At 36.9% G+C, this 72,089-nt stretch overlaps 1 protein-coding gene and 2 gene segments (V, D, J or C); all 3 read right to left on the bottom strand.

The window, feature by feature from the left end:
* Window positions 1–24,338: 24,338 nt before the first annotated feature.
* LOC118229624 lies at window positions 24,339–35,514 on the bottom strand. Its single transcript, XM_035421751.1, has 4 exons — window positions 35,402–35,514; window positions 34,816–35,090; window positions 30,184–30,233; window positions 24,339–24,630 (listed from the first exon to the last, which is right to left on the bottom strand). Exons 1-4 carry the CDS (start codon window positions 35,442–35,444, stop codon window positions 24,339–24,341), a joined length of 660 nt encoding a protein of 219 aa, XP_035277642.1. The 5' UTR covers window positions 35,445–35,514.
* A 10,355-nt stretch (window positions 35,515–45,869) lies between these two features.
* On the bottom strand, window positions 45,870–48,089 carry LOC118230850. The segment is given in 3 exon segments: window positions 45,870–46,008; window positions 47,301–47,673; window positions 47,981–48,089. Coding segments are annotated over 3 exon segments (501 nt in total).
* Window positions 48,090–54,573: 6,484 nt separating this feature from the next.
* LOC118230851 lies at window positions 54,574–55,357 on the bottom strand. The segment is given in 2 exon segments: window positions 54,574–55,123; window positions 55,278–55,357. Coding segments are annotated over 2 exon segments (399 nt in total).
* Between the last annotated feature and the right edge of the window lie 16,732 nt (window positions 55,358–72,089).

The raw sequence follows: 72,089 nt of genomic DNA, 5'->3' as shown, positions 1-72,089 counted from the left end.
ATTTCATTACTGGGAGAAATTCATTTGAAATTTCAAAATGCAGGGTTATTTCTATGCATATTGTCACAGAAAGTAATAAACCATCATTTTTTCACCTGTGTTTCCTCTCTGTGTTTTATTAAACTAGCAAACAGTTAATTTATACTGCACTTTATTTTAATTAGTTATATCACTAAACTATGAACTAATGCCTGCCTATGTCCAGTAAATACATATGCTTATAATATATTCATTGATCATCATGTGTGTGGTGCTTGCTGTATTTCCTATAAAACATGACTGGCCTAGTTTGCCTTTGTGACATTACGAACAGTTCACTCAAGGGAAAACACTACATAGTGAAATGGCGACATCTTGTGGGAGACTTAAGACCCTGCAGTGCATTGAGGCACTGTTTTTCCAACAGCTGCAGGCCAGTGATTAGAGATTGTGGCCAATTAGCAGCACACATGAGTGCTGCGGGTGGACAATAAAAACTACATGTCATAAACAAATTATTTCAAACTCAACATGCTTAATATAATCATTTCTCAATTCCATCGCTGGAAATGCTACTGCTAATATTGAAAGGTCCGTATACTACTGCACAGCCATGTTTGTTGTTGCTGAAGAGTTAACTGTCACAGCACTCAGTTAGTGAATTGCTTGAAATGGTCTGGTGGACATTTAACAGATCTCAGGACTCCATTTAAAAATGAACAGTGAAAAAGCACACATCTGTGTGGTGTGATACACGTACTAGGTCACACAGAGACATCCTTTCATTGCTGCTCTCTTGTGATTGTGACTTATAATTTGTAACATGACTCCTAAAAACTATGCTGGTTCACTCTTGCACAGTAAATCTTTAGGATACTCTTACAGACTGTAGGTAATAGCTGGCGCTTATACCAATGTCAGATCCAGATATGATTGAGATAATTAATTAATTAAGAGCATACAAAAAAAATCCTGAATAACATTGGTCCTTGTTGTGCATCCCAGCTTTTGGGTTGCGTGTATTGGGGGAAAACTGAAATGGTTTTGAGAGATTTGTTAGTAAGACCTCCTGTGTCACATTTGTATACACTCATCTTGTCATTCTGAGCTCATTCAGTGATTGTATTTGCTATTAAATGTAGAACTGTGCTGTGGTCTGTATTGTTCTGTATTTTGACCCTTTTGGCTAATAAATGTATTAGACTAAAGTATGTCTAATGTATGTAAAGTATGTCATCTCCCAGGCAGACTGAAACTCATTAAGCCACACATATGGTCTAACAACAGTCATTAATACAGTGATTTGTAAAATTCAGCTACATTATTTAGAATAAATTAATTTTAGAAATGACTCTTGCATCATTTGGAAAGGTAACCCATCACAGACGGTTGAATGATTTTTCTTCACAGTTAGATGTCTTCATGGCAGAAAATAAATTCTGAAATGAAACACATTCATCTGAATGTTTTTGTTACAGAGACTAGATGGGGGAAATCTTCTTAGTGAAATGAATTCTGAAGCTGAAATGTGACACATTATTAACAGAAATGTTTCACTTCAAAGAACCATATAGAATGGTTGATAATAGTACTTTGTACTGCACTGAAATTTTGTTTCAGGTGCTGTCAGGTTTTTGTACAGAGATGATGGGTTTCCTGTCACTGTGGGCTGCAGGGCACAGTAGTACAGAGCAGAGTCTGTCACTTCAGCAGAGGAGAACTCCAGAAGCACATGCTTGCTCTCTTTATCATTTGTAACAATAAACCGTCCTTTTTTGTCTTTTTTACTGAGGGTTCCCGCGACCCGGATGAGGAATTCAGGTTTGGATTTGGCGTATTGGCGATACCAGTGCAGATAGGTTGCAGCAGCTGTGTAAGTACATGAGAGTGTAACATTGTTTCCCTCCAAAACATGCACTTCTTTAGCTGCTGGTGTTATTTCATCCTGAAAACTGTCATCTGTGGAAGAATAATGAATTATATACTTATGTTTATGACCATTTGTATTTACTGTGTACAGTATGTTAATTAAGAATCCACCAAAACTAATTAGCCCAGCTATGGTTTGTAAAGAAATAAAATTCATTGTTTATGTCTTTTTCATAAGAATAGAAAAAAGTATATATTTTACTCCATTATATTAAGAACAGTAGATCAGGCTTCAATCTGGGCTTTTAAACAACAAGCCTGACTGGACAAAACAGCACAACAGAGGAGAAAAATGCAATAAGTTACTTACCCACCATTGCTGAAAACAGAATAAATAAACACTGCAGAATCATAATGAAAGAAACATTGACTTTCAGCACAGCTAGAACAGAATAAGTCCTTCACTCTGACTCCCCCTTCATAGTTTTAACGTGAAACTCCTCCACACATTGCCTATTTAGCTCCTCCTCTGGATACAAAACACCACTGACAGTCACCTCCCTTGTGGTTTACAGAAAGGGAATTTTGTTTTACATTTTATGATAAAATAATCCTCTCAGCCCGTGATATGCATTGAAGAGGTTGAACTGAAATATAACAAACCTTTTAAGAATTCACTGACAAACCAAAAAAAAGATACTTATCTCACCTTAGATAGATACAGCAGATTAAAGGTTAAAAAGGAACTCATATAAAAATGTACATTTGAAAGTGTGCTGCTTAATGACCACATGATTAATAGGCATCTTCTCACTGTAACACAATACCACATTGAGTAGTACAAGTTTACTGGCTTGAATTTCATCAGCTACGAATATTAATATTTAGAATGATGTACATATTTGATTTTCATAGGACAGGTAAAAATCTATTTTGAAAGTGGTTATGAATATTTCAAAATATCATTTATAAATGAAAAATTGGTGCACCAGGTAAAAGGTTTGCCAGGATCGACAAGCATCTAAAATCACTTGGAAATGAAAGGAAATACCCTTATAGATTACTCATCTCTTTCCATCATGAGGTTATATCTGGTTCACTGAAAGGTAGTCTAAGAATTTTTAAAATAATATTTTATGTATAATTGAAATTATATGTTGGAATAACCAAACCTTGTTTTATTGTTTTCTTGGATATGCTGTAATACAATCACCTGCCTTTTTGCACTTAAATTGCTTGGGCTGGAACTTCATTGAATGATAAGTAGGGTCATGTAAAAATGCCACCAAATGGCATGGTTCAGAATGACCACAGTAAATGCTTTTGTACTGGGGGCACTATTTATTTTGGAGTAGTGCAAAAAACAATGAAAATGCATTACTTTTCCTAGTTCACACTTTATTAGAAACTTGCAAGTCTTTACAATTCATATGCATTCTTGGAATATTTTTATTTGATGAACATGACAGGGGCATACCAGAGGGAGGTTTTGGTACGAGGTGAGTAACAGACTCACACAATGTGGGCCTCAGAGCACAGTAGTATGTGGCAGAGTCAGACAGCACAGCTGCAGCTATCTTCAGATTAAAGGTCTTGTCTGACTTCTTATGATCTGCTGTGAGTCCTTCCTTATAACCATTTCCACGGATATTGTAATTATTGAGTATGAACTCTGGTGATTTATTCTCTCGCTGGATGTACCAAAACAGATCAGGAGCAGTGTCAGTTGTTTCATACTTGCAGTACAGTGATGCCTTCTCATTTTCTGTCAGGAATATTGAGTGATTTTGAAGGACAGAGTCACCTAATGTGTTTCCTGGAAAACATTACAAAAAAAACATGCAAAATGCAATAATTAAAACTGAACTGCTTATCATTTTTATGAACAATAAGACATGATAATATGATCCTTTAAAAAAATGGAAGTCATACATTTTAAACAAAAAATTAAAACAAGGACGATCCAGAACTAAATAATTGATATCATTTACTTTTAAATGGTCTTTCTAAATTATCATTGTATTTCCACAGCTAATAATTAAACCTGAATACTATTCTCTTACCTATGGAGCAAAGCAATATTCCACAGAATAAGCAAAGCATTTGTGCTTGTATTCTAAGCATGTTGAAGTCCCTGTATGTGTTTCCTCTCTCAGTGAGGTATAGCAGCACCCTGCTGAAGAGGTTTTGTTCTTGTAGCTCCTGTATTACCCGCCCCCTGGGGTTTCACACCTGCAGCTTCTGGTGTTGTGACTGCTAATATTCATCATGCACTATTATAATCTTAGTTCACCAATATTAGCAGGTAGTTTTCCCTATTCTTTCATTTCATTTCATATTATATTATTTATAAAAATGTTCCATTTCATTTATACTTCATACATAATGTGTTTTTTTTTAAGTTTAGTTCTGTGGCATAGCATAAATCAGTAGTGGTTCTAGGCAAAATACTATGCAATGAAATGGGAGACCAGAGACATTACAACACATTTCCGGCAAATGGCATAGTCAGATTTCCCGAATTGGTAGTTGAGAATATGCTTGAACACAGCTGCATTTGCAAATAGATAACTGGACATTCCAAATTTTTGTGGTAATAAAGTTCAGCCTGGGAATTATGTTCACATTGGGTGCTGGGTTTCTTAAAATTTTGGGCTGTTGGGTACAGTAGTATGTAAATGTGTGTGAATCATATCCACTTCTTCTCAGAATTGCACCAGTTGGTGATGTTTTTACAATTAATTTTCAAAATGAAATAAATGTGATATACTGCATGGCTGAAAGACAGATATCCATAAACATACAATGATAATGTCACAAAATTGAATTTGTGTTGTTACCGGTCTCAGGTAGTGTCAGGTTATTGTACAAAGTTTATGGACTTCCTGTTACTGTGGCCTGCAGGGCACAGCAGTACAGAGCAGAGTCTGCTACTTCAGTATTGGAGAGCTCCAGGTGCACATGGCTGTTTGCTTTTTCATGTTTAACAGCAAAGACACCTTTCTCTACTTGCTCTTGGTATGTGTTGATGAAAATGATAAATTTAGGTTTTGAATTGGGGTATTGGCGATACCAGTGTAGATAGGCTCCAGATACAGAAATAGTGTAGCTACATGACAGTGTGACACTGCTGCCCTCCAATGCATGCACTGCATTAGTTGAGGAAATAATTCCATCCTGAAAACTGTCACCTGCAGAAGACAAAAAACTTTGGTATTATAAACACTATGTACCATTTCCACAGGTTACATGATTCATTCAAATTGAGAATACAATCATTTTTTTCCTGTCAGATATTGTTATATCACTTGTGACACTTTTGATTTAGCAAAAGTTGTTAAGCAGCTTCATTATATGACACATTTTCCAGTATTGTGGCTAGACTGAAACAGCTTCACAGATAAAAGAACTACAGGATGCCACTTACCCACCATTGCTGATAACATAAGTAAACAGTGTAGCATCATCATACCCATTAGAAAGAAACACTGACTTTAAGCTCAGCTGGAGCTAAGTCCTCAACTCCCTCTGTAGTTTCAACACAAAACTCCTCCCACTCTCTAACTATTTAGCCCCTCTCATAAATTATGTAGATACATAACACAACTGAGGATCAGACACACAAAAAGGTTTTCCCTGGTTTACCAATATAAAAATAAACAATTGAGAATGAACTGCAATATTTAATATAAAACTGCAATGCCATAGTTATGTAGCTTCTTAAAAATGTAGCAGCAATGCATTTCTTACATTCATGAATATAACTTAATTCTGGTTTAGAAAAGGCAGGTAACTTCACATTTGTGTGTACCAGAATACAGACGTCTCTCAGCTGATAGCATTCTGGGCCACATGCAATATTTCAATGGCAACTTTGGACTGAATGCTCTGTCAAAATACATGCTTGTCCCCAGTCAATTTGTTAAGTGTTCTGTAATTGTATTTATGTGCTTTATTGTGCTTCCTATATAGCTTGGGTTGCCTGAGTTTGGTGATCCAAAGTCACAAGAAGCAGTCATGGAGAGAAAACAGTACTCCATAAAACAGTGACATCTAGTGGATAATGGAATCTACTGCAGCATGCTGAGAACAAGTGACATTTTTCCAGAAGGTAAGGTCCAATGACAGCAGTGGATGAAAAGAAAATCTGAGTGCTGTGGGTGGCTGATAAAAGCTGAATAAAATATAAAGCCATTATAATTTTTCAATATTACATCAATGCATAGTCCCAGTAAATGCAAGATTACCATAGCATACCGTGAATATGATATTATGTTTCCTCCCAATCTCTATTTGTTTATTCTTCTTCTGCTCAAAGTATATCTTTGGGAAACTGAGTGCAGCTGATTCTTGCAGGTCATGCATATTGGTGGCATCAAACAGAGAGACCACATTATTTAATGTATGATCCATTTTTCAAAATGCACATTTTGGTAAAGTAAGCCAGTATTGGAAGCACTTAGAATGAGGAAGACAAACTGCCTGCACAGTCTAACATAATATAGATAAATTGTTTGTGTACATGCATTCTCCTTAGATATTGCACGTATGCAACAACTCCTGCACACACACACACACACACACACACACACAAACACACATACAGACATGCACGCACACATGTACAGAGATGTCATTAGTTCCAGATACAGACACATGAAACCTAAAGACTACATGCAAGTAATGCACTATATTCGGCAGATGCAGTATCTTTCAGTTCACTTCAATTTTCCACATTTCTGGCAAAATTGATATGCACTTTTAAAAACTATTCAAAAAAAGTACAAGTACACAAAAAGACTACTCAATAACAGTAACGAGAGTAAATGTAATTCGTTACTTTCCACCTCTGACTGTTGGCCTAAGACATGAAATTAATTGACCTGCAATTGACATACAGTGATGATGTCTCAAAATAGTACTTGTGTTGCTCCCTTGTATCAGGCAGTATCAGGTTTTTGTACAGAGTTTATGGGTTTCCTGTCACTGTGGGCCTCAGGGCACAGTAGTACAGAGCAGAGTCTGCCACTTTGGCAGAGGAGATCTCCAGATGCACAAACTTGTTATTTTTATCATGTTTTATGGTGAACTGCTTGTCTGTCTTTGGTTCAGAATAGGTGAGGATGAGGAATTCTGGTCTGGATCCAGGGTACTGGCGATACCACTGTAGACTGTTTACACTACCAGCTGAGTAGTTGCATGACAGAGTAACACTGCTGCCATCCGAAACATGCTCTTCCTTAGAAGTGGAAGTAATTGTATCCTGTCCAAGGCTGTGATCTGGGGACAAAATGGTATCTTTTTCATGACTTTAAAATAATACATAGAATTTTGAATTCCAGCTGTCAGTCATAGTAATTAATGTGCATGCATGATGCAGTAAAACTTAATGTTCAGTTTTAATATTGAGACTTAAAACTTTACATCTGAAAAAAACAGACACCAAAAATGAAAAGAATGCAATCAGACACTTACCCACCATTGCTGAAAAAAGAAGAAATAAACAGTGCAGCATTATGAGAGTTGTTAAAATTAAATACTGACTTTAAGCTCAGCTAGAACAGAGTAAGTCTTCCACTCTGACACCTTCTGCATATTTTTACAAGAAAGTCATCCACACAGTGAGTATTTAGCTCCTCCTCTGGAGACAAAACATAATAGTCACCTCCATTGTGGTTTACAGAAAGGAAATGTTGTTTTATATTTTATATTTTATGGTAAATTAATCCTCTCAGCCAGTTATATGCATGAAGAGATTGAACTGAATATAACAAACCTGCTAAGAATTTATTGACGAATCACAATAAAAGATACTTACCCCTCCTTAGAAAAATACTACAGATTGAAGGTTAAAGAGGAACTCCTTTTAGAAAAATGTAAATTTGAAAGCATGCTGCTTAATGACCACGTGATTAATAGGCATCTTCTCACTGTAACACAAAACCACATTGTGTAGTTTTGCTGGCTTAAAAGTCATAAGTTACCAAGATATTGCTATTTAGAATGATGTACATATCTGCTTTTCATAAGACTGGCAAAAAAATCTATTTTTACAGTGGTTATGCAGATGATAAAATATAATTTAGAAATGAAAAATTGATGTATCAAGTATATTGAGTCGAGTATATTGCATCTAAAATCACTTGGAAATGAGAAATACCTGTATGCATTATTCTTTCTGTCCATCATGAGGCTATTCCGGTTTTCTGGTTGGTGGCTTAGGAATAAAAAAATAACCTTTTTTGGTTTATTGGATTTCCTGTACATATGCCTGCTTCTTTGCACTTACACTGCTTGGGTTGTAATGTCATTGAATTGTAGGGTCATGTAAAAATGACACCAGATGGCATGGTTCTGAAAATGCCTTTTTATTGTAGTGGGGGGGTCTAACTGATTTACAGCAATAGATAGGCTCACAAAACAATTAAAATCTTTTCCTTGTCGACACTATATTAGAAACTTGCAAGTCTATGCCAATCGTAAACATTATATTTGTTTTTGTATGTTGTTTGTTTCGTATTGGATGAACATGGCTTAGCAGAGGAAATTGGTTTTGGTATGAGGTGAGAAACAGACTCTCACAATTCATATGCATTCTTGGAATATTTTTATTTGATGAACATGACAGGGGCATACCAGAGGAAGATTTTGGTACGAGGTGAGTAACAGACTCACACAATGTGGGCCTCAGAGCACAGTAGTATGTGGCAGAGTCAGACACCACAGCTGCAGCTATCTTCAGATTAAAGGTCTTGTCTGACTTCTTATGATCTGCTGTGAGTCCTTCCTTATAACCATTTCCACGGACATTATAATTATTGAGTATGAACTCTGGTGATTTATTCTCTCGCTGGATGTACCAAAACATATCAGGAGCAGTGTCAGTTGTTTCATACTTGCAGTACAGTGATGCCTTCTCATTTTCTGTCAGGAATATTGAGTGATTTTGAAGGACAGAGTCCTATATGGGTTCTAACATAGCTACTAACACAGCACAAAAATAATTACTGCCTTTACATCAACTTCATTAACCGGTTGAAAATGGTTCACTTAAATGCTGCTGAGGATAAACCAACCTAGTATAGGGAAAAGCTGGCTTTATGTAACTGACATTACACACAGCCCACTGTCCTGTTTCCATCAGCCTACTGAAAATTAGCTTTGAGCTCGTCACATAAGGGCCCCCAAGGATGGAGTCTAAGACATATACTGTTGCCTCATCCTGCTAAATTGTTCAGTAACAATGTGTGTTTCATTGTTCCACTGAAGATTTACTGCTATGTCCCAAGTAATTGCACTTCCATGTAGAATGTAGCATTCAGTCTCCTCTTTGGTGACTTGATGGAACACAATTTATTTCATAGTGTCACCACATCTTGACAGTTATTGTCTAGGGATCACTGCCAGTCTTTGTGGCAAATAAACGGACCAGAAATTATACCCCACAGAAAAAAAATTGATTTTATCATTGTTATTTTTGCATCACAATATGTGTTACATTCAGTACAATCAGGTAGCAGGTGCGTTGGACTGGGACCAAATATGTAGATAACATGTTGAGGAACATTTCCTGTTGAGGCTTCAACATTTTGTTGGTTCTGATTAAAAACAACTTCAAAGCTGTGGAATCCTAGCAGGTTTTTGTATGAGAGTTGGCATTAATGTATCACTGTGAGCCACAGTGCACAGTAATACAATGCAGAGTCTTCTGGAATTAATTTTGAAATTGTCAAAATTGTTTTGCCACTGGATTTGTCAGCAGTTGCATCAAATCGTCCTTTGGCAAAGTTTGATGTGTGAGACCTGGACCCCCTAAACAGTATTAACTCAAGAGCTGACCCAGGGTACTGACGGTACCAGTAGAAGTAGTAGTAGGTTGAGCTGATTGTGCTGAAGGTACATTCCATGGAGACTTGTTGTTCTTCTGTCATGTTAAGTAATTTGACTTCTCCAGAGGAAATGCCTAAAAGTAATACAGACAAAAATAAAAATAACAATTAAATAATCACAAGAAAGATCATTAACCGCCAATGTCTTATGATGAGTTCACTAAAGGTAACTTACAAAAGGCAACAGTTAACACCAGTCCTGCAAAAAGCTGCATCTTGTTGTGATGTGAACATTCAGGTTAATAATCAAGAAAGAACCTGGGGCAGAATATGTGCCTTAGTTTTTCTGTGAGGATGTGTGGGAGGGGCAACAGTGACCTGATGAGAATATAAAAGGCCCCTCCCTGGGTGATGCTGTATTACCCTGTAGGGCTGCAGGCCACAGTCAGCATTGGCACAACTGTAATTGGCTTTCAGATTATGAAGCTCATCACGGCCCCAAAAGCTAATGCTTGAGCTAGATGGGCTGTTTTAAACTGGTCATGTGCCTTTGCCTAAATATTCTCCTACTGGCTCGTCAATCAACTGATCAAACAAGTTTGACCACAAGCAAAGTCAATGAACTGCATTTTAAATTTTACAACAGTAGATGAATTATCCATTTTAATGTAGGATAATGGGATTTTAGCTTTGCTATATTCAATAAAATATTCAAAAAAGGAAACTGCATCATATATATATATATATATATATATATATATATATATATATATATATGAGTAATGTGACATATATGGTTACAACAGCAAGGTTTGAAACAGAGGAAGGAGGTTTTGGTACGAGGTGAGAAACAGACTCACACAATGTGGGCCTCAGAGCACAGTAGTATGTGGCAGAGTCAGACAGCACAGCTGCAGCTATCTTCAGATTATAGGTCTTGTTAGATTTCTCATCATCTGCTGTGAGTCCGTCCTTATAACCATTTCCACGAGTTTTATAATTATTGAGGATGAACTCTGGTGATTTATTATCTCGCTGGATGTACCAAAAGAGAACAGGAGCACTAGCAGTAGTTTCATACTGACAGTACAATGATGCCTTCTCATTTTCTGTCAGAAACATTGAGTGATTTTGATGGACGGCGTCACCTTGTGTGTTGCCTGGAAAATAATACACAAAAATATGGACAATTTTTGAATTAGAACTGAAATGCTTACAGTACCTTGTTTATGAACAAAAAGACACTATAGAATTACTTATTTTTAAATTACAGGTTACACCAGAGTTTAAATGACACATCAAGGACTAACCAGACCTCAATAGATATGGTTTGGTTTCAAATGGTCTTTCAAATCACCTTTTCATTTCTACAGTGGATAATTAAGCCTGGGTACAAGCCCACAATTCTTATAGTCTTACCTATGTAAGAGAGTAGTATGCCACAGAATAAAGGAAGCATTTGTGATAGTAGTCTGAATGTCCCTGTATGTGTTTTCTCTCTCAGTGAGGTATAACAGCACAGTGCTGAAGAGGTTTTGTTCCTGTAGCTCCTGTATTACCCGCCCCCTGGGGTTTCACACCTGCAGCCTCTGATGCTAGAGGCTGCTTATACTCATCATATTCTCATTAGCATTCTTAGCTCATCTATTAGCATTTTGAACAATATCCTCTATTTACTGATTGAAAACTGTCCTCACACTAGTTTTGTAACACTGCCAGTCATTTTCATTGCTTTTCTATAAAGCTTGGGTTGTTAGAGTATGTGCCACAGAAACAGATTAAAATATTTAAAAAATAAAAAAACAGTTTCAGAGAAAATTCAATGTAGTAATGTACTACTTTTTCAGCAAGTGCACTTCAATGACTGGTTGATTTGGACCTGAGTGCTCTGCATGACTGATGACTGATGAATATAATAAAATCCAAAACCACATTAAAGTATTATGACAGTGTCAAACTTTAATCATTTAAATGCTACTTTTTAATGCAATTGCTAGTTTTGATTTTACAAGTAATAATTTGTTGTAGTTGTATTGTGGCAGACATGCTTTCATTTTCATTCATTTCCATTTTTTTTTACTTTTTCAGAATATCTGAAAATGTAGACAAATGGAAACACAGAGATGTGATTTTATTGTATTTAATGTTGGACTGAATGTGTTGCCAGAATTTGTGCATCTGCCTCATCAATTTAATGTGTTACCTGGCATTTTCTGTACTTCCTATATCACCCAATTCCCAATGGAGAACATTATACCATGAAACAGGCGCTGTCTCACCTTGAGGGAGAACACTATACCATGAAACAATGCCATCTTGTGGATAGCTGAAGTCAGTGCAGCATACAAGTGTTTTTCCAGCAGGCGCACTCGCATGATCACCAGAGGCCAATAATCAGTAAAATTGAATTGTAAGTTAGTTTTTGACCTGCAATTAAGATGAGCTTCCTTCCTGGTGTGCCATTTTTTCTTGGGAAATGGAAATTAAATATTTAAGATGTCCAATCCAGGTTCTGGATGTATAGGAAATTTGTTGCACCATGTAGGAAGTACCAACAATACAGTAATGACATAAAATTCAATAGAAGCAAGACATTACCGGTTTGTAAAAGACCCTGGAACACACAGGCATTTGTCAATGAAACACAAGGAGACATTTGCAATCACAGATAATGAAATATAAATCCTGAACCCCACATGCAAGACATGTGTCAGTGTTCATGTTAGCTGCTAAATAGCAAAAGGGACAGAGTAAGTCCTCCACTCTGGCACCCTCCTCACAGCTTTAACAGGAAATACCCCCTAGGACTATTTTGCTCCTCGTATATGGGTCCTAACATAGCTACTAACACAGCACAAAAATAATTACTGCCTTTACATCAACTTCATTAACCGGTTGAAAATGGTTCACTTAAATGCTGCTGAGGATAAACCCACCTAGTATAGGGAAAAGCTGGCTTTATGTAACTGACATTACACACAGCCCACTGTCCTGTTTCCATCAGCCTACTGAAAATTAGCTTTGAGCTCGTCACAGAAGTGCCCCAAAGGATGGAGTCTAAGGCATATACTGTTGCCTCATCCTGCTAAATTGTTCAGCAACAATGTGAATTTCATTGTTCCACTGAAGATTTCCTGCTATGTCCCAAGTAATTGCACTTACATGTAGAATGTAGCATTCAGTCTCCTCTTTGGTGACTTGATGGAACACAATTTATTTCATAGTGTTACCACATCTTGACAGTTATTGTCTAGATTACATTCAGTACAATCAGGTTGCAGGTGCGTTGGACTGGGACCAAATATGTAGATAACACATGGAGACACATTTCCTTTTGAGGCTTCACCATCTTGCTGGTTTTAATTAAAAACAACTTCAAAGTTGTGGAATCCTAGCAGGTTTTTGTATGAGAGTTGGCATTAATGTATCACTGTGAGCCGCAGTGCACAGTAATACAATGCAGAGTCTTCTGGAATTAATTTTGAAATTGTCAAAATTGTTTTGCCACTGGATTTGTCAGCAGTTGCATCAAATCGTTCTTTGGCAAAGTCTGATGTGCCAGTGTAGTCCCCCCTGTGCAGTATATACTGAAGAGGTGACCCAGGGTACTGACGGTACCAGTAGAATGCGTAGAAGCTTGAGCTGCTTGTGCTGAAAGTACATTCCATGGAGACTTGTTGTTCTTCTCTCTTGTTTAGTAATTTGACTTCTCCCGAGGAAATGCCTAAAAGTAATACATACAGAAATAAAAATAATGATTAACAAATCACAAGAAAGACTAGTAACAGGAACAAACCAATGTTTTCTATTGAGTTCACCAAAGATAACTTACAACTTAAGGTAACAGTTAACACCAGCCCTGAAAAAAGCTGCATCTTGAGTTGAGGTGAAGATTCAGGTTATTGGAGGTGACAGAACCTGAGGCAGAACATGTGCCTTTTCTGTGACAATGTGTGGGAGGGGCAACAGTGACCTGATGAGTGTACAAAAGAAAGCAAAAATACTGAATGTATTATTTATAAATGAAACAGCAAATTTGCAATGTTCTTTCATTTACTGTGTCCTCCCATCACTTTTAAAAATAATGCTCTGACCCACCTTCTAGTTTGGAATGTTGGGGAGAGCGGGGAAATAATGGTTTTTGTATTCGGCTTAATTCTGAAAATATTTACAGAGATAGATTTTTATTTTGCGCAAAGTTAGGCCATTCAATACAATTCCATGTAATATGACACAAATAGTCTCTAATCTATTTTTAATTACATTTATATGTTTTTCATGGCCTACTTATGTCGGTGAAAATCATCTGTAAATTTTTCACTGTGGCCTCCTGTTGCGTTAGTCCCACATACTCAGTGTCAGACTGTAAGGGGTGGTGCTCATATGAGTTTTGAACCAAAGATTATTTGTTTGTATTATTCTACTGCCACTCACTGGACAAATATACTATATAGCTTTTAACTGAAGCACATTACCTTCACATTATTCAGGGATTGAGCAACAAAAGAAACACAAGCCCATCAAATATCATTAATGTGAAGCCCCTCTCTATAATCAATGCAATTAATTGAATAGTAGTATAATATAATAATAGTATTTGATTATCAAAGAAGTCATATCAGTCAGAATGTACATGCTGGAAAGCAGGGCAATGAAAGGAAGACCTTTTAAAGGACAGAATAAACGACGTATAGTTTTATTATGATTGTGTCATAATAATGCTGTTTTAAATGTTCAGTTATATAGCAAATACATCATCATATGTTATTCATCATATTCAGGTGTCTTCGATAGCAATCAATTTCTCCCTCTCTCTCTCTCACTTCATTTCTCTCATAAGATCAGGCATAGTAAGATTCATTTTTAGTTGCACCTTCGTGGTTGGGTGCTGTGGTGTGACAAAAAGCTAAGTAACAGAGGGGAAATTGAGGGGACAATACTACATGTTAAAATAGTGCCCTCCTGTGGACAACTGAAGATGCAGTGCAAAGTTCAGATATAGTAGTGTGCAAGTGCGCTCCAGTGATAGAGACTAATGAGAGGATCATCTGAGTGCTTTTGGTGGCTGATGAAAACAAAACTGAATGGATTTGCAATTAGTTTACTTTTAAAATGTACACTTACAATTAACATTAACATTTATATTTAACATTTACGCTGTAAGTAAAGTAAGTAAATTTTATTTATAAAGCACATTTAAAACAACTGGCATTGACCGAAGTGCTGTACACAAATAAATAAATAAAAATTTATATTTACATTTAACATTTAATATTTACATTCATATTTATATTTTACATTTACATTTATTGTTAACATTGACATTCACTCTTTCCTATTTTTTTAAAGAGACATTTGAAAATTGTATTTTTAAAATGTATTTGGTAATGCTATATGTGGCAAAGAATGAGGAGAATTACAGAATTTTTACGTTATACAAATGACACCCCAAACTAATCCTCGGCTGTGACTCATTTAATTGTATCTGTTTTAACCACTCATTGACTATTGAGCTACACTGGACACAAAACACTATTTAGCATCATAATTTATTGTTAATAAAGATACTCTTGGCATATTTTAAATGGTTAGCCATTCCATTCACTGATTTGTGTATTCATGCAAAGGGAATAACTAAATTCACAACACTAAATTTAACAAATTCCCCTATACAGACAGAAAAGAGTGTGTGTTTTTTACTACACAAATGGCACGTTCACAAATATAATTAAGAAATGTGTGATGACATTTAAAATGAAAATAAGGTTGTTTCTATCTTGTCTCAGGTAGTGCCAGGTTTTAGTACAGAGTTTATGGGTTTCCTGTCACTGTGGGCTGCAGGGCACAGTAGTACAGAGCAGAGTCCGTCACTTCGGCAGAGGTGAGCTCCAGATGCACTTGTTTGGTTGTTTTATCAAGTTTTATTGACAGCCTGGGATACGGAGGGGCAGCTCTTCTGATGTACAGAGAGGATTCCATGATAAGGAGGAGGAACTCAGGTTTAGATCTGGGAAATGGTCGATACCACTGTAGGCTATCTGCTGAGCCAGTGTAATTGCATGACAGCATAACACTGCTACCCTCCAATGCATGAACTGCAGTAGTTATCGGTGTAACTGCATCTTCAGAACTGTTACCTGCAAAAGAAAGCAGCATATAGCCTGTTGTTTTAATGCATAATGCATTTTCACAAAAATGCTAAATCTTATTTCCCCAGTTATTACAGTAGATCATAACTGAATCAATTTCAGCTCTAATAGGAATGTTTCCAAGCAGCAAGTCTGAGTGCAGTTCCCCCCAAATCAGAAACAAATACACCATGCCACTCACCCACTATTGTTGATAAGAGAAGAAATAAACAGTGCAACATCATGATAGCTGTTAGAAAGAAACACTGACTTTAAACACAGCTGAAGAGAGAATAAGTCCTCCACTCGGCCTCCCCCTGCAAACTTTTAAAAGGAAACTCCCCCAGCTCACAAGCTATTTAGCTCCTCCTCCGATTTTTTTAAAATTTAGTTTGAGAATCTTGATCCAGTGTTTTCCAGACTTTTTTCTGTGACTGCACATTTCTTATAATCAAAATATTCCATGGTATACCACTATCCCATCAACCATGAAAACTTAGTAAACATGTCCAGTCGTGGTGGATTTTTTAAAAACATTTTTAAATGATTCCACTTAAGTAATAAAGAATCTTGAGTGATATGATGTATTGTGTATTTCTTTCTTAATGATCCTGAGTTGAAATTACATTATCTAAAGTGAAAACAAACTGCAGTTGCATTGGGACCAGATTTGTGAAAAATATGGCGAGGTGTTTTTTATTGAAGCTACCCATTATCTGTTTGCAGAGTTTTCAAACTTAGCATATTTTTATCCAAGTCTTCCCATTAACATACCACTCTGGGCCACAGTGCAAAAAGTAACAGATGAGGGAATTCCAGGGTGTTGTTTCTGATTTTAAAAGTTGGGTCACTATATATTTGTGTGTCCCAGATGACAATTGTCTATCAATTCAAAAGATTCTGTGCCTTCTGGAGACCAGAATATGTGCCTCTGTCTTGTTAATTAGATATGTGTTATCCCTATTTATTCATGCCATTTTCTGTGCTTCCTATTTTGGTTGAGTTGGGTTCGGTGCCTTGGAATCACAAGAATCATGCTTAAGGAAAACAGTTCTCCATAAAACAGATGAAAGATCATTTGGTGTTAAAGAGATCACAGACAGCACAAACAGATTCACTGCCTCAAAATCAAATGCATTATTTGATTGGAAACGGTTCACATAAAGAACAAAATAAGTATGCTGTTTGGTTATTATACAGTGGTATGCATGAAAAAAGCATTCTGTACAGACAGACAGTGAAGAAACAATAGTGGTATTAATTTGCACTCAAATTCAAATTTGCAGTCAAATATTTTGACCAATCTGGTCTTCTGAAAGCAGCGAGTCATCCCATCATTCTTCATACAGTTCTATTCACCAAAAACATATGAACCATTTAATGACGTTGTGTAGGTATAGGTTAGCTTTATGTTATAAAACTTACACCCACCTAGAAAAGGGAAAATTTAACTTAATGTAACTGACCTTACACACACCCCACTACCCTGTTTCCATTAGCTTACTGATAGAAATTTAGCTTTGAGCTCATCACAGAAGGGCCCCCAAAGATGGAGTCCAAGACATACAGCCTCATACTGCTAAATTGTTTAATATCGATGTGTGTTTCATTGTTCCACTGAAGATTGACTGCTATAGTGTCCCAAGTAATTGCACTTACATGTAGAATGTAGCATTCGGTCACCTCTTTGGTGACTTGATGGAATACAATTTATTTCATAGTGTCACCACATCTTGACAGTTATTGTCACTTGGATTACTGCCAGTCTTTGTGGCAAATAAATGCACCAGAAATTATACCCCACAGAAAAAAAATTGATTTTATCATTGTTATTTTTGCATCACAATATGTGTTACATTCAGTACAATCAGGTTGCAGGTGCATTGGACTGGGACCAAATATGTAGATAACATGTTGATAAACATTTCCTGTTGAGGCTTCAACATTTTGTTGGTTCTGATTAAAAACAACTTCAAAGCTGTGGAATCCTAGCAGGTTTTTGTATGAGAGTTGGCATTAATATATCACTGTGGGCCACAGTGCACAGTAATAGAATGCAGAGTCTTCTGGCATTAATTTATCGATTGTCAAACTTGTTTTGCTACCAGATCGGTCAGCAGTTGACTCAAATCGTCCTTTGGCAAAATCGGATGTGCCAGTATAGTACCCCCTGTGCAGTATATACTGAAGGGCTGACCCTGGGTACTGACGGTACCAGTAGAAAGTATTGTAGCTCGAGGTTGTGCTGAAAGTACATTCCATGGAGACTTGTTGTTCTTCTGTCATGTTAAGTAATTTGACTTCTCCAGAGGAAATGCCTAAAAGTAATACAGACAAAAATAAAAATAACAATTAAGTAATCACAAGAAAGATCATTAACTGCCAACGTCTTCTGATGAGGTCACTGAAGATAACTTACAAAAGGCAACAGTTAACACCAGTCCTGCAAAAAGATGCATCTTATTGTGAGGTGAACATTCAGGTTAATAAAGGAGAGAGAATCTGGGGCAGAATATGCGCCTTAGTTTATCTGTGAGGATTTGTGGGAGGGGCAACAGTGACCTGATGAGAATTTAAAAGGCCCCTCCCTGGGTGATGCTGTATTACCCTGTGAGGCTGCAGGCCACAGTCAGCATTGGCACAACTGTAATTGGCTTTCAGATTATGAAGCTCATCACGGCCCCAAAACCTGATGCTTCAGCTAGATGGGCTGTTTTAAACTGGTCATGCGCCTTTGGCTAAATATTCTTCTACTGGCTCATCAATCAAGTTTTAACACAAACAATGTCAATGAATGGCATTTTTAATCATACAACAGTGGATGAATGATCCATTTTAATGTAGGATAATGGGATTTACTATATTCAATAAAATATTCAAAAAAGGAAACTGCATCCTATATATATATATATATATATATATATATATATGATTAATGTGACACATTTGGTTACAAGAGACTGGTTTTACACAGAGGAAGGAGGTTTTGGTACGAGGTGAGAAACAGACTCACACAATGTGGGCCTCAGAGCACAGTAGTATGTGGCAGAGTCAGACAGCACAGCTGCAGCTATCTTCAGATTGAAGGTCTTGTTTGACTTCTTGTGATCTGCTGTGAGTCCTTCCTTATAACCATTTCCACGAGTATTATAATTATTGAGGACGAGCTCTGGTGATTTATTCTCTCGCTGGATGTACCAGAAGAGACCAGGAGTACTGTCAGTAGTTTCATACTGACAGTACAATGATGCTTTCTCATTTTCTTTCAGGAACGTTGAGTTATTTTGAAGGACAGAGTCACCATGTATGTTTCCTAGAAAACATATAAGAGCATAGAAAATACTGTAATTAGAACTGTCGTTATCATGTTTATGAACAATCAGACATGATAGATTTTCTTCTTTTTTTTTTAAGAATCTTAAGTTGGAGAAAATCCAGAATCGAATCAGTGACTAACCAGACTTAAACAATAGATATTCTTTGCTTTCAAATGTTCTTTCAAATTATCCTTGTATCGTCAAAACTGACAATTAAGCATAAATATGTGCTCCAAATGTATTCTCCTACCTATGGACCAAAGAAGTATTCCACAGAATAGGGGAAGCATTTGTGCTTGTATTCTAAGCATGTTGAAGTCCTTGTATGTGTTTTCTCTCTTAGTGAGGTATAACAGCACAGTACTGAAGAGGTTTTGTTCTTGTAGCTCCTGTATTACCCGCCCCCTGGGGTTTCACACCTGCAGCCTCTGATGCTAGTGGCTGCTCATATTCATCATATTCTCATTAGCATTCTTAGCTCATCTATTAGCATGTTGAACAATATCCTCTATTTACTGAGAGAAAACTGTCCTCACACTAGTTTTGTATCACTGCCAGTCATTTTCATTGCTTTTCTATAAAGCTTGGGTTGTTAGAGTATGTGCCACAGAAACAGATTAAAATATTTAAAAAATAAAAAACAGTTTCAGAGAAAATTCAATGAAGTAATGTAGTACTTTTTCAGCAAGTGCTCTTCAATGACTGGTTGATATGGACCTGAGTGCTCTGCATGACTGATGACTAATGAATATAATAAAATCCAAAACCACATTAAAGTATTATGACAATGTCAAACATTAATCATTTAAATGCTACTTTTTAATGCAATTGCTAGTTTTGATTTTACAAGTAATAATTGTTGTATTGTGGCAGACATGCTTTCATTTTCATTCATTTACATTTTTTTTTCCTTTTTCAGAATATCTGAAAATGTAGACAAATGGAAACACAGAGATATGATTTTATTGTATTTAATGTTGGACTGAATGTGTTGCCAGAATATGTGCATCTGCCTCATCAATTTCATGTGTTACCCATTATTTACAGCATTTTCTTTACTTCCTATATCACCCGATTCTGTCAAAGGGAGAACATTATACCATGAAACAGGTGCTGTCTCACCTTGAGGGAAAACACTATACCATGAAACAATGCCATCTTGTGGATAGCTGAAGTCAGTGCAGCATACAAGTGTTTTTTCCAGCAGGCGCACTTGCATGATCACCAGAGGCCAAAAATCAGTAAAATTGAATTGTAAGTTATTTTTTGACCTGCAATTAAGATGAGCTTCCTTCCTGGCGTGCCATTTTTTCTTGGGAAATGGAAATTAAGTATTTAAGATGTCCAATCCAGGTTCTGGATGTTTAGGAAATTTGTTGCACCATGTAGGAAGTACCAACAATACAGTAATGACATAAAATTCAATATAAGCAAGACATTACCGGTTTGTAAAAGACCCTGGAACACACAGGCATTTGTCAATGAAACAAAAGAAGACATCTGCAATCACAGATAATGAAATATAAATCCTGAAACCCACATGCAAGACATGTGTCAGTGTTCATTTCAGTTTGTCTGCTGTCTGCCAAATTTTAAATGTGGGCATAAGATATTATTTAACTAATTAAAACCTGCCTATTATTATATATTACTATATGTGTGTGAATGAGTATTTGTTATAATGTAACAGGGCCAAAAATATACACACATTTTCTTAGAATTGCTCCAGTTGGTTATGTTTTTACAATTCATTTTCAAATCATTTTTTGAAACTTTTTGAACTTTTTGAAATAAATGTGGATTACTGGAAATAAATTATGTCCCAAGTAATTGCACTTACATGTAGAATGTAGCATTCAGTCTCCTCTTTGGTGACTTGAAGGAACACAATTTATTTCATAGTGTTACCACATCTTGACAGTTATTGTCTAGGGTTGGATCACTGCCAGTCTTCGTGGCAAATAAACGCACCAGAAACTATACCCCACATAAGAAAAAAAATTAATTTTATCATTGTTATTTTTGCATCACAATATGTATTACATTCAGTACAATCAGGTTGCAGGTGTAGTGGACTGGGACCAAATGTGTAGATATCACATTGAGACACATTTCCTTTTGAGGCTTCACCGTCTTGTTGGTTTTGATTAAAAACAACTTCAAAGCTATGGAATCCTATCAGGTTTTTGTATGAGAGTTGGCATTAATATATCACTGTGAGCCACAGTGCACAGTAATACAATGCAGAGTCTTCTGGAATTAATTTAGACATTGTCAAAATTGTTTTGCCACTGGCTTTGTCAGCAGTTGCATCAAATCGTTCTTTGACAAAGTCTGATGTGCCAGCGTAGTCCCCCCTGTGCAGTATATACTGAAGGGCTGACCCAGGGTACTGACGGTACCAGTCGAATGTGTAGTAGCCTGTGCTGCTTGTGCTGAAAGTACATTCCATGGACACTTGTTGTTCTTCTGTTATTTTAAGTAATTTCACTTCTCCAGAGGAAATGCCTAAAAGTAATACAGACAAAAATAAAAATAACAATTAAGTAATCACAAGAAAGATCATTAACTGCCAATGTCTTCTGATGAGGTCACTAAAGATAACTTACAAAAGGCAACAGTTAACACCAGTCCTGCAAAAAGCTGCATCTTATTGTGAGGTGAACATTCAGGTTATTAGTGGAGAGAGAATCTGAGGCAGAATATGTGCCTTAGTTTTTCTGTGAGGATGTGTGGGAGGGGCAACAGTGACCTGATGAGAATATAAAAGGCCCCTCCCTGGGTGATGCTGTATTACCCTGTGAGGCTGCAGGCCACAGTCAGCATTGGCACAACTGTAATTGGCTTTCAGATTATGAAGCTCATCACAGCCCCAAAACCTGATGCTTCAGCTAGATGGGCTGTTTTAAACTGGTCATGCGCCTCTGGCTAAATATTCTTCTAATGGCTCATCAATCAAGTTTGACCACAGGCAATGTCAATGAATGGCATTTTTAATCATACAACAGTGGATGAATGATCTATTTTAATGTAGGATAATGGGATTTACTATATTCAATAAAATATTCAAAAAAGGAAACTGCATCCTATATATATATATATATATATATATATATATATATGATTAATGTGACACATTTGGTTACAAGAGACTGGTTTTACACAGAGGAAGGAGGTTTTGGTACGAGGTGAGAAACAGACTCACACAATGTGGGCCTCAGAGCACAGTAGTATGTGGCAGAGTCAGACAGCACAGCTGCAGCTATATTCAGATTAAAGGTCTTGTCTGACTTCTCATGATCTGTTGTGAGTCCTTCCTTATAACCATTTCCACGAGTATTATAATTATTGAGGACGAGCTCTGGTGATTTATTATCTCGCTGGATGTACCAAAAGAGAACGGGAGCAGTGTCAGTAGTTTCATACTGACAGTACAATGATGCCTTCTCATTTTCTGTCAGAAACATTGAGTGATTTTGATGGACGGCATCACCTTGTGTGTTGCCTGGAAAACAATACACAGAAATATGGACAATTTTTTAAATTAGAACTGACATGCTTACAGTACCTTGTTTATGAACAAAAAGACACTATAGAATTACTTATTTTTAAATTACAGGTTACACCAGAGTTTAAATGACACATCAAGGACTAACCAGACCTCAATAGATATGGTTTGGTTTCAAATGGTCTTTCAAATCACCTTTTCATTTCTACAGTGGATAATTAAGCCTGGGTACAAGCCCACAATTCTTATAGTCTTACCTATGTAAGAGAGTAGTATGCCACAGAATAAAGGAAGCATTTGTGATAGTAGTCTGAATGTCCCTGTATGTGTTTTCTCTCTCAGTGAGGTATAACAGCACGGTGCTGAAGAGGTTTTGTTCTTGTAGCTCCTGTATTACCCGCCCCCTGGGGTTTCACACCTGCAGCCTCTGATGCTAGTGGCTGCTCATATTCATCATTTTCTCATTAGCATTCTTAGCTCATCTATTAGCATTTTGAACAATATTCTCTATTTACTGAGAGACAACTGTCCTCACACTAGTTTTGTAACACTCCCAGTCACATTCATCGCTTTTCTATAAAGCTTGGGTTGTTAGAGTATATGCCATAGAAACAGATTAAAATATTCAAAAAATAAAAAACAGTTTCAGAGAAAATTGAATGTAGTAATGTAGTACTTTTTCAGCAAGTGCACTTCAGTGACTGGTTGATTTGGACCTGAGGGCTCTGCATGACTGATGACAGTAATAATTGTTGTATTGTGGCAGACATGCTTTCATTTTCATTTTTTTTCTTTTTTAAGAATATCTGAAAATGTAGACAAATGGAAACACAGATATGTGATTTTATTGTATTTAATGTTGGACTTAATGTGTTGCCAGAATATGTGCATCTGCCTCATCAATTTCATGTGTTACCCATTATTTACAGCATTTTCTTTACTTCCGATATCACCGGATTCCGTCAATGGGAGAACATTATACCATGAAACAATGCCATCTTGTGGATAGCTGAAGTCAGTGCAGCATACAAGTGTTTTTCCAGCAGGCGCACTTGCATGATCACCAGAGGCCAAAAATCAGTAAAATTGAATTGTAAGTTATTTTTTGACCTGCAATTAAGATGAGCTTCCTTCCTGGTGTGCCATTTTTTCTTGGGAAATGGAAATTAAGTATTTAAGATGTCCAATCCAGGTTCTGGATGTTTAGGAAATGTGTTGCACCATGTAGGAAGTACCAACAATACAGTAATGACATAAAATTCAATATAAGCAAGACATTACCGGTTTGTAAAAGACCCTGGAACACACAGGCATTTGTCAATGAAACAAAATGAGACATTTGCAATCACAGAAAATGAAATATAAAGCCTGAAACCCACATGAAAGACATGTCAGTGTTCATTTACATTACATTTATTTGGCAGACGCTTTTATCCAAAGCGACGTACATTTCAATTTGTCTGCTGTCTGCCACATTTTAAATGTGGGCATAAGATATTATTTAACTAATTAAAACCTGCCTATTATTATATATTACTCTATGTGTGTGAATGAATATTTGTCATAATGTAACAGGACCAAAAATATACACACATTTTCTTAGAATTGCTCCAGTTGGTTATGTTTTTACAATTCATTTTCAAATCATTTTCTGAAACTTTTTGAAATAAATGTGGAATACTGTATGGTGCCTTAAAGAAAGATATCCTTAAACATACAATGACGAAGTCTCAAAATAGTGCTTATGTTGCTCCCTTGTCTCAGACAGTGTCAGGTTTTTGTATGGAGTAAATGGGACTACTGTCACTGTGGGCTCCAGGGCACAGTAGTACAGAGCAGAGTCTGTCACTTCAGCAGAGGAGATCTCCAGATGCACACGCCTGTTCTTTTTATCATGTTTTACGGTGAACCGCTTGTCTGTCTTTTCCTCTTCACTTACATAGATGAGGATGAGGATACAGGGTGCTGGCGATACCATTGTAGATTCTTTGGGTTCACAGCTGTGTAGTTGCATAACAGCTCAATGGAGCTGCCATCCAAAACATGCTCTTATTTAGATGTGGAAGTAATTGTATCCTGTCCAAGGCTGTCACTTGGATGAAATGTGATTTATTACTTTACAATAATATATGCAATTTAAGGAGCCAGCTATCAGTCCTAAAATATTATGATGATGCAACAAAACTTCTATGTTCAGTTTTTATATGGGGATAGTTTTAATATTCAAACCATCAAACCTAACATCTGAATGATATAAGAGTACCAGAGATGAGAGAAATGCAATCAGCCACTAAGCACTAATATTGAAAATAGGAGAAATAAACAGTGCAGCCTCATGATAGCTGCTAAATAGCAACAGCGACAGTAGCAACAGAGTAAGTCCTCCACTCTGGCACCCTCTGCACAGCTTTAACAGGAAATACCCCCAGGACTATTTTGCTCCTCGTATTTGGGTTCTAACATAGCTACTAACACAGCACAAAATGAATTACTGCCTTTACATCAACTTCAGTAACCGGTTGAAAATGGTTCACTTAAATGCTGCTGAGGATAAACCCACCTAGTATAGGGAAAAGCTGGCTTTATGTAACTGACATTACACACAGCCCACTGTCCTGTTTTCATCAGCTTACTGAAAATTAGCTTTGAGCTCGTCACATAAGGGCCCCCAAGGATGGAGTCTAAGACATATACTGTTGCCTCATCCTGCTAAATTGTTCAGTAACAATGTGTTTTTCATTGTTCCACTGAAGATTTACTGCTATGTCCCAAGTAATTGCACTTCCATGTAGAATGTAGCATTCAGTCTCCTCTTTGGTGACTTGATGGAACACAATTTATTTCATAGTGTTACCACATCTTGACAGTTATTGTCTAGGGTTGGATCACTGCCAGTCTTTGTGGCAAATAAACGCACCAGAAACTATACCCCACATAAGAAAAAAAATGAATTTTATCATTGTAATTTTTGCATCACAATATGTATTACATTCAGTACAATCAGGTTGCAGGTGCGTTGGACTGGGACCAAATATGTAGATAACACATGGAGACACATTTCCTTTTGAGGCTTCACCATCTTTTGGTTTTGATTAAAAACAACTTCAAAGTTGTGGAATTCTAGCAGGTTTTTGTATGAGAGTTGGCATTAATGTATCACTGTGAGCCGCAGTGCACAGTAATACAATGCAGAGTCTTCTGGAATTAATTTTGAAATAGTCAAAATTGTTTTGCTACCAGATTGGAGAGCAGTTGACTCAAATCGTCCTTGGGCAAAATCGGATGTGCCAGTGTAATACCCCCTGTGCAGTATATACTGAAGGGCTGAACCAGGGTACTGACGGTACCAGTAGAATGTGTTCAAGCTCGAGCTGGTGCTGAAAGTACATTCCATGGAGACTTGTTGTTCTTCCGTCATGTTTAGTAATTTGACTTCTCCAGAGGAAATACCTAAAAGTAATACAGACAAAAATAAAAATAACAATTAAATAATCACAAGAAAGATAATTAACCACCAATGTCTTCTGATGAGGTCACTAAAGATAACTTACAAAAGGCAACAGTTAACACCAGTCCTGCAAAAAGATGCATTTTGTTCTGTGGTGAACATTCAGGTTATTAGTAGAGAGAGAATCTGAGGCAGAATATGTGCCTTAGTTTTTCTGTGAGGATATGTGGGAGGGGCAACAGTGACCTGATGAGAATATAAAAGGCCCCTCCCTGGGTGATGCTGTATTACTCTGTGAGACTGCAGGCCACAGTCAGCATTGGCACAACTGTAATTGACTTTCAGATTATGAAGCTCATCACGGCCCCAAAAGATAACGCTTGAGCTAGATGGGCTGGTTTAAACTGGTCATGCGTCTTTGGTTAAATATTCTTCTACTGGCTCATCAATCAACTGATCAAACAAGTTTGACCACAAGCAATGTCAATGAGCAGCATTTATAATTATACATCAGTGGATGAATGGTCCATTTTAATGTAGGATAATGGGATTTTAGCAATGCATTTAGGCATGTAGACATGGTCAAGATGATCTGCTGAAGTTCAAACCAAGCATCAGAATGGGGAAGAAAAGTGATTTAAGTGACTTTGAACGTGGCATGGTTGTTGGTGCCAGACGAGCTGGTTTGAGTATTTCAGCAACTGCTGATCTACTGGGATTTTCACCCACAACCATCTCTATGGTTTACAGAGAATGGTCCCAAAAACTTGATGGCAGAGGTCAGAGGAAAATGGCTAGACTGGTTTGAGCTGATAAAAAGGCAACAGTAACTCAAATAACCACTCGTTACAACCAAAGTATGCAGAAGCGCATCTTTGAACGCACAACATGTCGAACCTTGAAGCAGATGGGCTACAGCAGCAGAAGACCAACCCAGTACTAGTAAGGTGTACCTAAAAAGTGGCCGGAGTATATATATATATATATATATATATATATATATATATATATATATGATTACTGTGACACATATGGTTACAATAGCAAGGTCTGACACAGAGGAAATTGGTTTTGGTATGAGGTGAGAAACAGACTCACACAATGTGGGCCTCAGAGCACAGTAGTATGTGGCAGAGTCAGACGGCACAGCTGCAGCTATCTTCATATTAAAGGTCTTTTTTGACTTCTCATGATCTGCTGTGAGTCCTTCCTTATAACCATTTCCACGGACATTATAATTACCAAGGATGAGCTCTGGTGATTTATTATCTCGCTGGATGTACCAGAAGAGACCAGGAGTACTGTCAGTAGTTTCATACTGACAGTACAATGATGCTTTCTCATTTTCTTTCAGGAACGTTGAGTTGTTTTGAAAGACCGAGTCACCATGTGTGTTTCCTAGAAAACATATAAGAGCATAGAAAATACAGGAATTAGAACTGAAGTCGTTATCATGTTTATGAACAATCAGACATGATAGAATTTTTATTTAATTTTTTTTAGGAATCATCGGTTAGACTAAATCCAGAATCAAATCAGTGACTAACCAGACTTAAACAATAGATATTGTTTGCTTTCAAATGTTCTTTCAAATTATCCTTGTATCATCAAAACTGACAATTAAGCATAAATGTGTGCTCCAAATGTATTCTCCTACCTATGAACCAAAGAAGTATTCCACAGAATAAGGGAACCATTTGTGTTCCTTATCTGAGTGTGTTGAAGTCCTTGTATGTGTTTTCTCTCTCAGTGAGGTATAACAGCACAGTGCTGAAGAGGTTTTGTTCCTGTAGCTCCTGTATTACCCGCCCCCTGGGGTTTCACACCTGCAGCCTCTGGTGTTAGTGACTGCTCATATTCATCATACACTATTATACACTATTATAATATTCTTAGTTCATCAGGTAGTTTTAGCAGGTAGTTTTTTACATCCTATATTATTTGTAAAATTTCCCAAACTATGTTATATGTATTTCATATGAGTGTTACCTAAAACATGAACACAGAAACAGGGGTGAAATTCAATATTTCTGTTTTTCAATCAAAAATGAAATTGAGAAAATAAGCAGATCTGGACAGGGTATGAAATGAAAAAATACTTACCAATGAATTGTGCATTTGTGTTTGTAGTCTGGGTGTGTTAAAGCCCCTGCTCTCTGTGTCCTCCTCTCTGTCGGTGAGGTTTCACACCTGCCAGCCTAATAATGATCATACATTCATTAGCATTCTTAGTTTAGCTTTTGGCATTTTTTAATAACACCCTCAAAATTGTTATTTGGTCTTTTTTGTAACACTGCAAATCACACTTATGGCATTTTCATTGCTTACTATAAAGCATGGATTGTCTGTGATACAGCATCAGAACAAAATCAGTTTCACAGAGAATTGGGCACAGTGGATTAATGGCAACACCTTGTGGTCAAATGAAGACACTACACTGCACTGAGGCCCAGTAAAGTAGTGCTTTTTCAGCAGGTGCACTTCAGTGACTGGTTGATTAGGCGCTGAGTGCTATGCCTGAATGATTAAAAAGTAATAAAATACAAAACTACCCTAATGATGGTGTCAAGGACTAATCGGTTAAATGCTACATTTTAATACAGTTGCTTATTTTGATTTTCCAATTGGTGATTTTTATATCGGGACAGATTTGTCTTCACTTTCATTCATTTGCATTCATTAATTTTTCAGGATATCTGAAAATGTAGGTAACCAGAATCATGGAGATGGCTGCTGGTGCTGACCTACAGGTGATCTTTTTCTCATACTGCAAATTTTTAAATGTCACTTTAGATCAGATTTGGAATTGGCAAGTATGGATTTCAATTTTCTGCCTTACGATTAAATAAAATTCTAGTAACCATTTTTCCTGTATTTCCTCAAGCCACAAAGAACTACAGGAGAGCTATTACATCACCTAACATTGATGGGAACAGGATGCCTGTGGCTTCCTGGGACGTAATTGGTAAAAACTAATGTAGCAGCATCTCTAAGAAATACGGAAGCCTTGAATGTACTTTAATCCACACAGTGGCAAAATTCCACAAGAAAATTTACTCAGATCAGATCTTTGTGTCAATAGCTGAATTCCTCAAAAAAAAGTTCACAGAGATTAAAAGCAGCATTTATTCTGAGTTACAAATTATTATTATTATTATTATTATTTTTATTTATTTTTATTTTTTATTTTTTTATTGAGCCTGTATACTGTAATATGGCACAAGCGAAGATAAGGCTTAAATTAGTACTCATTGGCTGCCGTTGTGTTTTGTGTGTTGTCAAGTTTTTGTACGAAGTAAATGGGTTTCCTGTCACTGTGGGCCTCAGGGCACAGTAGTACAGAGCAGAGTCTGTCACTTTGGCAGAGGAGATCACCAGATGCACATGGTTCTTTGCTTTTTTATGTTCAACAGTAAACTTATCTTTCACTTCTCTGTCTTTGCTTCCAAAGACAAGGATTAGGAACTCAGGTTTGGAGCTTGGGTATTGACGATACCACTGCAGACTGCTTTGCATGATATTAGAAGAAGTGTAGTTGCAAGACAGTGTGACACTGCTGCCTTCCAAAGCATGCACTGCATTAGTTCCTGATGTAATTCCATCCTGAAAACTTTCACCTGCAAAAGAAAAAATTTTTGGTATTATACACAGGTCAAGTGAATTATTCAGATTGAGAATATAACCACGCTTAATCATGTCTGATACAGTGTTGGTAGCACTTTAGATTTTTCAGAAAAAAGTCATGCTTAATAAAGCAATAACTTTAACATTATATGACATTAAATATAGCAGTACATATTGCTGTATTTAATGTAATATAATAAAGTAAAGCCATATATCTAATCCCATCTTAATAGTACATTGCGGAGGGTCTCTGTCTGAACATCAATTTCTTTAAAACTGAAACAGCATCACAGATTAAGGAATTGCAGAATGCCACTTACCCACCACTGTCGATAACAGAAGTAAGCAGTGCAGCATCATGATAGCTGTTAAACACTAAACTGACTGAAACTTTAACTGACTGACTATAAACAATAAACACTTACTTTAAGCACAGCTAGAACTATGCTAGAAATAAGTCCTCCCTTCTGACTCCCTCTACATAGATTTAGCAAGAAACTCCTCCCACTCACTGACTGTTTGGTCCCTCCCCTGGACAAATAACAGAGAACAGAGCATTAGACTGTTACACAAGTTTTCCCTTTGTGAGAGGACTGGCAGGGCAGTGATGTAATAAGACCAAAGATGTGATTGACAACTGTTTGGTGCTACCATGTGCAGTAGAAAGGAGGCAGAGGAAGTGTCTTCAGTTCATTTATTGTAAAACTGCAGTCAGAGAAGAGGAGATAGTGTGTTACTGCATGGGGGACCTGAGTTTTTATAATTTGTGTCTTGTATGTTGAAAAAATGTACAATATTGCTATTGTCATCTAATTGCATTGCGGGAAAAAAAACGGGTAAAGAGCATATCATTTTAAATTATTCTTTACACTGGAAATCAAATGCATTTGTAACTGATGGTTATTGGTCAATGGCTTCTTCCACCACCTGGTGAACAGGGGGGATGTTGGAGCAGGTAGCGAGAGTTAGGATATACTGTATTTAGATTTTTCAAAGTCAGAAACAAATCATATTTGTTATTGATATGTTTATATCAATTAGATATGTGATGTCCCTGTTTATTTGTGACATTTCCTGTGCTTCCTATTTTACTTCAGTTGCCTGAGTTTTGTGACTTGGAATCACAGGGTTGTTGAAGGGACAGAGAAGCAGAGTTGTTGAAGGAAAACAGCATTCCATAAAACAGTGACATCTTGTGGATAATTGAATCCACTGCAGCATACCAATGACAAGTGACATTTTTTCCAGCAGGTAAGGTCCAGTTACAGAGAGCAAGGCTGATGAAAAGGAAAACAGAGTGCAGTGGGTAGCTGATAAAAGCAGAATAAAATATAATATTGTTCCAATATTTTAATATTAACCAATTCATAGCCCCAATACAAGTAAGGTGAACAGAAGATGCGGTATCATTCTCTGCTTCAAACCATTCACCATTTCTTCATTTTTCCTCTGTTTGAAGAGCTGTAACAGGACTAAGTAACTACGTGCAGCAGCTGCTGCTGATTCTTGCATGTCTTGTTGGTGGCTTCAAACAGAGAGAGCTCCTTATTTAATGAAAGATCCATATTTCACAATGCACTTTAAATAACCACAAAGTGAGTCTGTATTTTAAGCACTTAGAGCAAGGAATTCCCATTATATGAAAATGACACAATATGCAATATAGATAAATTGTTTTTGTACCTTTGATTCTCCTTAGATATTATAGGTGTGCAACGACTTCTGCACATATGTATGCACAGGCATATGTACAAATCCACAAAGTAATTTATAGTTCCAGATACAGGCACTTACAGCCTGAGGCTACATATAAATAATGCACTACATTTGGCTTGCATTCACTAAAATTGGTCTGACCAAATTGATATGTGGGCCTTAAAATAAAATTAATTGACCTGCAATTGACATACAATGATGATGTCTCTAAATTGTACTTGTGTTGCTGCCTTGTCCCAGGTAGTGTCAGGTTTTTGTACAGAGTTTATGGGTTTCCTGTCACTGTGGGCTGCAGGGCACAGTAGTACAGAGCAGAGTCTGTCACTTCAGCAGAGGAGATCTCCAGATCCACACGGTTGTTTGCTTTGTCGAGTTTAACAGTCCACCCATCTTTCTCGTCTTTATCTTTGTATTTGTGGATGAGGATGAGGAATTCAGGTTTTGAACTGGGGTATTGGCGATACCAGTGTAGACTGTCTCCAGAATTAGATGAAGTGTAGTTGCAAGACAGCGTGACATGGCTGCTGTCCAAAGCATGCACTACATTAGTTACTGATGTAATTCCATCCTGAAAACTGTCACCTGCAGACCACATTTTTATACAAATTATTGAAATTGAATTTGTACAGTATTTTATAAAGTCATATATATCATTTGTCATATTTTAATTAATTTTATTAATGGTTTTAAGACTGTAATAACTACATTGCACATCCTAAAACATACTGTAGATTTTATTAGCAAATATAGGTAAATATGAAACGTGCATTACCAAATTAAGAAATTTAATCTAAGGTACAACTAAGTCTGGCTGGTGCTGTATTTATAGTAACTTTATGGGGTCTTAGTCTTTATTTGTGCTTGACAGAAATAATACCATAGATAAGGAAAAATGCAGAGTAACACTTACCAATCATTGTTGAAAACAGAATAAATAAGCTGTGCAATATCATGATAGCTGTTAGAAAGAAACTCTATCCACTGCAAGAACAGAATAACTCCTCCACTCTGTCTCCCTCTGCATAGTTTTAACAGGAAACTCACCCACTCATGGAGTATTTAGCCCCTCCTTAACACAAGAATAAAAGTATATTGAGACTTAAACTTCACACAAAAATCTTGCATTCTATCAATCTTGGCAATCTTTGTTAAAATAAATAAATGTTGGTTTGTCATGTATAAATAGCAACTTGAAGCATGAAGCAACCTTACACTTATATTTGTGCCTGTGACTGTTTTTGGACACAAATAATGAATCAAAGTAGAATTCAGCATGTCTTTTGTGAATTAAGCTCATGATAAAGGTTGTTGTCAGTCCTTGGAGCGAGATGGACCCAAGCATAGAGAATCACACGAGAGATGGAGGATAAACAAGCTAGAACACTTTAGTCAGAAGAAAACCAAAATAAGAAACGGGAGGGAACACAAAATACTAACACTGGGAGAAAATAAATAATATAAGGAAACTACTAGAGGTGAGCTAAGTACCACAGGAAATAATAAACCGGGAACCATAAAAAAAACTGTGGAAAAGAAGGCTGAGGATTCACGAGTAGGCAACAAACCCAGCAAACTTAAAAAAAAACTTTTTAAAAAACTTTTTTTTTAAAACAAAAAAACAATAGGGTGAGAACAATAAGGTGAGACTAATGACTAACAATGCACAGGTGGGGGAAACTAATCAACCTATAATACAATTAGTAAAAAAACTAATGAGGGAACAAGCAATAAAAAAGACACAAGAGCAAGAAGCTAAGCAGGGGCAAATATGGGGAGGACTGGGATGGGCAACCAGATTTCTGGCTTCTAAGAACCGTGACAGCTGTACTTCAGTTAATCTACCGACCTATTATTTCTCTACTGTACATTTTGGATTCCAGCTTAAAGTATTTTAGACCATGCTCATTCCCTGCTCATGTCCTATGTGAAATGTAAAAGAAAACATGTGTACTATAAAAATATAAAACTTGTGATATGAAAAAATATGAACTTTTTCCAATCCAGGAAATGTAAATGTTCATGATAGTTAGAGCCCAGAAGAATACAGGTCTACTACTTTGCAATACAATAGACGTACTTTTATGTCATCGTAACTACAATACTCGTCAGCCATCATCAGCCATCGTGTTGGGTACTTGCTGTGCTTCCAATGAAACATGGTTGCCCAAATTTGCTTTTGTGACATCACAAGAAGAACAACTGAGCAAAAATATTAAATAGTGAAATGGCGACATCTTGTGGGAAATTTAAGGCCATGCAGTGCATTGAGGCAGTGTTTTTCCTACAGTTACAGGCTAGTGATTATAGATTGTGGCCAAATAGCAATTGCCATGAACAAATTATTTCAAAATAAACATACTTAACATAATCATTTTACAATTTCATCTCAGAAAATGGTACTGCTACTATTAAATGCACATACGCTACTGCACAACCATGTCTGTTGTTGCTGACGAGCGAACTGTATGAGCACCCATTTGGTGTCACAGTTGATACGGTCTGGTGAGCACTTAATAGATCTCAGGACACCATGCAAAAGTGAACAGTGGGAAAGCACAGATCTGTGTGGTGACACACATACAAGAGAGATCCATTGTTCATTATTAATGTCATCTTGAGATTGTGCCTTTTGTTTTTGGGTATATTTGGGGAAATTTAAACGGTTTGAGGAGATTTGTTAATACAACCTCTTGTGACACTTTTATAGATATTCGTCTTGTCATTCTATGTGTTGTTGCGGTGATTGTATTTGTATTTGCAATTCAATATATAATTGTGCTGTGCTCTATGTTCACTGTCTAAATATTTAGACCATTCTTGTGAATAAATAGGTTTTAAGGTCACTATTAATCATACAAAAGCATAGATGTTTGTGTAGATGCACTCCATGATCACTCATCTATTCATTGGGCCATCACAAAATGCACAGTCCTTTGATGACCAAAAAAATGGCCAAAGAAACATCCACATCTCCCACACAGACACCAACATTTCATATAGATGAACACATATGGCAGCCATACACATAAAATGAACAGTTAAAATGCATTTAGTTAGAATAAATTAATTTTAGAATAAACGACGGCTGCGTCATTTGTCAAGGTAGTCCATCTCAGATGGTTGAATGACGTCTCCTTACTGCTACTGTAGATCTCTTCCTGGCAGAAACTAAATTTTGAAATAAAATAAATTCATTTGAATGTTTGTCACAGAGACCAGATGGGGGACATTTTTCCAGTGAAGTGAAACCTGAAGCTGAAATATGATGCATTATTATTGATGAAATTGTTTAATTTTAAGGAACCAGAGAGAATGGTTCAGTACATTGTACAGTTTTGAAATTTTGTGTGAGGTTTTTGTACAGAGTTTATGGGTTTCCTGTCACTGTGGGCTGCAGGGCACAGTAGTACAGAGCAGAGTCTGTCACTTCAGCAGAGGAGATCTCCAGATGTACTGTTTTGTTATTTTTATCGTGTTTAGCAGTAAACGCTCCTTCTGTCCTGTCTGTGTTCACAACAAAGATGAGGAATTCGGGTTTGGATTGAGGGTATTGGCGATACCAGTACAGATAGGATGCAGCAGCTGTGTAAGTGCATGAGAGTTTGACTTTATTTCCCACCAGAACATGCACTTCTTTAGCTGCTGGTGTTATTTCATCCTGAAAACTTTCATCTGTGGAAGGAACAAATAAATGTTTTTGCACATGTTAAGTTGATGACTGTACAAAATGGACAGAATTCAGAAAGAGCACATCATAATATGTATTTCTTCACAAGGTTTAACAATAACCAACACTAACTAGACAAGGTGTGTTTAGTCACAAAACATAATTTTCATTGTTTATGTCGTCTTCATGAAATAAAAAGAATTTACAACATTCTACTAAAAAATACCAAGATCAGGTTTAAATCAAGGCATTCAAATAACAAGTCTGACTAGAAAAAGCCAACACAACAGAGGAGAAAATGCAATAGGTCACTTACCCACCATTGCTGAAAACAGAAGTAATAAACAGTGCAACATCATGATAGCTGTTAAAATAAAACACAGACTTTAAGCACAGCTAGAAAAGAACAAGTCCTCCACACTGACTCCCTCTGCATAGTTAACATGAAACTCCCCCACTCACTGCATATTTAGCCCCTCCCCTGGATACAAAACACAACTGAGAATCACATCCTCAATAGTTCAGAGAAAGGCTATTTTTATTTGTTGGATAAAATAATCTTGTCAAAGCAGTGAGCTGCATTACATACATAAAATAAAATATGGTGGCTTAAAAACTGAAAAATTCCCTACTTTATTTGGCTTTAATGGATATGCTGTAATACATATGCCTGCCTCTGTGCCCTTAAATTGAAAGTACAATGAATGATTCTATGGCCGGACGCCATAGAATGTTTTTTTGTATAGGGGATTCTAGTTTTTGAGAGTAGTTGCATTTGTTCACAACAACAATGAACTAAACTGAACTTACAGAAACTAAATTCCGAAATGAAATACATGCATCTGAACGTTTCTGTCACAGAGATCAGATGGGGGGAAATCTTCTCAGTGAAATTATTTCTGAACACATTATTATTGATGGAAATGTTTAATTTTAAAGAGCCAGAGAGAATGGTTAAAGCTTGTACTTTGTACTACATTGAGGTTTTGCTTGAGGTTCTGTCTGTTTTTTGTCTTTATCATTTGATCACCAGTGAAGTGAAACCTGAAGCTGAAATATGATGCATTATTATTGATTTGATTTAATTTTAAGGAACCAGAGAGATTGGTTCAGTACATTGTACAGCTTTGAAATTTTGTGTGAGGTTTTTGTACAGAGTTTATGGGTTTCTTGTCACTGTGGGCTGCAGGGCACAGTAGTACAGTGCAGAGTCTTTTTATCATGTTTTACAGTGAACTGCTTGTTTGTCTTTTTGTCTTCACTTCCAAAGATGAGGATCAGGATGAGGAATTCAGGTTTGGATCCAGGGTGCTGGCGATACCACTGTAGACTGTTTGCACTAGCAGCTGAGTAGTTGCATGACAGAGTAACATGGCTGCCATCCAAAACATGCTCTTCTTTAGATGTGGAAATGATTGTATCCTGTCCAAGGCTGTCACCTGGGGACAAAATCGTGTTTTTCATGACTTTAAAAGAAATGTTGAAATCAAGGAGCCAGCTGTCAGTCGTAGTATGTGCATGATACAGTATAACTTCCATGTTTAGTTTTAATTTTCAGTCCTTAAAACGTTACATCTGAATGAAATAAGAGCACCCAAAATAAGAGTTGTAATCAGCTACTTACCCACCATTGTTGAAATAGAAGAAATAAACAGTACAATACCATGATAGCTGTTAGAAAGAAACACTGACTTTAGGCACAGCTAGAACAGAATAAGTCCACCTCTCCTGTACAGTTTTAACAAGAAACTCCTCCCTCTCACTGATCACTACTTGCAGTAGCTCCTCCCCTGGACACAAAACACAACTACATCAGACCTCTACAGTTTAAAAAGAAAGATCATTTTCTGGTAAAGAAATCACATACAGCACAAACAGATCTACTGCTTTAAAATCAAGTTCATTATTTGATTGGAAATGGTTCACATAAAGAACAAAATATTATTATATGGTTATTATACAGTGGTATGCATGAAAAAAGCATTCTGTACAGACAGACAGTGAAGAAACAACAACAGCTGTATTCAGTTGTATTTATGGCAATTTTCAGTGAAGTGCTTTGACTATACTGGTCTTTTTTAGCAATTCATCCAATCTTTCTTCATATAATCCTATTTACCAAAAACATATTAACCATTGAATAACCTCATGTAGGTAGAGGTTAATTTTATGTTATAGATCTTACACTGATCAAGAAAAGGTAAAAGTTAACTTAATGTGACTGACCTTACACACACCCCACGACCCTGTTTCCATCAGCATACTGACAGATAATTAGCATTGAGCTCTTCACATACAGAGCCACAATTTATCATTCTGATAAACTGTTCAATACCGATTTTTATTTCATTGTTCCACTGAAGATTTACTGTTCTAATGTCCTAAGTAGTTACACGTACATGTAAAATGTAGCATTCAGTCACCTCTTTGGTGAAGTGATGGAATACAATTTATTTCAACAGTTATTGTCTAAAGTTGGATCACTGCCAGTCTTTGTGGCAAATAAATGCACCAGAAATTATACCCTGGAAAAGAAAAAGTGAATCTTATCATCATTATTTTTGCACCTAAAAAAGTATTACATTCAGTACAGAGTACAGGTGCATTGGCCTGAGACCAAATATGTAGATAACACATTGAGACACATTTCCTGTTGAGGCTTCACCGTCTTGTTGGGTTTGATTAAAAACAACTTCAAAGCTGTGGAATCCTAGCAGGTTTTTGTATGAGAGTTGGCATTAATATATCACTGTGAGCCACAGTGCACAGTAATACAATGCAGAGTCTTCTGGAATTAATTTTGAAATTGTCAAAGTAGTTTTGCCACTGGATTGCTCAGCTGTTGCATCAAATCGTCCTTGGGCAAAATCCGATGTGCCAGTGTACTCCCCCCTGTGCAGTATATACTGAAGAGCTGACCCAGGGTACTGACGGTACCAGCAGAATGTGCTGTAGCTCGCGCTTGTGCTGAAAGTACATTCCATGGAGACTTGTTGTTCTTCTCTCTTGTTCAGTGATTTGACTTCTCCAGATGAAATGCCTAAAGGTAATACAGACAGAAATAAAATTAAGTAATTAAGTAATCACAAGAAAGATCATTAACCATCAATGTCATCTGATGAGGTCACTAAAGATAACTTACAGAAGGCAACAGTTAACACCAGTCCTGCAAAAATCTGCATCTTATTGTGAGGTGAACATTCAGGTTAATAAAGGAGAGAGAACCTGGGGCAGAATATGTGCCTTAGTTTATCTGTGAGAATTTGTGGGAGGGGCAACAGTGACCTGATGAGAATATAAAAGGCCCCTCCCTGGGTGATGCTGTATTACCCTGTGAGGCTGCAGGCCACAGTCAGCATTGACACATCTGTAACTGGCTTTCAGATTATGAAGCTCATCACGGCCCCAAAAGCTAATGCTTGAGCTAGATGGGCTGGTTTAAACTGGTGATGTTCCTTTGGCTAAAAATTCTTCCATTGGCATATCAGTCGAATAATCAAACAAGTTTGAGCGCAGGCAATGTCATTGAACTGCATTTTTATTCACACAACAGTGGATGAATGATCGATTCATCAGCAAGAGAGCTAATGTCATCTCTCTCACTGTTATCAGCAAGTGGCCTGTGACTCCAGGCACATTGTAAGCAGAATTGAAAGCAGCCTCCACAAGATGACATGCTTCCAGGGAATGGGAGGGTTCATACAGTTCGGGGTACTTTAGTGACACTCGTTGATCGATCGGGTAACCATGGCTGCATCCCAAAGCCATATATGAGATGCTTTGCTTTGACTCACCTCTATGTGATCTTGACTGTGGACTGCGATGTAAAGTGAAGCAGGCTGGCGTCACCATGTGTTTTGGAGTGGATCTGCTTATGTCTATACTTTCATGAATTGGCAGTGCTGATCATGCATGAACATGACTGCAATTGTAAATTAGCTGGACATTCCAAATTTGGATGAGATGCTCAGCTTTACATATATACATATATGTATATATATAGCTGTACAGCAATATATTTCTTTTTACAAATGTATGATAAATACAGTAGCTTTCATTTATTTTGATTTCATATATTCAATTAATAAAATCTTTTACCATTCTGTAACTCATCGTATTTTGATTCCAATGAATCTTTGCTTGCCTGAGCTTGAGGCACCATGAAATAGTGGCATCTTGTGGATGACTGGATCCACTGCAGGATACTTGTGGGGATAAGTGAAGGATTTTTCCTGCAGGTAAGTTCCAATGACAGTGGCGGATACTGCATAAAATATGAAACCATTGCAATTTTTCAACATTACAACCTTCAAACTTTCAATATTACCAACTCAATAAAAGTGAAATGGGCGTACAATACAACCTTGTCTCAGAAATGGTGACTGAAAGAAAGATATTCTTAAACATACAATGATGATGTCTGAAAAGAGTACTTAAGTAGTGTCAGGTTTTTGTACGGCATAAATTGGTTTCCTGTCAGTGTGGGCTGCAGGGCACAGTAGTACAGAGCAGAGTCTGTCACTTTGGCTGAGGAGAACTCCAGATGCACATGTTTGTTGTCTTTATCATTTGTAACAGTAAACTGTCCTTTTTTCTCTTTTTTACTGACAGTTGCCAGGACCAGGATGAGGAATTCAGGTTTTGAGCCGGGGTATTGGCGATACCAGTGTAGATAGGCCCCAGCATTAGACATAGTGTAGTTGCATGACAGTGTGACCCTGCTGCCCTCCAAAGAATGAACTGTATTAGCTGTTGATGTGATGCCCTCCTGGAAACTCTCATCTGCAAAAGAAAAAATTTTTTTTGGTATATTTTATTTATCCTATTCACAGGTTAAGTGAATTATTCAAAGGGAGAATACATTCATGTCAGATAAAGTTTTTCCTTAAAAAGGAATATATTCATTTTGTGACCTTACATACAACAATACATGCTGCTGTTATATCACAGTTTGCTGAATATATATATATATATATATATATATATATATATATATCCTCATCTCATCTGAATAGTACGTATGGAGAAATACAGAATTCCACTTACCCACCACTGTTAATATCAGCAGTAAACAGTGTAGCATCATGATCACTGTTAGAAATTAACACTGACTTTAAGCTCAGTTAGAATTGGGTATTTTCTCTACTCTGACTCTGCATTGTTTTAGTAGGAAACTCCTCTCAATCGCTGTCTGTTTAGCCCCTCCCCTGAACAGAAAAATGCAGCTGAGAATCATATTGCTACATAAAAAAAGTTTTCCTGATTTATTTACAAAAAAACTGCTCTGAATTAACTTCAATATTTAACTGCAATGTCATACTGAGGTATCTTACCTAATTAAAATTTAGCCGCCAGTTCAATTTAATAAACACATTTAAAGGCATACTATGGAGGATTTTTAACTAGAAATATATTATAAAATAACTGTCCTATTGCAGATCTATGATACCCTGACTATCTTTATCTTTACTCAGTTTTGCCAAATTTGCATGTTGCTATCGCTGCCTAGCCGCTGTAATGGCCCAGATACAGCAAAGCAAAAATACAAGCGGACAGAATTAGAGTAACTGTAACCTTAGAATTGCTTTTCCTTCGTGGCCTCAGCTGAAGTTTACCAAGGGGATGAAAAGCAGCGTGGAGGTGGCTTGTTTTGTGTTGGACCTGTAAGTAACGTTAACATTAATTAAATCCAGTTCAATTCTATTTTATTTGTTTTGGTTTGTAACTGTCACAAAGACACGTTACAGAGAAGCAACAGAAAACAGTGCAAACATCAGGCCTGAACAGTTTGGGTCACATCAAGGAGCGCAATGCTCTAGAAGGGTTCTGTGTATTATCACAGAACGCTACAACCCTGAATTTCATCACCTGTTTCTTAAATAAGTTTTATTAAAATACTAAATGGTTCACTTATGCAGTACATTCATTTCATTAGTTTTATCACTGAAAATATGAACTAATGTTGTGTCTGAATTCTGCCTATGTCCAGTAAAAACATTAGCCATCATGTGTATGGAACCTGCTGTGCTTCCTATTAAACATGTTTGTTCAAGTTTGTTTTTGTGACATCACAAGCAGAAGAATTAAGGGAAAATACTACATAGTGAAATGGCGACATCTTGTGGCAAATTTAAGGCCCTGTAGTGCATAGAGGCACTTTTTCCAACAGGTCCACGCAGTGATGATGGATTGTGGCCAATTACAGTAGCATCACATGAGAATGCTGTCAGTGGTCAATCAAAACTACCTGTCATGAACAAATTATTTCAAACTCAACATGCTTACTATAATCATTTCACAATTTCATCTTTGAAAATGATACTGCTGATATTAAATGGCCTGTGTACTACTGCACTTACATGTTTGTAGTTGAAGAGCTTGTTGTGTGAGCGCCCTGTTGGTGTCATTGTTGATATGGGCTGCTGGGCACTTAAATATCTCAGGACACCATGTAAAAGTGAACTGTAGGAAAGCACACATCTGTGTGGTTATACACATCCAAGGTAACACCGAGACATTCTTTGTAAATTTTTGTTGCTTTATTACTGTTCACTTGTGATTGTGCCTTGTTATTTGTAACATAATTCCCATAGGTTCTCGTCCTGTTGTTCTTGAGCTTTTCTTTAATTGTTGGGAGAAAATTGAAATGGTCCTGTACCACATTTGTAGATACAATCTTTATTACAATCTTTATTTATATAGCACATTTCAAAACAAAGTTACAAAGTGCTTCACAGGACGTGTGTGTGTGTGTGTGTGTGTGTGGTAGATAATCATCTGGTCATTATTTGTGCAGGTATCATGATTGTATATCATATTAAATGTTAAATTGTACTATGTTCTGCCTATTCAAAATATAAATATTTTGACCATTTTGGTGAATGAATTTATTAGAATAAACTGTGTCACTCATTGCCCTTAAATACTGCAGTTACACTTAGCAATTTTAAGGTCACTATTAATCACGCAAACACATGGACATTTGTGTAGATTCACTCCATAATCACTAATATTGGGATGGCAGGTATGCTATCCAGCCAAGTTACGCCTATACCTATACAGCATCGAGAGTTTGGCACTTTTCAGGGTTCCCCACAGAAATAATTGCAACAACCACAACCACTTAAAAGCATTCATTTCTGTACCTTCTGACCACATTATACAGACAGAGTTCACAAACAACTTCACATGTTCATACAATAAAGCTCCAAATTAAGGGGATTTTGCATTTTCTCCTCCTCCTTCTTCTTCTACCCTTCTTCTTTTTTCTGCCTCATTACATCATCACAAATGCTCCCAGCCCACAAATAATATCTCCCCATTGGACATTTAAGGTATATCAGCCAATAAAAACATCAGATGCACACGCAAAATTACATATACACTCGTTTATATGACATAGACGTTCTTAGACACTTTGATATGACACAAATTTTGAATGGCTGCGTTGTCTTCAGATGGTAAGACTTTAAGAACACAGGGCCAAGATGCTTAAAATAATTTATGAAACATTGGGCAGCATTGCTTTGGAATACAGCTTGTTTATTTTGTCTGAGCTAAGATAGACAATATTGTCGCATGCAACTTGGCACAATATTGATATCAATACTTTTAATGACAGGGCTAGATTTGCATGAATGACTTATAGACAGTGCTTGTATGTGTGAGTAACTTGGCATTTTTGTACGTTGAAAACGTGTTTTTCATCAGATACAGTAGACATAAACATGGCCAAAGACAGATCCACATCTCCCAGAAAGACAACAACAACTCATATGGAGCTATACATATCGTTTTTCAAAAGCCATACATACAAAATGAATTGTTAAAATCCAGCTATTTAGAATAAATTAATATTAGAATAAATGACTCCAGCATCATAGACTGTCGAATCACTTCTCTTTACTTCTAGATTTCTTTATGGCACAAACTAAATTCTGAAACGAAATAAATTCATCTGATATTTTCTGTCACAGAGACCAGATGAGGGACATTTTGCCAGTGAAATTAATTCTGAGGCTGAAATCAGATTCATCATTATTAATGGAAATGTTTACCTTCAAAGAACCATAGAGAATGGTTCAAAATAGTACTTTTGTACTGCATTGCAGTTTTGTTTGAGGTTCTGTCAGGATTATGTACAGAGTTTATGGGTTTCCTGTCACTGTGGGCTGCAGGGCACAGTAGTACAGAGCAGAGTCTATCACTTCAGCAGTGAACTCCAGATGCACATGCTTGTTGTCTTTATCATTTGTAACAGTAAACTGTCCTTTTATGTCTGTTTTATTGACGGTTCCGAGGACCAGGATGAGGAATTCAGGTTTGGATCGGGAGTACTGGCGATACCAGTGCAGATAGTTTGCAGCAGCTCTGTAAGTGCATGAGAGTTTGACATTGTTTCCCTCCAAAACATGCACTTCTTTAGCTTCTGGTGCTATTTCATCCTGAAAACTGTCACCTGTAGAAGAAGAAAAATGTATACTAATATGTTATGTTTGTAACCATACAAAATGGGCATAATTTAGACACAGCACATAATCATTTGTGTGTATATGAGATTAATAAGCCAGAAAACTTCCTTAATTTTAATTCATTATTGAATTCAAATGATTTTTTTCTTCACAATGTTCAGCAATAACCAACACTCACTGGTGATACTCAATGACAAAACTAAGACATAAACAATAAAAATTCTCATTGTTTCTGTCTTCTTCGTAAGAACAGTAAACAACTGTATATTACTCAGCTCTTTTTATAAAAAAAAACAGTAGATCAGGCTGAAATCAGGGCTTTCAAACAATAATTCTGACTGGAAAAAACAGCACCACAGATGAGAAAAGTGGTCACTTACCCACCATTGCTGAAAACAGAAGTAACAAACAGTGCAACATCATGCCAGTTGTTAGAAAGAAACGCTGACTTCAAGCACAGAACAGCAAGTCCTCCTCTCTGACTCCCTCTGAATAGTTTTAACAGGAACCTGCCCCTCTCACTGAATATGTGGCACCTCCTCTAAACACAAACCACCCTCTATGGTTTACAGAAAGGCTATTTTCTTTTGTTTTATAGGGAGGCACCACATGTGAAAAGGGTGATTTTGACTGGATGATTCAAAATATATTATTTTAATTATATGTAATATTTTAAGATATACTTGAAAAATATTTTAAATTCTATAGACCAGTCGGTGGGTTTCAAACATGTAATTGTGCACTAAATGATCAAAGCACCAAATAATAAAATTATTTGAAACCAAATAATAGCTTATAAATTTAATTTTTGAAATGTTATAATTATTATTTTTCACCTAAAATCAAGAAAATAACCAGACCTAAATAGATTGAGGGTTTGCTTTCACTGGTCTTTAACTGATCTCAGTTTTTTTTTTTTTAGATTAGATTCAGATTAGATTCAACTTTATTGTCATTGCACAAAGTACACGTACTGAGACAACAAAATGCAGTTAGCATCTAACCAGAAGTGCAAAAGAAGCAGTAAAGTGCAGTAAGGTGTATGTACATAAGTGAATAAATATGAATACAATATGATAAATATGAATACAATACAATGTGGTATAAACAGTATAGACATTTATAAACAGTATAGACAGTGGATCAGTATAAATATGATAAATATATTATTAGCAAGGTGCGACAGTGCAATGATCAATGATTTTAATGATCAATAGTTGATCATTAAAACAAAATTTTCCAAAATGCATTTTTTTAACCAATATTTTAACCTGTATGTGTTCTCTCTCAGTGAGGTATAACAGCACATTGCTGAAGAGGTTTTGTTTTGCTGAAGAGGTTTTGTTCTTGTTACCTGCCCCCTTGGGTTTCACACCTGCAGCATCTGTTAATATTCATAATGCACTCATGCAGCATTTCTTGTGCATCAATATTAACAGGTAGTCTTCTCATAACTCATTTAAAACCACTCTTCCCATACTCTATAATTTGTAAGGTTGTCAGACATATTCATACTTTTTTCAATAATTTTTACATCGCTTGAGTAGTTCAAGTTTAGTTCTTTGGCATCACGAAAACCTGATAATTTGATAAAAAATTCTATTTAGTGAAATGGCGACATCTTGTGGGAACCTTGAGACATTACAGTACACTGAGGCCAAGTGCAGTGGTGTTTTTCCAGTGTTCTTTTTAACCCTTTTTTGATGTTAAAAATTCATGTTTCAAGTTTCGTCAAGATATGATTATTTATGGAAATAAATAACAATTTACAGGAAATGGAACTTTACTATTTTGTCACAGGTGGTAGGTTTTTGTACAGAATAAATGGGTTTCCTGTTACTGTGGGCTGCAGGGCACAGTAGTACAGTGCAGAGCCTGTCACTTGAACAGAGGAGATCTCTAGATGCACACGGCTGTTCTTTTTATCATGTTTTACAGTGGACTGCTTGTTTGTCTTTTCCTCTTCACTTCCAAGGATGAGGATCAGGACAAGGAATTCTGGTTTGGATCCAGGGTGCTGGCGATACCAGTGTAGACTCTTTCCACTAACAGATGAGTAGTTGCATGACAGAGTAACGTGGCTGCCATCCAAAACATGCTCGTCTTTAGATGTGGAAATGATTGTATCCTGTCCAAGGATGTCACCTGGGGACAAAAAATATACGTTTCATGTCTTTAAAATTATATGTAGGATTGAAGGGTTTTTAGTTTTAATATGGGGGCATTCAAACCTTAATACCTTACATCTGAATGAAATAAAAGCACTAAAAATGAGATAGATGCAGTCAGGTACTTATCCACCATTGCTGAAAATAGAAGCAATAAACAGTGAAACATCATGACAGCTGTTAGAAATAAACACTCACTTTAAGCACAGCTTGAACAAAATAAGTCCTCCTCTCTGAAACCTCTGCATAGCCTTCTCCCAATCGCTGACTGTTTAGCCCCTCCCCTGGACAGAAAAAACACAGCTGAAAATCAGACTGCTAAATGAAAATAAGTTGTCCTGATATATTGATATAAAAAATAAAATACTCTGAATTAACTGCAATATTTTTACTTTAATAGAAAGCTGCAATGTTACATTGAAGTATCTTACTTTGTCAAAATTTGGCCAGCTGCTCAATTCAATAAATCCATCTATTTTTGCAAGGCAGTTGAATCCTTTAAACATATAGCAGCCCCACATCACTTATGAATACAATTTCTGGTTGAGAAAAGGTGGATAACTCTGTAGATGTGTTTGCCAAATAACATATATCTCCCAACTCACAACATTCTGTAGCTTCTGAAGACCAGACTTGGCCACATGTTAAATTTCAATAGAAAATTTGGACTGAGTAGGCTGCAAAAATATTTGCCTCGGCTTAGTCAATTTGTTATGGGCTGCTCCATTTTATTTATGATTTTTTCTGTATTTCTTGGTTGCCTGAGTTTGGAGCCTTGAAAGCACAAGAAGTAGAGTCATTGGGGGAAAACTGTACTCCATAAAACAGAGACATCTTGTGGATAACTGAGTTCACTGCAGTATACAAGGACGTGACATTTTTTCCAGAGAGGTGAAGGTAGCTGATAAAAGCTGAATAAAAAAGAAAACCATTTTTTTTTGGTGGTGGTGGTCTTGTTGGTGGCTTCAAACAGAGAAACCTCCTTATCTAATGAATGATCCATATTTCACAATGCACTTCAAATAACCACACAGTGAGCCTGTATTTTAAGCACTTAGAGCAAGGAAGACAGACAAACTGCATAGTCTAAATGTATTTCCAAAGGGTCAAAATACCATAAGTGAGAAAATTGTGTTGTTTTGCCATTTAGAGGTTTTGACTGCAAATTAAACTGAGCTTATGTCCTGGTGTCCATTTTTTTCTGGGAAAAGAACAGTTTTTTTCAGAAGTCTCACATATTTAGGTCCTGGTTTTGATCTATAATGTTGAGAAATATATCTCATGAATTACCCATTATATGACAATGACACCATATGTAATATAGATAAATTGTTTTTGTACCAGTGATTCTCCTTATATTTTACTGGTGTGCAAGAACTTCTGCACATATGTTTTCACACACGCATGCACTCGTGCACAAAGTAATTTATAGTTCTAGATACAGACACTTAAAGCCTGAAGGCTACATATAAATAATGCACTACATTTGGCTTGAGCTCACTAAAATTTCCCAGAGGTCTGACCAAGTTGTTATGTGGGCCTTAAAATAAAATTAATTGACCTGCAATTGACATACAATGATGAAGTCTCAAAATTGTACTTGTGTTGCTGCCTTGTCTCAGGCAGTGTGAGGTTTTTGTACGGAGATGATGGGTTTCCTGTCACTGTGGGCTGCAGGGCACAGTAGTACTGTGCAGAGTCTTTCACTTCAACAGAAGAGATCTCCAGACGCACTGTTTTGCTATTTTTATCGTGTTTAGCAGTAAACTGTCCTTCTGTCTTGTCTGTGCTCACAACAGAGATGAGGAATTCAGGTTCAGATTGAGGGTATTGGCGATACCAGTACACATAGTTTACAGAAACTGTGTAAGTGCATGACAGTGAAACACTGTTTCTCTCCAGAACATGCACTTCTTTAGCTGCTTTTATTTCATCCTGAAAACTGTCATCTGTGGAAGGAACAAATAAATGTTTTTGTATATGTTTTTTTGATGACTGTAAAAAATGGACAGAATTCAGAAAGAGCACACTATAATGTATTTCTTCACAAAGTTCAACAATAACCAACATTAACCAGACAAGCTGTGTTTTGTCACAAATCATAATTTCATTGTTTATGTTGTCTTAATGAAATGAAATTAATTTACAACATTCTATTAAAAAATACCAAGATCAGGTTTAAATCAGGGCTTTAAATACAAGTCTGATTGGAAAAAACCATCACAACAGAGGAGAAAAATGCAATAGGTCACTTACCCACCATTGCTGAAAACAGAAGTAATAAACAGTGTAACATCATGATAGTTGTTAAAAAGAAGCACTGACTTTAAGAACAGCTAGAACAGATGAAGTCCTCCACTCTGACTCCCTCTGCATAGTTAACATGAAAATCCTCCCACTCACTGAGTAGTTAGCCCCTCCCCTGGACACAAAACTGAGAATCACATCCTCTATGGTTTAGAGAAAGGCTATTTTTATTTGTTGGATAAAATAATTATGTCAAAGCAGTGAGCTGCATTACATACATTAAATAAAATAATAAAAACTGAATATCTATTTCATAATTAAAATTATATAATGGAAGAAGTCACTACTTTATTTGGGTTTATTGATTATGCTGTAATACATATGCCTGCCTCTGTGCCCTTAAATTGAAAGTACATTGAATGATTCTATGGCCGGATGCCATAGAATGTTTTTTGTATAGGAGATTCTAGTTTTTGAGAGTAGTGCATTCGCCCACATCAACAATGAACTAAACGGAACTAACAAAAACTAAATTCTGAAATGAAACACATTCATCTGAATGTTAATGTCACAGAGACCAGATGGGGGAAATCTTCTCAGTGAAATTAATTCTGAACACATTATTATTGATGGAAATGTTTCATTTTAAAGAGTCAGACAGAATGGTTAAAGCTTGTACTTTGTACTACATCATTTACATTTATCATTTATAACAACAAACTGCCCTTATTTCTCTTTCTTATTGATAGTTCCCAACGGCCAGGATGAGGTCTTTAGGTTTTGATTGGGAGTACTGGCGATATCAGTGCAGATAGTTTGTTGTTGTTATTTCATCCTGAAAACCGTCATCTCTGGAAAACAATATAAATGTGTGCTCACCAGCTGCTCCTCTCAAGTTTAGATTTATTATTATGTATTTTTATTTAATGGCATGATTATTTATGGAAGCATATAATAATTTGCAAGAAAAAGAACTGATAGGTTACTATCTCAGGCAGTGTCAGGTTTTTGTACAGAGTAAATGGGTTTCCTGTCACTGTGGGCTGCAGGGCACAGTAGTACAGAGCAGAGTCTGTCACTTCAGCAGAAGTGAGCTTCAGATGCACACGGCTGTTCTTTTTATCATGTTCAGCAGTGAACCGCTTGTCTGTCTTATCCACAGAACTTACAAAGATGAGGATGAGGAATTCTGGTTTGGATCCAGGGTGCTGGCGATACCACTGTAGACTGTTTACACTACCAGCTGAGTAGTTGCAGGACAGAGTAACATGGCTGTCATCCAAAACATGCTCTTCTTCAGATGTGGAAGTAATTGTATCCTGTCCAAGGCTGTTACCTGGGGACAAAATATTGTTTTTCATGACTTTAAAAATAAATGTTGAATTCAAGGAACCAGCTGCCAAGTCGTAGTAATTTATGTTCATGATACAATAAAACTTTCATGTTTAGTTTACTTTTGGGACTTCATGTTTAGTTTTAATTTTTTTGTCCTTAAAATGTTACATCTAAACGAAATACGAGCAACAGAAATGAGAGAAATGTCATTAGCTACTTACCCACCATTGTTGAAAATAGAAGAAATAAACAGTACAATACCATGATAACTGTTAGAAAGAAACACTGACTTTAGGCACAACTAGAACAGAATAAGTCTGCCACTCTGACTCCCTCTACAGTTTTAATAGGAAACTCCTCCCACTCACTGATCACTACTTACCGTAGCTCCTCCTCTTCTTTCTTCTACAGTTTAAGAAGTAAAACCATTTTGTGGTAAAATGATCAGATACAGCACAAACTGATCTATTGCCTTAAATCAAGTTCATTATTTGATTGGAAATAGTTCACTTATAGAACAAATAAATAAATATGCAGTCTGGTTATTATACAGTGGTATGTATGAAAAAAGCATTTTGTACAGGCAGACAGTGAAGAAACAACAACAGCTATATTCAGTTGCACTTATGGAAATATTCATGAAGTACTTTGACCAAACTGGTCTTCTGCAAGCAGCAATTCATCCCATCTTTCTTCATACAATCCTGTTAACCAAAAACATATGAACCATTTAATAACCCCGTGTAGGTACACCCCATGACCCTGTTTCCATCAGGTTTCTGATAGTTAAGTAGGTTTGAGCTCTTCATATAAGGGGCCAGAAAGGGGCCTCATCCTGCTAAATTGTTCAATACCAATGTGTATTTCATTGTTCCACTGAAGATTTACTGCTATAATGTCCCAAGTAATTACACTTCCATGTAGAATGTAGCATTCAGTTACCTCTTTGGTGACTTGATGGAATGCAATTTATTTCATAGTCTTACCACATCTTGACAGTTATTGTCTAGGGTTGGATCACTGCCAGTCTTTGTGGGAAATAAATGCACCAGATATTATACCCTGGAGAAAAAAAAAGAATCATATCATCATTATTTGTGTGCCACAAAATGTATTACATTCAGTACAAACAAATAACAGGTGTATTGCCCTGGGACCAAATATGTAGATAACACTTTGAGACTCATTTCCTGTTGAGGCTTCAACATCTTGTTGGTTTTGATTAAAAACAACTTCAAAGTTGTGGAATCCTAGCAGGTTTTTGTATGAGAGTTGCCATTAATATATCACTGTGTGTTGCAGCAGTGCACAGTAATAAAATGCAGTGTCTTCTGGAATTAATTTTGAAATTGTCAAAATTGTTTTGCCACTGGATGTGTCAGCAGTTGCATCAAATCGTCCTTGGGCAAAGCCTGATGTACCAGTCCAGGCCCCCCTGTGCAGAATATACTGAAGGGCTGACCCAGGGTACTGACGGTACCAGTAGAATGTGTTATAGTTCAAGCTGCTTGTGCTGAAGGTACATTCCATGGAGACTTGTTCTTCTTCTGCCATGGTTTGTAACTTGACTTCTCCAGAGGAAATGCCTAAAAGTAATACACAGAAATAAAAATAAAACTTAAGTAATCACAAGAAAGATAATTTACTGCACCAAGCCAATGTCTTCTGATGCGCTCACTAAAGATAACTTACAGAAGGCAACAGTTAACACCAGCCCAGAAAAAAGTTGCATCTTGTGAGGTGAACATTCAGGTTCTTTGTGGAGAGAGAACTTGGGCAAAAGTTAATGTTTTCTGTGAGGATGTGTGGGAGGGGCAACAGTGACCTGATGAGAATATAAAAGGCCCCTCCCTGGGTGATGCTGTATTACCCTGTGGGACTGCAGGCCACAGTCAGCATTGGCACAACTGTAATTGGCTTTCAGATTATGAAGCTCATCATGGCCCAAAATCGTAATGCTTGAGCTAAATGGGCTGGTTTAAACTAGTGATGTTCCTTTGGCTAAAAATTCTTACATTGGCATATCAATCAAATAATCAAACAAGTTTGAGCACAGGCAATGTCATTGAACTGCATTTGTATTCACACAACAGTGGATGAATGATCCATTCATCAGCAAGAGAGCTAATGTCATCTCTCTCACTGATAGTAGCAAGTGGCCTGTGACTCCAGGCACATTGTAGGCAGAAATGAAAGCAGCCTCCACAAGATGACACGCTTCCAGGGAATGGGAGGGTTCATACAGTTCGGGGTACTTTAGTGATACTCGTTGATCGATCGGGTGACCATGACTGCATCCCAAAGCCATACATGAGATGCTTTGCTTTGACTCAACTCTATGTGAGCTTGACTGTGGACTGGGGTGTGAAGTGAAGCAGGCTGGCATCACCATGTGTTTTGGAGGGGAACTGCAGATGTCTATACTTTCACAAATTGGCAGAGGTGATCATGCATGAACATGACTGTGTTTGTAAAATAGCTGAACAATCCAAATTTGGATGAGATGCTTAGCTTTACATTGTAAAGCAATATTTCTTTTACAAACGTATGCATAAATACAGTAGCTTTAATATATTTTGATTTCAAATGTTCAATTAACAAAATCTTTTACCATTCTGTAACTCATCGTATTTTGATTCCAACGAATCTTTGCTTGCCTGAGCTTGAGGCACCATGAAATAGTGGCATCTTGTGGATGACTGGATCCACTGCAGGATACTTGTGGGGATAAGTGAAATATTTTTCCAGCAGGTAAGTTCCATTGACAGTGGCGGATACAAAGCAGATCAGAATGCTGTGGGTGGCTAATAAAAGCTGAATAAAATATGAAACCTTTGCAATTTTTCAATATTACAACCTTCAACCTTTCAATATTACCAACTCAATAAAAGTGAAATAGGTGTCCAATACAACCTTGTCTCAGAAATGGTGACTGAAAGAAAGATATTCTTAAACATACAATGATGATGTCTGAAAAGAGTACTTAAGTAGTATCAGGTTTTTGTATGGACTAAATGGGTTTCCTGTCAGTGTGGGCCTCAGGGCACAGTAGTACAGAGCAGAGTCTGTCACTTTGGCTGAGGAGAACTCCAGATGCACATGTTTGTTGTCTTTATCATTTGTAACAGTAAACTGTCCTTTTATTTCTGTTTTATTGGTGGTTCCCAGGACCAGGATGAGGAATTCAGGTTTGGATCGGGGGTATTGGCGATACCAGTGCAGATAGGTTGCAGCAGCTCTGTAAGTGCATGAGAGTTTGACATTGTTTCCCTCCAAAACATGCACTTCTTTAGCTTCTGGTGTTATTTCATCCTGAAAACTGTCACCTGCAGAACAAAACAAAATGTGTACTTTTGTTTGTAAACACAGAAAATGGGCATCATTTAGACACGGCACATAATCATTTGTATGTATACAAGATTAATAAGCCGCAAAACTTCATTAATTTTAATTCATTATTAAATTTAAATGATTTTTTCTTCACAATGTTCAGCAATAACCAACACTCACTAGGTGACAATCAATGACAAAATAAAACATAAACAATTTAAATTTTGTTCATTCACAAAACAAAATTTTCATTGTTTATGTCTACTTCATAAGAACAGAAAACAACATATTTTAGTCAATTCTTTAAAAAAAAATTATAAAAAGCAGCATATCTGGCTGAAATCAGGGCTTTCAAACAATAATTTTGATTGGATGAAACAGCACCACAGATAAGAAAAGTGGTCACTTACCCACCATTGCTGAAAACAGAAGTAATAAACAGTGCAACATCATGCCAGTTGTTAGAAAGAAACGCTGACTTTAAGCAGAGAACAGCAAGTCCTCCTCTCTGACTCCCTCTGCATTGTTTTAACAGGAAGCTCCCCCTCTCAGTAAGTATTTTGCCCCTCCTCTGAACACAAAACACCCTCTATGGTTTACAGAAAGGCTATTTTCTTTTGTTTTACGGGGAGGCACCACATGTGAAAAGGGTGATTTTGACTGGATCATTCAAAATATATTATTTTAATTATATGTAATATATTAAGATATACATGAAAAATATTTTAAAATCTATAGACCAGTCAGTGGGTTTCAAACCTGTGAACCTGCACTAAATGACCAAAGCACTGTAATGCCAAACAGCCTTATTTGCTAAATTGTGCAATTATGTATCTCGAGCACAATAAACATTGTCTTTCTCATGAATGATTGTTGTGTGACATAACAACTGCCTTGCAAAATGTTACCCCTGGTGTTTCTGGTTTTGCTAGCTAAACTGTTCGAAAATAAAGCAGAGCTGGGTGTTAAATTAGCAATCAGAACAAGAAGAATAAAACAGAAAACAAAGCAGATTTCATCAAAAAAAGCGCATCAAGGCTGAAGGAACATATAAGGAAGCGTAATAAAATAATAACAACGCTAATCCATACTGCCATATTTGTTTCTTTAGTTTTCTCCGGCTTGACATACTTACACAGAAATCAGACCCGGCTCTGCTCCACCTATATTCCGGGGTTAATGCTCTGTATAAAGACCGCTTTATGTCGATCATTATAAATTATATAAATATATTGATGGCAATGTAAATAACGGTAACCTTAAGGCCAGTTCAGATCAATGATTCGCAATGAGACGAAACAGTTTTAAAATGCTGCAGAGAAAATTTCAGCAGTGTGAACTGATTAGTTGCAGAACTTCTGAACCTTTTATACGGTCTATGGTCTGAAGCCGTTGCCTGCCCTGGGGTCTCAAAAGACCCACCTTGTCAAATCACCAAGTGCAGTTTTAGAACGTTTACAATCAGACGTCTTGGAATTTTGCAAGTTGCATCCAGTCTCGTTGCGAATCATTGATCAGAACTGGCCTATAAGTCCACAGAATAAGGGAAGCATTTGTGTTCCTTGCCCGAGTGTGATAAAGTCCCTTTATGTGGTCTCTCTCTGTGAGGTATAGCAGCACAGTGCTGAAGAGGTTTTGTTCTTGTAGCTCCTGTATCACCTGCCCCCTGGGGCTTCACACCTGCAGCCTCTGTTGGTAGTGAATGCTAATATTCATAATGCACTCTTGCAGCATTTCTTGTGCATCAATATTAGCAGTTAGTCTTCTCATAACTAGGGTTTCATTTAAGACCTCTTTCAGTACGTTTTAAGGTCGTCAGTCATATTTGACTCTTTTCAGGAATTTTTTTTTTTTTACATCGCTTGAGTAGTTGAAGGTTAGTTCTTCGGCATGACAAAAACCTGATAATTTGAGAGAAAATGCTATGCAGGGAAATGGCGACATCTTGTGGAAGTCTGTAGACATTACAGCACACTGAGACCAAGTGCAGTGGTGTTTGTCCAGCGTTGTTTTTCCAGCGATCTTTTTGACCATTTTTTATGTTATAATTAATGTTTCAAGTTTTGTCAAAATATGATTATTAGTGGTAGTATATACCAATTTACAGGAAATGGATATTTGCCATTTTGTATCAGGTGGTAGCTATCAGGTTTTTGTATGGCATAAATGGGTTTCCTGTCATTGTGGGCTGCAGGGCACAGTAGTACAGAGCAGAGTCGGCCACTTCAGCAGAGGAGATCTCCAGATGCACAAACTTGTTATTTTTATCATGTTTTACGGTGAACTGCTTGTTTGTCTTTTCCTCTTCACTTCCAAAGAAGAGGATCAGGATGAGGAATTCTGGTTTGGATCCAGGGTGCTGGCGATACCACTGTAGACTGTTGACACTAGCAGCTGAGTAGTTGCAGGACAGAGTAACATGGCTGCCAGCCAAAACATGCTCTTCTTTAGATGTGGAAATGATTGTATCCTGTCCAAGGCTGTCACCTGGGGACAAAAAATATATGTTTTTCATGTCTTTAAAATGATATGTGGGATTGAAGGGATTTTAGTTTGAATATGGGGGCTTTCAAACCTTAATACCTTACATCTGAATGAAATAAGAGCACCAAAAATGAGATAAACGCAGTCAGCTACTTACCCACCATTGCTGAAAATAGAAGCAATAAACAGTGAAACATCATGACAGCTGTTAGAAATAAACACTCACTTTAAGCACAGCTAGAACAGAATAAGTCCTCCTCTCTGAGAACTCTGCATAGCCTTCTCCCAATCGCTGACTGTTTAGCCCCTCCCCTGGACTGAATAAACACACAGCTGAGAATCAAACTGCTAGATGAAAATAAGTTGTCCTGATTTCTTGACATAAAAAATAAAATACTATGAATTAACTGCAATATTTTTACTTTAATAGAAAACTGCAATATCACACTGAAGTATCTTACTTTGTCAAAATTTGGCCAGCTGCTCAATTCAATAAATCCATCTATTTTTGCAAGGCAGTTGAATATGAAAACATATCGCAGCCCCACATCACTTATGAATACAATTTATTTCTGACTTGGCCACATGTTAAATTTCAATGGAAAATTTGGACTGAGTAGGCTGCAAAAATATTTGCCTCGGCTTAGTCAATTTGTTATGGGCTGCTCCATTTTATTTATGATATTTTCTGTGTTGCTTGGGTTGCCTGAGTTTGGAGCCTTGAAATCACAAGAAGTAGAGTCATTGGGGGGAAAACTGTACACTATAAAACAGTGACATCTTGTGGATAACTTGTGGAGTTCACTGCAGTACACAAGGACGTGCCATTTTTTCCAGAGAGGTGTAGTTAGCTGATAAAAGCTGAATAAAATAGAAAACCATTTAAATGTTTCAGTATGACCCCAATGTGTTGTCCCAATAGAACTAAGGCGAATGGAAGATTCTTGCTTGTCTTGTTGGTGGCTTCAAACAGAGAAACCTCCTTATTTAATGAATGATCCATATTTCACAATGTACTTTAAATAATCACACAGCATGCCTGTATTTTAAGCACTTAGAGCAAGGAAGACAGACTAACTGCACAGTCTAGATTTATTTCCAAAGGGTCAAAATATCATAAGTGAGAAAATTGTGCTGTTTTGCCATTTAGAGGTTTTGACTGCAAAATTAAACTGAGCTTATGTCCTGGTATCTGTTTTTTTTTTTTTTTTCTGGGAAAAGAACTGTTTTTTTTTTTTTTTGTCTCTCATAGATAAATCCTCTTTTTAATCTATAATGTTGATAAATCTATCTCATGAATAATCCATTAAATGACAATGACATCATATGCAATATAAATACATTGTTTTTGAACCTGTGATTATCCTTATATTTTACTGGTGTGCAAGAACTTCTGCACATATGTCTTCACACATGCATGCACTCGTGCACAAAGTAATTTATAGTTCTAGATACAGACACTTAAAGCCTGAAGGCTACATATAAATAATGCACTACATTTGGCTTGAGCTCACAAAAATTTTCCAGAGGTCTGACCAAATTGATATGTGGGCCTTAAAATAAAATTAATTGACCTGCAGTTGACATACAATGATGATGTCTCAAAATTGTACTTGTGTTGCTGCCTTGTCTCAGGCAGTGTGATGTTTTTGTACGGAGAAGATGGGTTTCCTGTCACTGTGGGCTTCAGGGCACAGTAGTACAGTGCAGAGTCTTTCACTTCAACAGAGGAGATCTCCAGACGCACTGTTTTGCTATTTTTATCATGTTTAGCAGTAAACGGTCCTTCTGTCCTGTCTGTGCTCACAACAGAGACGAGGTATTCAGGTTTGGATCGGGGGTATTGGCGATACCAGTACAGAGAGTTTACAGCAGCTGTGTAAGTGCATGACAGTGAAACAGTATTTCCCTCCAAACCATGCACTTCTTTAGCTGCTGGTGTTATTTCATCCTGAAAACTCTCATCTGTGGAAGGAATAAATAAATGTTTTTGTACAGAATTCAGAAAGAGCACACCATAATATGTATTTCTTCCCAAGGTTCAACAATAACCAACACTAACTAGACAAGCTGTGTTGAGTCACAAAATATAATTTTCATTGTTTATGTCGTCTTCATGAAATAAAAAGAATTTACAACATTCTATTAAAACATACCAATATCAGGTTTAAGTCCAGGCTTTCAAATAACAAGTCTGACTGGAAAAAGCCAACACAACAGAGGAGAAAAATGTAAAAGGTAACTTACCCACTATTGCTGAAAACAGAAGTAATAAACAATGCAACATCATGATAGCTGTTAAAATAAAACACTGACACTCTGACTCCCTCTGCATAGTTAACATGAAGCTCCTCCCATTCACTGCGTATTTAGCCCCTCCCCTGGACACGAAACACAACTGAGAATCACATCCTCAATGGTTTAGAGAAAGGCTATTTTTATTTGTTGGATGAAATAATCTTGTCAAAGCAGTGAGCTGCATTACATACATTAAATAAAATGTGGTGGCTTAAAAACAGAATATCTTTTTCATAATAAAAATTATATATTGAAAGAATTCACACCTTGATTTATGTTTATTGGATATGCTGTAATACTTATACCTGCCTCTGTGCACTTAAATTGCCTGGTTTGAAGGTACAATGAATGATTCTATGGCCGGATGCCGTAGAATATGTTTTTTTGTATAGGGGATTCTAGTTTTTGAGAGTAGTGCATTTGTTCACAACATCAATGAACTAAACGGAACTTACAGAAACTAAATTCTGAAATGAAACACATTCATCTGAATGTTAATGTCACAGAGACCAGATGGGGGAAATCTTCTCAGTGAAATTAATTCTGAACACATTATCATTGACGAAAATGTTTAATTTTAAAGAGCCAGATAGAATGGTTAAAGCTTGCACTTTGTACCACATCATTTACATTTATCATTTATAACAACAAACTGCCCTTATTTCTCTTTCTTATTGATAGTTCCCAACGGCCAGGATGAGGTATTTAAGTTTTGATTGGGAGTACTGGCGATATCAGTGCAGATAGTTTGTAGCAGCTTTGTAAGTGTGTGAAAGTGAAACACTGTTTCCCTCCAAAATACGCACTTCTTTAGCTGTTGTTATTTCATCCTGAAAACTGTCACCTGTGGAAAAGATATATAAATGTGTGCTCACAAGTTGCTCCTCTCAAGTAGTGAGCTGATTAAATTTTATTATTATTATTATTTATTTTTATTTAATGGCATGATTATTTATGGAAGCATATAACAATTTGCAAGAAAAATAACTGATGGGTTACTATCTCAGGCAGTGTGAGGTTTTTGGATTTGGGCTGCAGGGCACAGTAGTACAGAGCAGAGTCTGCCACTTCAGCAGAGGAGATCTCCAGATGCACACGGCTGTTCATTTTATCATGTTTAGCAGTGAATCGCTTGTCTGTCTTTGGCTCAGCATAGACGAGGATGAGGAATTCTGGTTTGGATCCAGAGTGTTGGCGATACCAGTGTAGACTGTTTACACTACCAGCTGAGTAGTTACATGACAGAGTAACATGGCTGCCATCCAAAACATGCTCTTCTTTAGATGTGGAAGTAATTGTATCCTGTCCAAGGCTGTCCCCTGGGGACAAAATAGTGTTTTTCATGACTTCAAAAAAAATGTTGAATTCAAGGAGCCAGCTGTCAGTCGTAGTAATTTATTTTCATGATACAATAAAACTTTCATGTTTAGTTTTATATTGGGGACTTCATGTTTTGTTTTAATTTTCAGTCCTTAAAACATTACATCTGAATAAAATAAGAACACCAGAAATGAGAGAAATGTAATCAGCTACTACTTACCCACCATTGTTGAAAATAGAATAAATAAACAGTACGGTACCATGATAGTCGTTAGAAAGGAACACTGACTTTAAGCACACCTACTACATAACAAGGCCGCCACTCTGACTCCCTCTACAGTTTTAACAGGAAACTCCTCCCACTCACTGATCACTACTTAGAGTAGCTCCTCCTCTTCTTTCTTCTACAGTTTAAGAAGTAAAACCATTTTGTGGTAAAGAGATCAGATACAGCACAAACTGATCTATTGCCTTAAATCAAGTTCATTATTTGATTGGAAATAGTTCACTTATAGAACAAAATAAATATGCTGTTTGGGTATTATACAGTGGTATGTATGAAAAAAGCATTTTGTACAGGCAGACAGTGAAGAAACAACAACAGCTATATTCAGTTGCACTTATGGCAATATTCATGAAGTACTTTGACCAAACTGGTCTTCTGCAAGCAGCAATTCATCCCATCTTTCTTCATACAATCCTGTTAACCAAAAACATATGAACCATTTAATAACCCCGTGTAGGTACAAGTTAATTTTATGTTATAGAACTTACACCCACTTAGAAAATAGAAAAGTTAACTTAATGTAACTGACCTTACACACACTCCACCACCCTGTTTCCATCAGCATACTGACAGATAATTAGCATTGAGCTCTTCACATACAGAGCCACAATTTATCATTTTGATAAACTGTTCAATACCGATTTTTATTTCATTGTTCCACTGAAGATTTACTGTTCTAATGTCCTAAGTAGTTACACGTACATGCAAAATGTAGCATTCAGTCACCTCTTTGGTGAAGTGATGGAATACAATTTATTTCAACAGTTATTGTCTAAAGTTGGATCACTGCCAGTCTTTGTAGCAAATAAATGCACCAGAAATTATACCCTGGAAAAGAAAAAATGAATCTTATCATCATTATTTTTGCACCTCAAAATGTATTACGTTCAGTACAGAGTACAGGTGCATTGGCCTGAGACCAAATATGTAGATAACACATTGAGACACATTTCCTGTTGAGGCTTCACCGTCTTGTTGGGTTTTATTAAAAACAACTTCAAAGCTGTGGAATCCTAGCAGGTTTTTGTATGAGAGTTGGCATTAATATATCACTGTGAGCCACAGTGCACAGTAATACATTGCAGAGTCTTCTGGAATTAATTTAGAAATTGTCAAAGTAGTTTTGACACTGGATTGCTCAGCTGTTGCATCAAATCGTCCTTGGGCAAAATCCGATGTGCCAGTGTACCCCCCCCTGTGCAGTATATACTGAAGGGCTGACCCAGGGTATTGACGATACCAGTAGAATGTGTTGTAGCTTGAGCTGCTTGTGCTGAAGGTACATTCCATGGAGACTTCTTGTTCTTCTCTCTTGTTCATTGATTTGACTTCTCCAGAGGAAATGCCTAAATACAGACAGAAATAAAATTAAGTAATTAAGTAATCACAAGAAAGATCATTAACCACCAATGTCTTGATGTACTGATGATGTCACTAAATATAACTTACAGAAGGCAACAGTTAACACCAGTCCTGCAAAAATCTGCATCTTATTGTGAAGTGAACATTCAGGTTAATAAAGGAGAGAGAATCTGGGGCAGAATATGTGCCTTAGTTTTTCTGTGAGGATTTGTGGGAGGGGCAACAGTGACCTGATGAGAATATAAAAGGCCCCTCCCTGGGTGATGCTGTATTATCCTGTGAGACTGCAAGTCACAGTCAGCATTGGCACAACTGTAATTGGCTTTCAGATTATGAAGCTCATCATGGCCCAAAATCCTAATGCTTGAGCTAGATGGGCTGGTTTAAACTAGTGATGTTCCTTTGGCTAAAAATTCTTACATTGGCATATCAATCAAATAATCAAACAAGTTTGAGCACAGGCAATGTCATTGAACTGCATTTGTATTCACACAACAGTGGATGAATGATCCATTCATCAGCAAGAGAGCTAATGTCATCTCTCTCACTGATAGTAGCAAGTGGCCTGTGACTCCAGGCACATTACAGGCAGAAATGAAAGCAGCCTCCACAAGATGACACGCTTCCAGGGAATGGGAGGGTTCATACAGTTCGGGGTACTTTAGTGATACTCGTTGATCGATCGGGTGACCATGGCTGCATCCCAAAGCCATATATGAGATGCTTTGCTTTGACTCAACTCTATGTGAGCTTGACTGTGGACTGTGGTGTGAAGTGAAGCTGGCTGGCATCACCATGTGTTTTGGAGGGGAACTGCAGATGTCTATACTTTCACGAATTGGCAGAGGTGATCATGCATGAACATGACTGTGTTTGTAAAATAGCTGAACAATCCAAATTTAGATCAGAGGCTTAGCTTTACATTGTAAAGCAATATTTTTTTTACAAACGTATGCATAAATACAGTAGCTTTAATATATTTTGATTTCAAATGTTCAATTAACAAAATCTTTTACCATTCTGTAACTCATCGTATTTTGATTCCAATGAATCTTTGCTTGCCTGAGCTTGAGGCACCATGAAATAGTGGCATCTTGTGGATAACTGGATCCACTGCAGGATACTTGTGGGGATAAGTGAAGGATTTTTCCAGCAGGTAAGTTCCAATGGCAGATACAAAGCAGATCAGAATGCTGTGGGTGGCTGATAAAAGCTGAATAAAATATGAAACCTTTGCAATTTTTCAATATTACAACCTTCAACCTTTCAATATTACCAACTCAATAAAAGTGAAATAGGTGTCCAATACAACCTTGTCTCAGAAATGGTGACTGAAAGAAAGATATTCTTAAACATACAATGATGATGTCAGAAAAGAGTACTTAAGTAGTATCAGGTTTTTGTACAGAGTGAATGGGTTTCCTGTCACTGTGGGCTCCAGGGCACAGTAGTACAGAGCAGAGTCTGTCACTTTGGCTGAGGAGAACTCCAGATGCACATGTTTGTTGTCTTTATCATTTGTAACAGTAAACTGTCCTTTTATGTCTGTTTTATTGATGGTTCCCAGGACCAGGATGAGGAATTCAGGTTTGGATCGGGGGTATTGGCGATACCAGTGCAGATAGGATGCAGCAGCTGTGTAAGTGCATGAGAGTTTGACATTGTTTCCCTCCAAAACATGCACTTCTTTAGCTTCTGGTGTTATTTCATCCTGAAAACTGTCACCTGCAGAACAAAACAAAATGTGTACTTACATGTTTTGTTTGTAAACACAGAAAATGGGCATCATTTAGACATGGCACATAATCTTTTGTATGTATACAAGATTAATAAGCCGCAAAACTTCATTAATTTTAATTCATTATTAAATTTAAATGATTTTTTCTTCACAATGTTCAGCAATAACCAACACTCACTAGGTGACAATCAATGACAAAAACAAAACATAAACAATTAAAATTTTGTTAATTCACAAAACAAAATTTTCATTGTTTATGTCTACTTCATAAGAACAGAAAACAACATATTTTAGTCAGTTCTTTAAAAAATTTTTATAAAAAGCAGCATATCTGGCTGAAATCAGCGCTTTCAAACAATAATTTTGATTGGATGAAACAGCACCACAGATAAGAAAAGTGGTCACTTACCTACCATTGCTGAAAACAGAAGTAATAAACAGTGCAACATTATGCCAGTTGTTGGAAAGAAACGCTGACTTTAAGCACAGAACAGCAAGTCCTACTCTCTGACTCCCTCTGCATTGTTTTAACAGGAAGCTCCCCCTCTCAGTAAGTATTTGGCCCCTCCTCTGAACACAAAGCACCCTCTATGGTTTACAGAAAGGCTATTTTCTTTTGTTTTACGGGGAGGCACCACATGTGAAAAGGGTGATTTTGACTGGATCATTCAAAATATATTATTTTAATTATATGCAACATATTAAGATATACTTGAAAAATATTTTAAATTCTATAAACCAGTCAGTGGGTTTCCAACCTGTGAACCTCCACTAAATGACCAAAGCACTGTAACGCCAAACAGCCTTTTTTTTTTTTTTGCTAAATTGTGCAATTATGTATCTCGAGCACAATAAACATTGTCTTTCTCATGAATGATTGTTGTGTGACATAACAACTGCCTTGCAAAATGTTACCCCTGGTGTTTCTGGTTTTGCTAGCTAAACTGTTCGAGAATAAAGGGGAGCTGGGTGTTAAATTAGCAATCAGAACAAGAAGAATAAAACAAAAAACAAAGCAGATTTCATCAAAAAAAAAAAGGGCATCAAGGCTGAAGGAACATATAAGTAAGCATAATAAAATAATAACAATGCTAATCCATGCTGCCGTATTTTTTTATTTAGTTTTCTCCAGCTTGACATCTTTACACAGAAATCAGACCCGGCTCTGCTCCACCTATACTCCAGGGTTAATGCTCTGTATCAAGACCACATTATTCCAATCATTATAAATTATATGAATATATTGATGGCAATGTAAATAACGGTAACCTTAAGGCCAGTTCAGATCAATGATTCGCAATGAGACAAAACAGTTTTAAAATGTTGCAGAGAAAATTTCAGCAGTGTGAACTGATTAGTTGCAGAGCTTCTGAAGCTTTTATACGGTCTATGGTCTGAAGCCGTTGCCTGCCCTGGGGTCTCAAAAGACCCACCTTGTCAAATCACCAAGTGCAGTTTTAGAACGTTTACAATCAGACGTCTTGGAATTTTGCAAGTTGCATCCAGTCTCGTGGCGAATCATTGATCAGAACTGGCCTATAAGTCCACAGAATAAGGGAAGCATTTGTGTTCCTTGCCCGAGTGTGATAAAGTCCCTTTATGTGCTCTCTCTCTGTGAGGTATAGCAGCACAGTGCTGAAGAGGTATTGTTCTTGTAGCTCCTGTATCACCCGCCCCGTGGGGCTTCACACCTGCAGCCTCTGTTGGTAGTGAATGCTAATATTCATAATGCACTCTTGCAGCATTTCTTGTGCATCAATATTATCAGATAGTCTTCTCATAACTAGGGTTTCATTTAAGACCTCTTTCAGTACGTTTTAAGGTCGTCAGTCATATTTGACTCTTTTCAGGAATTTTTTTTTTTTTACATCGCTGGAGTAGTTGAAGTTTAGTTCTTTGGCATGACAAAAACCTGATAATTTGAGAGAAAATGCTATGCAGGGAAATGGCGACATCCTGTGGAAGTCTGTAGACATTACAGCACACTGAGGCCAAGTGCAGTGGTTTTTTTACAGCATTGTTTTCCAGCGTTCTTTTTAACCCTTTTTATGTAAAAAATTTATCTTTTAAGTTTAGTCGAGATATGATTATTTATTGAAGTATATAACAATTTACAGGAAACGGAACTTCGCCATTTTGTCTCAGGTGGTAGCTACCAGGTTTTTATACAGCATAAATGGGTTTCCTGTCACTGTGGGCTGCAGGGCACAGTAGTACAGAGCAGAGTCTGTCACTTCAGCAGAGGAGATCTCCAGATGCACACGGCTGTTCTTTTTATCATGTTTTACGGTGAACTGCTTGTTTGTCTTTTTCTCATCACTTCCAAAGAAGAGGATCAGGATGAGAAATTCTGGTTTGGATCCAGGGTGCTGGCGATACCAGTGTAGACTGTTTCCACTAACAGCTGAGTAGTTGCAGGACAGGGTAACATGGCTGCCAGCCAAAACATGCTCTTCTTTAGATGTGGAAATGATTGTATCCTGTCCAAGGCTGTCACCTGGGAACAAAAAATATACGTTTTTCATGTCTTTAAAATGATATGTTGGATTGAAGGGATTTTAGTTTGAATATGGGGGCTTTCAAACCTTAATACCTTACATCTGAATGAAATAAGAGCACCAAAAATGAGATAAAAACAGTCAGCTACTTACCCACCATTGCTGAAAATAGAAGCAATAAACAGTGAAACATCTTGACAGCTGTTAGAAATAAACACTCACTTTAAGCACAGCTAGAACAGAATAAGTCCTCCTCTCTGAGCCCTCTGCATAGCCTTCTCCCAATCGCTGACTGTTTAGCCCCTCCCCTGGACAAAAAAACACAGCTGAGAATCAGACTGCTAAATGAAAATAAGTTGTCCTGATTTCTTGACATAAAAAATAAAATACTCTGAATTAACTGCAATATTTTTACTTTAATAGAAAACTGCAATATCACATTGAAGTATCTAACTTTGTCAAAATTTGGCCAGCTGCTCAATTCAATAAATCCATCTATTTTTGCAAGGCAGTTGAATATGAAAACATATCGCAGCCCCACATCACTTATGAATACAATTTATTTCTGACTTGGCCACATGTTAAATTTCAATGGAAAATTTGGACTGAGTAGGCTGCAAAAATATTTGCCTCGACTTAGTCAATTTGTTATGGGCTGCTCCGTTTTATTTATGATATTTTCTGTATTGCTTGGGTTGCCTGAGTTTGGAGCCTTGAAATCACAAGAAGTAGAGTCATTGGGGGGAAAACTGTACTCGATAAAACAGTGACATCTTGTGGATAACTTGTGGAGTTCACTGCAGTACACAAGGACGTGCCATTTTTTCCAGAGAGGTGTAGTTAGCTGATAAAAGCTGAATAAAATAGAAAACCATTTAAATGTTTCAGTATGACCCCAATGTGTTGTCCCAATAGAAATAAGGTGAATGGAAGATTCTTGCTTGTCTTGTTGGTGGCTTCAAACAGAGAAACCTCCTTATTTAATGAATGATCCATATTTCACAATGCACTTTAAATAACCACACAGCAAGCCTGTATTTTAAGCACTTAGAGCAAGGAAGACAGACTAAACTGCACAGTCTAGATTTATTTCCAAAGGGTCAAAATATCATAAGTGAGAAAATTGTGCTGTTTTGCCATTTAGAGGTTTTGACTGCAAAATTAAACTGAGCTTATGTCCTGGTATCCGTTTTTTTTTTTTTTCTGGGAAAAGAACTGTTTTTTTTCAGAAGTCTCTCATAGATAAATCCTCGTTTTAATCTATAATGTTGATAAATCTATCTCATTAATAATCCATTAAATGACAATGACATCATATGCAATATAAATACATTGTTTTTGAACCTGTGATTATCCTTATATTTTACTGGTGTGCAAGAACTTCTGCACATATGTATGCACACACGCATGCACTCGTGCACAAAGTCATTAATAGTTCCAGATACAGACACTTAAAGCCTGAAGACTACATATAAATAATGCACTACATTTGGCTTGAGTTCACAAATATTTTCCAGAGGTCTGACCAAATTGATATGTGGGCCTTAAAATAAAATTAATTGACCTGCAGTTGACATACAATGATGATGTCTCAAAATTGTACTTGTGTTGCTGCCTTGTCTCAGGCAGTGTGAGGTTTTTGTACAGAGATGATGGGTTTCCTGTCACTGTGGGCTGCAGGGCACAGTAGTACAGTGCAGAGTCTTTCACTTCAACAGAAGAGATCTCCAGAACTACTGTTTTGCTATTTTTATCATGTTTAGCAGTAAACGGTCCTTCTGTCCTGTCTGTGCTCACAACAGAGACGAGGTATTCAAGTTTGGATCTGGGGTATTGGCGATACCAGTACAGAGAGTTTACAGCAGCTGTGTAAGTGCATGACAGTGAAACAGTATTTCCCTCCAAACCATGCACTTCTTTAGCTGCTGGTGTTATTTCATCCTGAAAACTCTCATCTGTGGAAGGAATAAATAAATATTTTTGTACAGAATTCAGAAAGAGCACACCATAATATGTATTTCTTCACAAGGTTCAACAATAACCAACACTAACTAGAAAAGCTGAGTATTGTCACAAAATATAATTTTCATTGTTTATGTCGTCTTCATGAAATAAAAAGAATTTACAACATTCTATTAAAACATACCAAGATCAGGTTTAAGTCCAGGCTTTCAAATAATGAGTCTGACTGGAAAAAGCCAACACAACAGAGGAGAAAAATGTAAAAGGTCACTTACCCACCATTGCTGAAAACAGAAGTAATAAACAATGTAACATCATGATAGCTGTTAAAATAAAACACAGACTTTAAGCACAGCTAGAAAAGAACAAGTCCTCCACTCTGACTCCCTCTGCACAGTTAATGTGAAACTCCCCCACTCACTGCGTATTTAGCCCCTCCCCTGGACACCAAACACAACTGAGAATCACATCCTCTATGGTTTAGAGAAAGGCTATTTTTATTTGTTGGATGAAATAATCTTGTCAAAGCAGTGAGCTGCATTACATACATTAAATAAAATATGGTGGCTTAAAAACTGAATATCTTTTTCATAATTAAAATTATATAATGGAAAAAGTCCCTACTTTATTTGGGTTTATTGGATATGCTGTAATACATATGCCTGCCTCTGTGCCCTTAAATTGAAAGTACAATGAATGATTCTATGGCCGGATGCCATAGAATGTTTTTTTTGTATAGGGGATTCTAATTTTTGAGAGTAGTTGCATTTGTTCACAACAACAATGAACTAAACTGAACTTACAGAAACTAAATTCCGAAATGAAATACATGCATCTGAACGTTTCTGTCACAGAGATCAGATGGGGGGAAATCTTCTCAGTGAAATTATTTCTGAACACATTATTATTGATGGAAATGTTTAATTTTAAAGAGCCAGAGAGAATGGTTAAAGCTTGTACTTTGTACTACATTGAAATTTTGCTTGAGGTTCTGTCTGTTTTTTGTCTTTATCATTTATCATAACAAACTTCCCTTTTTTCTCTTTCTTATTGATAGTCCCCAAAGGCCAGGGTGAGGTATTTAGGTTTCGATTGGAATTAATGGTGATACCAGTGTAGATAGTTTGCAGCAGCTTTGTAAGTGTGTGAAAGTGTAATACTGTTTCCCTCCAAAACATGCACTTCTGTAGCTGTTGTTGTTATTTCATCCTGAAAACCGTCATCTGTGGGAAAAAATATATAAATCACATACAGCACAAACAGATCTACTGCTTTAAAATCAATTTGGATTTGACTGGAATTGGTTCACATAAAGAACAAAATATTATTATATGGTTATTATACAGTGGTATGCATGAAAAAAGCATTCTGTACAGACAGACAGTGAAGAAACAACAACAGCTGTATTCAGTTGTATTTATGGCAATTTTCAGTAAAGTGCTTTGACTAAACTTGTCTTTTTCAAGTAGCAATTCATCCAATCTTTCTTCATATAATCCTATTTACCAAAAACATATTAACCATTGAATAACCTCATGTAGGTAGAGGTTAATTTTATGTTATAGATCTTACACTGATCGAGAAAAGGTAAAAGTTAACTTAATGTGACTGACCTTACACACACTCCACGACCCCATTTCCATCAGCATACTGACAGATAATTAGCATTGAGCTCTTCACATACAGAGCCACAATTTATCATTCTGATAAACTGTTCAATACCGATTCAGTCACCTCTTTGGTGAAGTGATGGAATACAATTTATTTCAACAGTTATTGTCTAAAGTTGGATCACTGCCAGTCTTTGTGGCAAATAAATGCACCAGAAATTATACCCTGGAAAAGAAAAAATGAATCTTATCATCATTATTATTGCACCTCAAAATGTATTACATTCAGTACAGAGTACAGGTGCATTGGCCTGAGACCAAATATGTAGATAACACATTGAGACACATTTCCTGTTGAGGCTTCACCGTCTTGTTGGTTCTGATTAAAAACAACTTCAAAGCTGTGGAATTCTAGCAGGTTTTTGTATGAGAGTTGGCATTAATATATCACTGTGAGCCACAGTGCACAGTAATACATTGCAGAGTCTTCTGGCATTAATTTATAGATTGTCAAACTTGTTTTGCTACCAGATCGGTCAACAGTTGACTCAAATCGTCCTTGGGCAAAATCCGATGTGCCAGTGTACCCCCCCCTGTGCAGAATATACTGAAGAGCTGACCCAGGATACTGACGGTACCAGTAGAATGTGTTGTAGCTTGAGCTGCTTGTGCTGAAAGTACATTCCATGGAGACTTGTTGTTCTTCTCTCTTGTTCAGTGATTTGACTTCTCCAGATGAAATGCCTAAAGGTAATACAGACAGAAATAAAATTAAGTAATTAAGTAATCACAAGAAAGATCATTAACCACCAATGTCATCTGATGAGGTCATTAAAGATAACTTACAGAAGGCAACAGTTAACACCAGTCCTGCAAAAATCTGCATCTTATTATGAGGTGAACATTCAGGTTAATAAAGGAGAGAGAACCTGGGACAGAATATGTGCCTTAGTTTTTCTGTGAGGATTTGTGGGAGGGGCAATAGTGACCTGATGAGAATATAAAAGGCCCCTCCCAGTGTGATGCTGTATTACCCTGTGAGGCTGCAGGCCACAGTCAGCATTGGCACATCTGTAACTGGCTTTCAGATTATGAAGCTCATCACGGCCCCAAAAGCTAATGCTTGAGCTAGATGGGCTGGTTTAAACTGGTGATGTTCCTTTGGCTAAAAATTCTTCCATTGGCTTATCAATCGAATAATCAAACAAGTTTGAGCGCAGGCAATGTCATTGAACTGCATTTTTATTCACACAACAGTGGATGAATGATCGATTCATCAGCAAGAGAGCTAATGTCATCTCTCTCACTGATAGCAGCAAGTGCCCTGTGACTCCAGGCACATTTTAAGCAGAATTGAAAGCAGCCTCCACAAGATGACACGCTTCCAGGGAATGGGAGGGTTCATACAGTTCGGGGTACTTTAGTGACACTCGTTGATCGAACGGGTAACCATGGCTGCATCCCAAAACCATATATGAGATGCTTTGCTTTGACTCAACTCTATGTGATCTTGACTGTGGACTGCGGTGTAAAGTGAAGCAGGCTGGCGTCACCATGTGTTTTGGAGTGGATCTGCTTATGTCTATACTTTCATGAATTGGCAGTGCTGATCATGCATGAACATGACTGCATTTGTAAATTAGCTGGACATTCCAAATTTGGATGAGATGCTCAGCTTTACATTGTACAGCAATATATTTATTTTTACAAATGTATGATAAATACAGTAGCTTTCATTTATTTTGATTTCAAATATTCAATTAATAAAATCTTTTACCATTCTGTAACTCATCGTATTTTGATTCCAATGAATCTTTGCTTGCCTGAGCTTGAGGCACCATGAAATAGTGGCATCTTGTGGATGACTGGATCCACTGCAGGATACTTGTGGGGATAAGTGAAGGATTTTTCCAGCAGTTCCAATGACAGTGGCGGATACTGAATAAAATATGAAACCATTGCAATTTTTCAATATTACACCCTTCAACCTTTCAATATTACCAACTCAATAAAATTGAAATGGGCGTACAATACAACCTTGTCTCAGAAATGGTGACTGAAAGAAAGATATTCTTAAACATACAATGATGATGTCTGAAAAGAGTACTTAAGTAGTGTCAGGTTTTTGTACAGATTAAATTGGTTTCCTGTCACTGTGGGCTGCAGGGCACAGTAGTACAGTGCAGAGTCTGTCACTTGAACAGAGGAGATCTCCAGATGCATGAATGACTTATGTGCTTGTATGTGTGAGTAACTTGGCATTTTTGTACGTTGAAAACGTGTTTTTCATCAGATACAGTAGACATAAACATGGCCAAAGACAGATCCACATCTCCCAGAAAGACAACAACAACTCATATGGAGCTATACATATCGTTTTTCAAAAGCCATACATACAAAATGAATTGTTAAAATCCAGCTATTTAGAATAAATTAATATTAGAATAAATGACTCCAGCATCATTTGGCTAGGTAGCCCATCACAGACTGTCGAATAACTTCTCTTTACTTTTAGATTTCTTTATGGCACAAACTAAATTCTGAAACGAAATAAATTCATCTGATATTTTCTGTCACAGAGACCAGATGAGGGACATTTTGCCAGTGAAATTAATTCTGAGGCTGAAATAAGATTCATCATTATTAATGGAAATGTTTACCTTCAAAGAACCATAGAGAATGGTTCAAAATAGTACTTTTGTACTGCATTGCAGTTTTGTTTGAGGTTCTGTCAGGTTTTTGTACAGTGTTTATGGGTTTCCTGTCACTGTGGGCCTCAGGGCACAATAGTACAGAGCAGAGTCTGTCACTTCAGCAGTGAACTCCAGAAGCACATGCTTGTTGTCTTTATCATTTGTAACAGTAAACTGTCCTTTTATGTCTGTTTTATTGACGGTTCCGAGGACCAGGATGAGGAATTCAGGCTTGGTTCGGGGGTACTGGCGATACCAGTACAGAGTGTTTGCAGCAGCTCTGTAAGTGCATGAGAGTTTGACATTGTTTCCCTCCAAAACATGCACTTCTTTAGCTGTTGGTGTTATTTCATCCTGGAAACTGACACCTGTAGAAGAAGACAAAATGTATACTAATATGTTATGTTTGTAACCATTACAAAATGGGCATAATTTAGACACAGCACATAATCATTTGTGTGTATATGAGATTAATAAGCCAGAAAACTTCCTTAATTTTAATTCATTATTGAATTCAAATGATTTTTTTCTTCACAATGTTCAGCAATAACCAACACTCACTTGGTGATAATCAATGACAAAACTAAGACATAAACAATAAAAATTCTCATTGTTTCTGTCTTCTTCGTAAGAACAGTAAACAACTGTATATTACTCAACTCTTTTTATAAAAAAACAGTAGATCAGGCTGAAATCAGGGCTTTCAAACAATAATTCTGACTGGAAAAAACAGCACCACAGATGAGAAAAGTGGTCACTTACCCACCATTGCTGAAAACAGAAGTAACAAACAGTGCAACATCATGCCAGTTGTTAGAAAGAAACACTGACTTCAAGCACAGAACAGCAAGTCCTCCTCTCTGAATAGATTTAACAGGAAGCTGCCCCTCTCACTGAGTATTTGGTACCTCCTCTAAACAAAAACCACCCTCTATGATTTACAGAAAGGCTATTTTCTTTTGTTTTATGGGGAGGCACCACATGTGAAAAGGGTGATTTTGACTAGATGATTCAAAATATATTATTTTAATTATGTAATATTTTAAGATATACTTGAAAAATATTTTAAATTCTATAGACCAGTCGGTGGGTTTCAAACATGTAATTGTGCACTAAATGATCAAAGCACCAAATAATAAAATTATTTGAAACCAAATAATAGCTTATAAAATTATTGTTTGAAATGTTATAATTATTATTTT

The sequence above is a fragment of the Anguilla anguilla genome, chromosome 6 (genome assembly GCF_013347855.1).
Source record: "Anguilla anguilla isolate fAngAng1 chromosome 6, fAngAng1.pri, whole genome shotgun sequence".
NCBI classification, from domain to species: domain Eukaryota; kingdom Metazoa; phylum Chordata; class Actinopteri; order Anguilliformes; family Anguillidae; genus Anguilla; species Anguilla anguilla.
This window is presented reverse-complemented; position numbering and strand designations above follow the sequence as displayed.

Coding starts and splice junctions, on each gene's coding strand:
- LOC118229624 (XM_035421751.1), bottom strand. CDS start 35,444: ATGATGTTGCACTGTTTATTACTTCTGTTTTCAGCAATGGTGG. Junction 35,091..35,401: donor TCTGTTTTCAGCAATGGTGG/GTAAGTGACCTA, acceptor TTCCTTCCACAG/ATGAAAGTTTTCAGGATGAA. Junction 30,234..34,815: donor CTGCTCTGTACTACTGTGCC/CTGCAGCCCACA, acceptor TTATTTGTCCAG/GGGAGGGACCAAACAGTCAG.